At 42.7% G+C, this 72089-nt stretch overlaps 1 protein-coding gene across 1 annotated transcript; it reads left to right on the top strand.

The window, feature by feature from the left end:
• Window positions 1–40023: 40023 nt before the first annotated feature.
• On the top strand, window positions 40024–58436 carry LOC121278942 (ribosomal biogenesis factor-like). Its single transcript, XM_041189521.1, has 4 exons — window positions 40024–40165; window positions 50147–50276; window positions 56912–57028; window positions 57988–58436. The coding sequence occupies exons 2-4, from the start codon at window positions 50163–50165 to the stop codon at window positions 58054–58056; spliced, it is 300 nt and encodes a 99-aa protein (XP_041045455.1). The 5' UTR covers window positions 40024–40165; window positions 50147–50162; the 3' UTR covers window positions 58057–58436.
• Window positions 58437–72089: the final 13653 nt, after the last annotated feature.

Raw genomic sequence — 72089 nt, 5'->3', positions numbered from 1 at the left:
ATTTTCAGCTGCTTCATTTATGACCTTCCCTCCATCATAAGGTCAGAGATACGGATGTTTGTTGATGATTGCACTTTGTTCAGTTATTTACAATTCCTTGAACAAATTTGTGCCTGCATGCAGCAAAACTTAGACAACATCAATAAGTGAAAGTACTATTTATGACTTACACAAGTACCAGGCAGTGACCATCTCCAATGAGAGAATCTACAGACCGCCACTTGACATTCAATGGCATTACTATTGCTGAATCACCAAACATCAATATCCTAAGGGTCACCATTTACTGGACCAGCCACATAAATACTGTGGCTACAAGAGCAGGTCAGAGGCTGGGAATTCTCTGGCAAGTGACTCATCTCCTGCCTCCCCAAAGCCCTACTAGCCACCTACAAAGCACAAGTCAGCAGTGATAGAATATTCTCCACTTGGCTGGACAAATGCAGCCCTAACAAAACACAAGAAGCTCAACACTCTATATATTTAGTCCTTCCACCCCAGGCGCAATGCGCTACAGTTTATACTATTAAGAAAGTGCCTTACTACCATCTTCTTAAGGACAATTATAGATGGGCAATAAATGCCGGTCTTACCAGTGACACCTACATCTTGTGAATGAATAAACAAAACAAATGATGGAGTTTGATATTAGACAGCAGAGGGGAAAGGAAGAGTCACAAGCAAACTTTGAAGGTTTGAGAAATGATTTGACTGCAGTAACTATAGTGAATTGTTAATCTATAGATGGGGAGGCACAAAGGCAGAAATTGACCCTATGCCAGAAATATCACATTCATGTCTGCGGTACAGAAAAAGTAGTCTAGTATTTTTTCATTGATTTAAAACTGTTACTTTCTTAATATTAGGCTAGGCCAAATATTCCGATTAATCTCATTCATGACAAGAAGCAGCATTTGTTTTCATACAACCCAGAAATGTATTCCCATTATGAGCCACATTTGGCGTCAATGCAATGTGATCTAACGTACAGTATTGAATTACATTGCTCATTTTGCAGAAGTTAAGTTGTTGTTTCATCAGTAGGACTGTGCAGCAGCTGCCATGCAACAACTTTTAGGAATGTATAACTTGGTTTTAAAAGTTGAAATTAAAACTAATCTTAAGGTGCCCACTGTGAATATTAAAACTAGGAGCAGGAGTAGGCAATTTAGCCCCTCGAGCCTGCATTCAATATGATCATGGCTGATCTCGTTTCGGCCTCAACTCCAATTTCCCGCCCTCTCCCCATAACCTTTCAACCCATTACTTATTAAAAATGTCTATCTCCTTAAATTTATTCAGCTTCCCGGCATCCACTACACTCTGAGGTAGTGAATTCCATAGATTCACGACCCTTTGAGAAAAGCAATTCCTCCTTATCTCTGATTTAAATCTACCACCCTTAGCCTAAAACTATGGCCTCTCATTCTAGAATGCCCCACAAGGGGAAACATCCGCTCTACGTATACTTTGTCTATCCCCCTTAGTTTCTTATATACCTCAATTAGATATCCTCTCATCCTTCTAAACTCTAGCGAGCATAGGCCTAAACTAAATCAATCTCTCCTCATAAGACAAGCCCTGCATCTCTGGATTCAACCTAGTGAACCTTCTATGAACCTCATCCAATGCAACTAACTACATCCTTCCTCAAGTAAGGGGATCAAAACTGTGCACAGTACTCCAGGTGAGGTCTCACCAATGCCTTGTACAGTTGCAACAACACTTGCCAATTTTTATACTCTATTCATTTAGCAATAAATGCCAAAATTCCATGCGCCTTCCTTATTACCTGCTGTACCTGCATACTAGCTTTCAGCGATTCATGTACGAGGACACCCAGATGCCTTTGCACTGAAGCATTCTGAAGTTTCTCACCATTTAAATAATAAGTCACCTTTTTATTCTTCCAACAAAAATGGATAACCTCACACTTATCCACGTTAAACTCTATCTGCCAAATTTTGGCCCATTCACCTAACCCATTCTTGATACAGACCGTGATGTCACCTCTTTCTATCATTTGAAGTTTCCTTAGCAAACAATCAGAAGAGTAGGTAGTGATCCATCAATCCATGAGGTAAGTGCCTTTACAGCACTTCTTGAGGAACAGGTGTGTTTCCTCCAGACCCAAAAATAAACTCAGTAAATACCCATCTAAATGCTATGGACTATCAGCTTGCATCACAAACAGCATCTGCTTCCCCCTTCTCAAACACTATTGAAACCGAACCTCAACCATCATCTGACCCCACCCCAAGCACCATTGGGGCCCCCACCATTGGACTCCCTCAACTACCATCAGACACCCCCTCTCAGTCACTATCGGACTCTCTGCAATTGGGATACCCTGACCACCAATGAAGCAATCCTGACCACAGTCATCACACCACCCCGCAATTATGCCCCCTCCTCCCCACCCTGTGATGGAGACATCTCCTGTAACCCAGACACAATTCCGCAATAGGGATCCCCTTACCAACAATCCGGATACTTTCAAGATCTCTCTCACTCCCTCAATGCACCTACTTGCTCTTGTATACTTTGGATCAAAGGTTTTCAAACTGTCAATCAGCTGCCTGTGGATTGGAACAACACACAAAAAAAAATTAAAGGAGCCCTGCAGTTAAGCTCTGCAGGATGTTTGGGAAACCTGTTCTTCTGGGTTTCCTGACCTCACACAGAGTTCATCTTCAGGCTAAAATCTAAGTAAAGTTTCAGATCGATGGATGACCTTTCATCAGAACTGGAGAAAGTTAGAGATGCAACAGGTTTTAAGCAATTAGAGGCAGCAAAAGGGGGAGGAGAGAAGGAACAAAAGGGAAGATCTATGATAGGGTGAAAAGCAGGGGAGATTAAATGACACAAACTGTGGTAATGCATGGTAAAAGGGATGGGTCACAGGACAAGTAAAGAAACAAGAGGTGGGGTTAGAGAAGATGTAAATTGTCATAGCAGAATCAATAGCGAAAGTCCTAAAGAATATGGTGGTTATGATCCGAAGTTGTTGAAAGCACTGTTGAGTCCACAAGACTGTAGAGTGCTTAATCGAAAAATTAGATGCTGTTCCTTAAGCATGGGTTGAGCTTTGTTATAACAATGTAGGTGGCCAAGGACAGATTGGGAATAAGGCAGAGAATTAAAATGACAGGCGACTGACTGGAAGTTCATATGAACATAGAAATATATAAACTAGGAGCAGGAGTAGGACATTCGGCCCTTCAAACCTGCTCCTCCATTCAATAAGATCATGGCTGATCTGATTGTAACCTCCCGCCTACCTCCAATAACCTTTCATCCGCTTGTTAATCAAGAATATATCTAGCTGTGCCTTAAAAATATTCAAAGACCCTGGGCGGAACTTTCCATGCCTGCTGGTGGTGGACGTGATAGGTGGCATGAGCAGACAATATGGTGCAATCGGTTTCACAATGACAAGAAGGCAGGTCATGATTGTCTGCTCAGCCCGCCGATGGTGGGCCGCGTTTCCCACCATTGGTCATCGGGAAGCTCATTGTAATACATCAGCATATCATTATCAGGCCATCCCACCAAGCTTTTTCACCCCTGCTGGATCATCCATCCACGTCGTCGGGAAAGCACGCCAACATATTTTGCAACAGCACAGAGGCAACATTAACTTGTCGGCCTGCACTTTGAGTGAACTGGAGGTGAGTGCACAGCAACATTCTACAGAGCCTGCCAGGGTCGTCTTTGCTTTGCAGGTTTCAGGGGTGCTGGGGATCAGGGTTAAGTGCCGCCCTGCCTGACTGGTGGCGGAGGAGGGAAATCAGGGGGCAAGTGCAGCCCCGCCTCTGAGGTGACTGGTGGTGGGGAGGGCAAGGACAGCCCTGCCGTTGAACACAGCACACAAGCATTCGGTGGGGGGCAGGTAGGGTGGGCGAGGGAAATGGCCAAGTATTCAGGGAAACCTGTAGAAAGTGACCATTCCTCTGCAACTGAGATAGTTCAGGCGCAGCCACATTGCTATGATTGGGGTTGAGCTCCTAGATAATCTGCCCACTCGAGCAATGCAGAGGCATCAAAGTGTCACCAAGTGCTCCACTAACCACAGCCCCCCACAACCCCCCACCACACACACACACACCCTCACCCCACACACACCCAACACAGACTGCAAATTCATAAACACTTTAGTGGACCGCAGAGCAGTCGGACTGCACATGTTGCACAATCTCTTTGCTAAAGCTGGCCATGTAGCAGTCACTGCTGGAGGCGCTCACAACCCCATACCCCTTTGCACTATCAGCATCCCGGTTTGTACCAGTATCCCCCATGCTTCAAGCTAACAGGGCAGCCATGCAGCGCACTATTCCTGGCCATCCAAGTGGTGGCCAGCACTCTCCGGGAAGCGTTAAGGGGCCATCACACTTAACTAGGACAGGTTCTTAGTACACCCATGCTAATCATGTGTCTCTCTCTTTTATCCTGAAGGAGGAGTACATCAGGATCATGGAGCCTGGTGAACTAGCTCTATGCCTGATGGCGTACAGAGAGTAAAGAAGATGGAGGAGAGAGCGACTGAGGCTCCTGGCTGCCCAGAGGCAGGAATAGCAACCTCAGGAAGATGGGGCAGCTGGGGCTCCCACACATGCCACCCAAGAGCCACAGCTGGCTCAGAAATTGGGGCATATAATGGTAGATAGGGTACTGACTGAGGGGTGATGGGGTAATCGGTGAAAATTGCAAGCACTTTGAGTCAAGTTACCATTTCCATTTCTCTTTCACCATCATCCCTCTCCTGGCCCACCTTTACTTTAATGTTATCAGTGTCCTGGAGACTATTTTGCTGCAGATCTATGGGACTATGCGGCTAGGGTTTATTAATCCCATTTAAGCTGACTTTCATAGTGTGCAAGTTACTCGTGAGGGCCTGAATGCTTTTGTTTGATTGCCATGCCTGATGCTTCACACAGGTAGCAATGGACAAAGACATCATCACAAATGCCTACAAATTCTTCATCGACTGCCCTCCAACGTTCAGCATCTGTGTCCAGCTGAGCAGAGCTTGGAGCATCTTGTGCCGTCTGACCCAGATTCTCCACTGATGTCACTCACTCAACTATCTGCTGTTGCCCACTTGTGATATGTGATCACTGGGTAAAAACCCAACCATCTGCCTTAACAATCCCACTGAGTATGAATAACTGAGCTGATGCATGGTCTGTGTCAGTCCTGTGACAATACACCCAGCGTGTGATCTGAGAGGAGTCATTACCATTCTGCTGGACCACCTCCCACGGGATGCTTGTTGGGCCTATTGGAGATGAAGGATATGAATTAGAACTGCCAAGGTAAGGATGTTTTAAGTGATTATTATGCACATGATCGCATTTCACTAACATCAAGTCAATTTTAGAGAGTGTTATATGCCATGTAACTGTGTGTTATGTAATTCTGTCTCCAGGTAGCTGGAGACAGGCACATCGAGACTCCACTGATCTCCAGTGCCTCCTCCTCTGCAGATGTTAAATGCAAGATTGATGAAAGACAACTTACAGTTCCCTTCCTCTCCCTGCTGTTCTGTGCACTCTAGTATCTAGTAACGACCTGTCTAACTTTCATATGCAATGCAAATGTCATACAACTTTGAGAGGCCTTAAGGCTAACCCGGTCATGCACATCAGTAAACCTAACAAAGAGAAAGGAATAGACATCCTTAATAAGCATGACTATATCAACAAAATGCACGCCATTCTTAATGATGGGTCCAAAGTCGTATCCAGGATCTGCCGCTCAACATGGCCAGACAGCCTTGCTCAAAAGTAACCTAAAAAAACACTTGCTGAATTGTGTAAGAGCGATGAGCAGTCGCATGATATATATGACAGGGTTTGTCCTCATGGCTTGCTGCGTCCGCGTATGTATGGGCTGCCCAAGACACTCAAAAATGATGTCCCTTTACGTCCTATCTTATCTATGACCAGTTCTGCATAACATGAACTGTCCAAATGGTTGGGCAAATTGTTACAACCGGTTTTGAGCAAGTTTTCCACATACATGGTGAAGGATTCCTTCACGTCTGTGAAGGCCATACAGGATTTGCATATTAATAGCAATGCTGTGTCCATGTGCTCATTTGACATTGCTAGCCTATTCACCAATGTTCCACTAAAGGAAGTCATAGATATTTGCGCTGCAGTATTATATCATGGAGATCTGGGCCCACCACCATTGTGTGAATCAGTATTCATTGAACTTATGAACTCAGCAACTCAAGCGGTTGAGTTCAGTTTTAATAACACCATGTATGCCCAAATAGATGGTGTTGCCAGGGGATCCTCTCTATACCCAGCTCTCACAAACATCTTTGTTGGGTTCCATAAGAAACATGTCTTCGATGGAAAAACACCTAACCTCCTACCCCTTGCATATTTTCGATAGGTGAATGATACGTTTGCTATATTTAAATCCACAGATGCATGTAATAATTTCCTTGCATGTCTTAATGGGCTCCATGCTGAGCTCAAATTCACCTTCGAAATGGAGCAGTCAAATGAACTCCCTTTCCTGACATACTAGTTGAGAAATCTGCCTGGGAGTTCTCTACCATGGTAGCATGGTCTACTGCAGGCCTACCTTCACTGGTCAATACACACTTTGGTATTCTTACAGTTCCACACATTATAAGATTGGTCTTATCGGCAACCTTGTAAATAGGACCCAACCTATTTGCTCACCATGCAAGGTTGATGCTGAAATAGGGCACATAAAAGGCATCATGAACAGGCCTAAGGCCATCACTTTCAGCCCTGAAAACTGCCCAGTCTCTTTCAGATTACCCTGGAAGGGCAAGGTAGCTCAAAAATTTGAGCAATAGGTGAAGCTAGCTGTTTCACACTGTTACTATTCAGTAGCAGTATTCACCACTAAAGGATGCTGCCATCAAACCAAGTGAGTAATGTGGTAAAAGAATTTCAGTGCTGGTGTAATGCTAGGTATGTAGCTGCATGTCCCAAAGACTGTATCAAGAATTGTATCAAGCGGCATAATCCAGCCATTGTTCACAACAGCAAAGACAATACCCAAACAGTGCATGCTTACAAAACTCAAAACAAGAGTGTCCAACATTAGATGTGGTTCTGCGATTGGACAATATTTGCTATATAATCCTCAGAATGCTAAGAATTATTCTGGCAACCAATTTAACATTGTCAGTCAGGCTTGCAGTGTGACGTATTTGCATGTACTGGAAGCTACATATATTTGTTCACAGGGCCTGTTCTTTGCAGACAAAAAGAACAAGTACACACATTGCGCCTGTTTCAGATAAACAAAATAAGTGACAGCCATTCGCTGACTCATTCCTCAGGGCAATGCCTTGATCACTTAGGGTCAAACTTTCTGGTTTAAATTTCAACATAGCTTTGGCAGTTAACTGTCAGTCACCATCATTGGTGCATTCTCCATGGCCATGCCTCTGCTAATCAGAGTCCACTTGCCAACCAATCAGTCATCTCTTCTCATACAGTATATATTCTTGTGAACTGTCCTGATGAGGGCAAGACGAAAAACTTCGACATGTCTCTTCTTTCAGCAATATTTTAGATCTAAAATAGGTTTATCCTTAGTTGGTTCCACAACATATTGTTCCAGGAAACTGTCAGAAAAGCATTCTACAAGCTCATGTTCCAAACTACCCTTGCTAATTTGATTGTCCAGTCTATATGAAGATTAAAGTCCCCTTGCAACTCATACATTGCCTTTGTTACAAGCTCAAATAATTTCTTGTTTAAAAGCAAAATACTGCAGATTCTGAAAATCTGAAATAAAAACAGAAAATGCTGGAAAAACTCAGCAGGTTTGACAGCATCTGTGGAGAGAGAAACAGAGTTAACGTTTTGAGTTGTATGACCTTTCTTCAGTCAGAGCACTTGTTTAGTGCTGTCCAATAGCATAAGTACAATTAGGAGGTCAAAAAACTACTTCCAACTGCATTTTCTGAGCTTTGCTATTCCTAATCTCCACCCATACTGATTCTACTTCCTGATTTTCTGAGCCAAGATCCTTCCTCACTAATGTCTTTATGTCATCCTTAATTATAAAGGCCATCCCTCTTGCTTTTCCATTTTGTCTGTCTTCTCAAGATGTTGTGTACATTGGAATATTTATTTCCCAATCTTAGTAACTTTGTAGCCATGTCTCTGTGATGGTAATTAAATCTAAACCATTTATTCCTACTTGTGCCACTGGTCATCTATTTTAATGTGGATGCTTCGCACATTCAGATAATTTGAGGTCAATTTTATTTTTTTACTGCAATTCCCCGCATGGACTTTATTCACTGATGCAGTATTATTGTTAAACTCTCTGAACCTCCAGTCCCAATCAGCTTGTCTTTATCCACATTGATATACTTTCCTAAGTCCTCAACTTTTACTTTGGATTTCTAAATCTCCTTTCACCTGAAACCTCCCCACCCCTCCAACCCCAGCTGGTTTGAAGTCATTTACCCCTACTCTGATCATATTTGCTGGTGCACTCTTGTGTACACTCTGTCCCTTCCTGTCACACTCTGCTATCATTACCTGTATTGCTACCCTGCACTATTGCCTTGTCCTTTCTCTTTAACTTTCCAAATTTCCTATCATGTGAACTCTACGCCCACTATTTAGTTTGAAGCCCTCTCTGCAGTCCTAGTTATACAGCTCACCAAGACACTAGTCCCAATGGATTTCTAGTGAAGACAGTCCCATCAGTACACCTCCCTCTTTTTCCAATACTGGTGCCAGTGCCCCATAAATTAAAACCCTTTTCTCCCACACCAGTCTTTGAGCCATGCATTCAACTCTCTGAATTTATTTACTCTATGCCAGTTTGCTTGTTGTTCAGGTAGTATTCCAGAGATTATTACCTTTGTCGCTCTGCTTTTTAATTCAGTCCCTAGCTGCTCCTACTCTCTCAGCAGAACTTCTTTCTTAGTCCGACCAATATTGTTGGTACCAACATGAACCAAGACACTGGGTCCTTCCTCTCCCACTCCAAGTTCTTCCCAGCCTGAGGAGATGTCCTTAACCCTATCAGTGGGCAGGAAACACAAGCTTCAGGACCAACACTCTCGGCTGCAGAGAATAGTATCCATACCTCTAACTATACTGTCCCTTACTAAAACTACATTCCTTTTTACTCCCCAGCTTGACTGGCTCCCTGCACCATGGTGCCGTAGTCAGTTTGCTTATCAACCCTGCAGTCCACGCTGTTGTTCACACAACAGCTAGAACCTTGAACCTGTGGACAATTGCAAGGGCTGAGGCTCCTCCATTGCTACCTTTTGGATCCCCATACCTGCTTCACTTGTAGTCACACCTTCCTGTCCCTGACCATGGACTAAACAGAAGTAGCTAGCCTATGGGGTGTGGTTTCCTCCTGGAACTAAATGTCCAGGTAAAACTTTGCCCCTCCCTGATGCACCACAGTGTCTGAAGCTTGGACCACAGCTCATCAACTCTGAGCCAAAGCTCCTTGAGCTGCAGACACTTACTTTAGATCCAGTTGCCATGCATCACACTGGTGTCCACCAGCTCCCACATACTACAGCTGCGTTCACTGCTTATGCCAAAAAAACTGACCAGTAGAATAGTCCTGAAGTGAACTGGCTAATGAAGTGAATGATTTCACACAATAGTCTCCCTAAACCAGAACACTAGCGATAGCTCAAAACAGTCACTTTGTGATACTTCACTCTATTTTAATTATTTTTATTCTGGTAATAGTCAGCTCTGAGAGAAGTGAACCCATTCACATAACAGAGGAAGAACTATGAAAAAGTAATTTGTACTCATGAAAAAATTAAAAAGGTAAAATGCATTATTTCAGGATTCATGAGTTGTTGGAGCATTGTGTTTACATTGAGAATTGATGAGATCATTTTTGGGTGGTGAACCCACTTGAGGTGGAAGCACCCCTTCTGGGTGAATTTTATGGGAGGCAGACAATTAGCAGGTCGCCTTCTCGATTGCTGTCTGATAAGGGACAGTGAGCTGATTTTGGAGGCAGGAGCTGTGGACATTGTCCAGTGACAGAGAGGTCATCAGTCTCCATTGTATGACAAGTGGAAGCGCTCCTGAGGCCCAAGCAGCAGGACCATCATGGAAGCACTGGAGTCACCATCAGTACTGGGTAGAGGATGTGACCTTATTAGACCCATGGTGATTACAAGCATCTATAGAATAATAGACTCCATGCTAGCTCTCCGTAGAGCAATTCAATCAGTCCCATTCCCCCTGCTTTATTGCTGTGGTCCTATAAGTTTATTTTCTTCAATTGCCCATCAAATTTCTTTTTGAAATCATTGATTGTCTCTATTTCCACCACTCTTGTGGGCAGCGAGTTCCAGGTCGCTACCGCTCACTGTGTAAAATAGTTCTTTTTCATATTTCCCCAGTATCTCATCCAAAACTTTAAAACTGTGTCCCATAGTTGTTGTATTATCAGCTAAGGGGAACATCTTTTCTTTGTCTACCTTATCTAAACCTTTCATAATCTTGGACTCTGCTATCAAATTTCCCCTCAATCTCCTTTGCTTCCCATCCCCTGCCTAAATACCCCCACCCGACCATCTCCTCGACCTGACCACCAATCCATCACACCTACCCTGACCCAGATGCACCCTGACTATTTTCCTGACCTGATTATCTCCAACATGACCCAACTACCCATCTGACTGACCTGACTACCCTCCTGACCCAACCACCCCTCCCAACTTGACTACCTCCCAATCTGACTACACCCTTAACAATCAACCAAACTCTCAACCGCACACTCACTCATCCACTCACTAACCGATACTCACTCATTTAAAGACTCATTAAGAGACCTTTAAAAACCTACCTGAATATGAGAGCTAATGCCATAAAAAGGGGGTGTATCCTCTCCTTCCTTCAACTCTCCTGCACTAGCTGGACTTACCCTGGAGAGGTTGTGCTGATCCATTTCTTCTTCAGCTGGAATCAGAGGTCCTCCTGTCAGATGGTTCCCGGAGCAGACTGTCAAAGTCATTTGACAGAATGCCTCATCACCAGAACTTTCAAACAAGTACCAAGATATAGCTTAGCTGGCGGTGAGAAAGGCCCTCCCTGTCAGAACCTTCCAACATGCCCGCTGTCTCACCCTGTCCGCATGTTGCCCACGAGGTGGCTGTGGTGGGGAAGAGATCATTGTCCACCTCCTTGTGGAATGTGCCTTTACAAAGAAGGTGTGGAGAGAGATGCAGTGGATTTTGTCAAGATTCATCACGAGCAGCTTCGTGACGCAGGACTCTGTGCTCTACGGACTGTGCCCAGGGTCACACACCGAGACAAACATCGACTGCAGCTGGTGGATGATCAACTCGGTGAAAGACAACATTTGATGAGCCTGAAACTTGCCAAGAGTTGTCTCTGACCGAGTGCTGCAGATTGGACTAAAGCTTGGGGCAGCCATCACAGAGGCGTAATAGGGAAAGGTCGCTGTCTAAGACCTTGCAGCTATTGTGCACCAAGGAGCTGGGAATTGTATAGACCCCCTCGGGCTGTATGACTCACATTGAATGCATGCAGTGAATATTACATGTATCACAATTATATTGAAGCACCTCCACTATATGACAAGTGGGTGCTTAAATACCATCGCACTTTCTGTAACGACCAGTTCGAAATGTCAGTAATGTTCCTTTTATCGTATTGAAGCACCTCAGGGTGCAACATGATCTATTAGAAAACTTGGATATTACTGCACTTTCTGTGACGGCCTTTGGTGTCCTTTCAGTTATTTTATGAATAAAGAATATTTTTGCAAAAAAATCAGAAGTCCTGGCTGAAAATGGGCAGTTCTATCGGAGCGCAGGAAACTTCACAGGAAGTGACAATGTGGCCAGCATTGCTGCTGACCAGAAGGTCTGGGCCATAATTTCAACATTTACATATATTTCTATTGTCATCTTTTCTTATCTTTAAATTGGACAAGATTACCTGCCAATTTGTGACTGCAGTAATATTGAAGCCATGTAGTGAATTATCATCAAATTACATGCAATATCTTCATAATAAAAATCTTGCTTCATTTTAAAATTAAAGATAAAAATATTCAAACTATTCACTACTTTTCCCCCCACAAACTTCTTGTGGCTATACAAACTTTCAAGCTAATAAACAATGGGTGAGGTTAAGGATGACTTATGTCTTTCGGCGTCAAGATCTATATTTTTAACACCAATTTAAATTATCTTTAAACATTTAAATTATATGAGATGCTGTCCTAAATGCTGTCCAAACTAACAGTTTAATTTCCAAAATTCTAGAGAGCAACAGATCATAGAATGGATTTTGAAAAAAATCAAGATGGAAGATTTTTTGAACACATTATTAATGCAAGTTCTGTACATGATATTTCACTGCTTTCATTAACGTCATAAAGCTTCTATAAATGTGCTTACACAGAACATTAAAATATATTACCCCAACCTTCTGTTTATAAAAGAATCAGTAAACATGATAACAGATAAGACATTATATTGTATCAATCAGCAACTGTGGGAAATTATAATGGCCACTTAAATTGTTTCAAAGTTCTAGAGAGCACAGAATAGAATACTAATGTTAGATATTTCTAGTCAGAAGGAGACATTTTATCAGTAATAAATGCATTTGTGGTTTATTAAATGTTGCTTATTGGTATGAAAGATTGTACAAGCAAAGAAATTTGTGAAAAATAGTGAATAGCTTGAATATTTTTTAGAAATTTTAAAATGAAGTAAGATTTTTATTGTGAAGATATTATTTGTAATTTGGGGATAATTGACTCCAATTATGATGATAAAAAGCTATATAGACCTTGAAATATATTGTGGGATACTTATGTATAAATTCCTTATGCGGTGGCCTGAGAATACTCACTACTATTGTGATGGCGGGGCCAACATTTACACTCAAATAACAGTGAGGGAAATATCAAACAAGCATGTTAAATAATCACTTATGAATAGCTTAATTTCAAAGTCATAATAGAAAATACAAGTTGAAAATAGTTTGAGATAGGTTGGGAACTTTTAATTCTATTAAGAGGAAATACTTGTACTTCATGACTGGTAAGCCATTAAAGTAACACATCCAGTGATAACATCAGAATTGATTAATTTATTTAAATGAAGCTGTTCCTTTGTTTCTTTTTAAAAATTTTGTTACTTTAAATATATTTGCAAAAGTTAACGAAACAATATTTTATCACATCCCATTGTTTAGCTTAAAGCTCCAAGTTAAATTTAGTTAAGATAATTAGGACTGCAGAGAAATAAAGATCAACAACAAATGCTGATGGTACGAATGTTTATAAAACAACACAAATTGAACCAAACTATTTACATTAAACAGGTACCTTTTCTGCTTTTTTTAAAAGCAGAAAGACTGATGCTTATTGGTATGAATAAGGAGGTTGCTGAGTGCTGGAAATTTCCTGATAAGGTGCCTATACATGGGCGAGGCTATGTTCTGACCATCTACATGAAGCACAGCCACCTTCGGACAGAGTCAAAAATGAAGATATCACAAATAAAAAACATGTTGTGTGTATCTTAGACCAGCAGGCTTCTAAACAAAAAGCTGGCAATCAGTAAGTTATTTATTTTCATGTAGTGCCTCTCACACTCTAAAACATTTCAAGGCACAGAAGAAAAGATGCACAGGCACTGTAGAAATTAAGGTTAGGCAAGCAGACTGAAAATTTGGTCAAAAAGGTGGGTTTTGAGGAGGTTTCTAAAACTTGGGGAGGCAGGAGAAAAGCTGAAGGATTTAGAGAATGAGGTCTAGAGAGTTGGATTGAAATGACTGAAAAATTTCCCAAAGTTGTAGCAGAGTGAATGTAAGAGGCCAGAGTAAGATGACCAGATAGCATGGGGAACAACATAAGGCTGGAGAAGATTGTATGGGGTGAGGCCTTAGAGAGATAAATAGATGAGAATGAGAATTTTAAATTTGATCCACTAGGGGACAGGGAGCCAGTGTAATTAAGTCAGTGATGATGGTAGCAATCGGGGCTTATTGTAGAATTAAATGAGGGAGTTTTGGCATTTTGGAATTTGTGCAGGACAGGCTGGGAGATAACCAATAAAGGCCATACAAAAGTTGAATCCAGAGGTAACAAAAGCATGGATGAGCATTCTGTTGGCATTATGAATGATGTTGGATCACAGAAAGACAGAAATGTAGCAGAGGGAGAAGGAACTAGTCATGATGATATGAAATAGAGTTTGAATCTCAGTTTTGGATCAAGCAGATTGCTGAGATTGTGTAAAACCTAATGTAACCTTAACAAGGAGCCAGGAAGAAGCCAGAGCCATTGGCAATTGGTGGTGAGTTTTTGACGGGAGTCAAAAATAAATTATTTCAGTCATTTCAATGTTCAACTGGACATAATTCAGAATCATCCAAACTTATGTAGTCTTGGGGTTGAGGGAAGTGGTAGGGATGTATATATCACCAACATCTGCAAGCTGACTGTGCATTCAGTATGTTACCCTTGGACATCATGTAGATGAGGGAAAGAAGAGGGACAAGGATGGATCCTTGACAAACATTATTAATATAATTGGTGCAGGGGCTGGAGGTGAAGCCATTGCTGGAGGCGTGCATAGTCTGCTGGATCAGCTGATGTGGAACTACTCAAAGAATGCAACAAAGAAGTGGTGGTGAAGGAAGATAGCAGGATCAGAATGGAAATCCCACCTGATGGAGTCAGTCAGCCAAAAATGAAACCCACTTACATGTTTATCCAATGCTTCTTAGTCAATCATAGTCATTGTCAAATTTATTCTACTTCTAATAATCCCCATATTTAATCCAATACAGTGTAACTTTTATCACTTCACTTTGCTGATTCTGTGAGCTAGTTAGCTAGGGTGCGGTGCAGACTGATGCCTATAGTGTGTCAATCTCCACATGGTTCATGGAAGTCTGCATCCTTGCCTTGCCCCATGCTTGATGTAGAGTGGTGCCCCTCAAGCTGTATAAGTGCTTCTCTCTCTCTAACAGAGTTCCTCTTGGACGCTGGTTAATTACCTTTGCTGATTCTGAAACAATTTAATTCAGATGTTGGTGCTCTAAATTCTGATTCCTGCTTTGTCAAACAGGACTCAGAAAAAACTTTACAGGTCATTCATTGAATATTTCATTTCTGATCTTATTTTTAGCTGTTAAGAATTTCAACCATTTTTCTTCTTTGTTCCACCTTCTGCTGCTCTACTTCTCTGCTGTTACTTGCTTTGTTCCCTTGCCACCATCACTCAATGCATAAATACCTATACAGAATCTTTACAGTGCAGGAGGCCATTTGGCCCATCGAGTCTGCTCTCTGACAGAGCATTCTACCTAGTCCCACTCCCTGCCTTATCCCTGTAACCGTGCACATTTTCTCTTTTCACACAGCAATCCAATTCCGTTTTGCATACCTCAATCAAATCTGCCTCCACTACCCTCTCAGGAAGTTCATTCTAGACCCCAACCACCCTCTGGGTGAATAAGTTTTTCCTCACATCACATTTACTCCTTTTGCCAATTATTTTGAATCTGTGCCCTCTAGTTTTTGGTGCTTCCTTCAGTGGGAACATTTTTTCACTATTTACCCTGTCCAAATCCCTCAGGATCTTGAATACCTCTATCTAGTCTCCTGTCAGCCTTCTTTTCTCCAAGAAAAACAGTCCCATTCTCTCCAAACTATCCTGACAGCTACAGTTCTTTATCCTTGGAATCATTCTTATGAATCTCCTCTGTACTTTCTCCAATACCTTCACATCCTTCCTCAGCTATGGTGGCTAATCTTTTCACCACTGCCTTCTGCAACAATATATGTGTTCACTGGCGGGAGTCTTACAGCAAAACTTGATTAGTGTGAAGCAAATTTATCTGATTTTTAAACACTAAAATGTGCCTCACCAGATATTTATTGTTTTTCTTAGAAAACCAAAGATTATTGTTCATTTACCTCTCCAGCAAAAGTTTTTCCGTCAACTACATGTTCACTGCCATGAACATCACAGGCTCCCCAATGGAAGTGGAAGTGATGTAGCCTGTATTTTCCACAAAGGGGGCCACCTGTCAGCACTGATCTGTCTATGCAACATTTATTATCTAATTATTCTGGAGCCTGTATGGGAAATACTGGCTTTTCTCTCTCCATCGTATACCTACCAATCTGCAACCTTCTTGAAGCTTGAAATCTTAAAACTCGATTAAGCAATATTATCTTCACATTTGTATTACACTAAGGATTACAACTGGCATAATATATGGCTAGGGAGTAAACACAGTTCAGGAGGCAGCCCTACAACCTTATGCACACAGGTCCCAATTTATACTTTATAAAATGCAGGCCAGTGTTTTTTTCTGTGTTAATGAATAAACAATTTAAATATAATTCCAAAGTATATTTTAAAGTTATAGTAAAAGTACAAAAACAAAATACTTAAAATTAGATGTCATCGCCAAACAAAGCATATAGTCAACAAAACAAAAATATGTAAAATTCCTATCTTAATCAGTCAAAGATTTGTCTCCTGGGAATTCTTTCTCCAAGTTTGGCTGGGACTGCAAGAGGAATATGAATCACCAGATGGAAGCTGTGCTGAATTAGTAAACATAGTATAAAGGGCAGCAGCAATGCCAGGAAACAACCCTTTCCATATATTCACTCAGTTCTGTGGAAGGGTCACGAGGACTCGAAACATCAACTCTTTTCTTCTCCGCCGATGCTGCCAGACCTGCTGCGTTTTTCCAGGTAATTCTGTTTTTGTTTTGGATTTCCAACATCTGCAGTTTTTTGTTTTTATCTGTGTTTAATTGACAGCTATTCCTCTTCAGGAAATGTCTACCTTCAAGAGGTTTTGCTGCTCTCTGCGACAAGATATTTCACCCCTCTCCTTATACTCACTCAGTTCTGTGGAAGGATCATGAGGACTCGAAACGTCAACTCTTTTCTTCTCCGCCGATGCTGCCAGACCTGCTGAGTTTTTCCAGGTAATTCTGTTTTTGTTTTGGATTTCCAGCATCTGCAGTTTTTTGTTTTTATTTTTACAACCCTTTCTTGGCAGTTTTGAACATTTTGTGAGTTTATATGCAGTGGCAGAGGGCAGTCCTTCCAAAGTCATAGTTGCTAACAGATACATAACTAGAATTGCTACAATAAAAAGTATTGATTTTGGATAGCTATTGTAACACGGCAGAAAGTTTCTAAAGTTCATTCAGATATCTAAATATTAAATCAGAAGCATCCTACTGAGGTTCTGGCAACAAATGTTCTGACAAGGGGTGTTATTTGTCTAAGAATTCGCGCAATTAGTGATGTTCATTTCTTAAATGGTCTTCCAGGCAGTAGATCTCAACTCGTTTTGTAAGTGGCAGGAGCTTTATTCATACAGTAATGGTGTTTATTCATTTGTTAATAAAGAATGGTTTGCTATACAAAAAATACTAAATAATCAACCCCAAGGACAATAATCTTAAGTAAATATTTGGAGTTAAAAACAGCCAAAGATAACAGAAAATATTAATGCTTTTGGAAATGTTAAATAATCCTTTGTTCCATTTCTGTGCCTGTCCCTGGCACTTTGAATGCATATCTAACTCGCTGTGGTGATATTCTAATCACTTCTCCAACACATTTTGGCATAAATTTGTCATTGGAGGATCGGGGAACAGAGCAGTCTAATTTTTGGCATTTGTGGATAAATGCACCAATGCAGGAAATTTGGCGCCATAATTTCATATCTAGGTTCTCTCTTTCATCTTACAATGCATATTATTTCAATTATTATTATTTCAACCTCATACTTAATTTACCCAAATAACCCTTAAAATCTTATCCACGTCCAGGATTAACCTGCTGGCTTTTCATGCCGCAGGCTTTTTGCTTTTCTCTCTATCGATACCCACATTAACCACATCATAGAAAGCCTAAGTTTCTTAACCTTTTCTTGACCAATTGCTTCTCAGGGGGCTAAATTCGATAGCTCCTAAAAACAAGTGCAGGGATCACAATGCATGATTAACCAGTGGCTCTCAATTGCAGTGCTGGCAGCATGCATGCATCGTGGCTGAAGCAGGTAGTGGCAGTTATGACTGGAAGTGATCCTGACCTGAGAATCAGGAGGAATAGCATAATATGGGAGAGACCTGGCAACTAATGTTGCATTGGATACCTTGCTGAAGCAGTTACAAAAGAAAAAAGACTCTGCAGGGGGCCAGGAGGCCCTGCAGATGCATGGTCAGAAGGGAGTGGTAACAAGGAGTTAATGCAGAAGTCAAGCCCAAGGTCCAAGATAGTGCTGCAAAAATTCAATTATCTCACATGAGACAGATTCAAAATAATTGCAAAAGGAGTAATAGTGATGTGAGGAAAAACCTTTTCACCCAGATGGTGGTTGGAGTCTGGAAAAAACTTCCTTGGCAGGATTTTCCCTTTATCGGGCGGGTACGGTGGGCAGGCCTGGGAGCATGAAACACAGCTCTGCGCTGGCCAGGAAGGGCCAAGCAGGGTGGGGGTTGGACCTGACGGTCCAATGGCGACCAGGCAGCCGGTTTAAAAGCAGCCCATTGAAGGCTGTCACTGAGGACTTCCCCTGAACCGACACTATGGACCCGAGTGCTGCTGGACATGGCAGGCAGGAGGGCAGGTTGGGTAGGCACTCGGGCCCCCGCTTCTCCGATGAGTCTCTTGCTGTCCTCCGGGACTCCTGGAGGAGGTGGCTGCCACGAGGGACACCTGTGTCCCAGGGATGGGAGGAGAAGGCCACCTCACCTCACCAAGAGGGCATGGGAGGAGGTGGCAGTGCTAGTCAGCAGCTGTGATGTGGTGCGACGCTCCTGGGTGCAGAGCCAGAAGCGCTTCAATGACCTGCTGTGCTCAGGAAAGGTGAGTACCATATTGGCATAGGTCAGTGTGCAGGTGTGTTAAAGTCTGGCTGCACCTCCCTCCCCACTCCCCCATAAGACCATAAGACATAGGAGCAGAAATTAGGCTATTCAGCCCATCAAGTCTGCTCCGCCATTCAATCATGGCTGATAAGTTTCTCAACACCATTCTCCCGCCTTCTTCCCGTATCCTTTGATCCCCTTACCAATCAAGAACCTATCTATCTCAGTCTTAAATACACTCAGTGACCTGGCCTCCACAGCCTTCTGTGGCAATGAATTCCATAGATTCACCACTCTCTGGCTAAAGAAGTTTCTCCTCATCTCTGTTCTAAAAGGTCTTCCCTTTACTCTGAGGCTGTGCCCTCAAGTCCTAGTCTCTCCTACTAATTGAAACATCTTCCCCACGTCCACTCTATCCAGGCCTTACAGTATTCTGTAAGTTTCAATCAGATCCCCCCTCATCCTTCTAAACTCCATCGAGTATAGACCCAGAGTCCTCAAACGTTCCTCATATGTTAAGCCTTTCATTCTTGGGATCATTCTCATGAACCTCCGCTGGACCTTCTCCAGGGCCAGCACATCCTTCCTGAGATACGGGGCCCAAAATTGCTCACAATATTCTAAATGTGGTCTGAGCAGAGCCTTATAAAGCCTTAGCAGCACATCCTTGCTTTTATCTTCTAGTCCTCTCGAAATAAATGCCAACATTGCATTTGCCTTCCTAACTACTGACTCAACCTGCAAGTTAACCTTAAGAGAATCCTGGACTAGGACTCCCAAGTCCCTTTGCACTCCAGATTTCTGAATTCTCTCCCCATTTAGAAAATAGTCCATGCCTCTATTCTTCCTACCAAAGTGCATGACCTCACACTTCCCCACTTTGCATTCCATCTGCCACTTCTTTGCACATTCTCCCAACCTGTCCAAATCCTTCTGCAGTCTCCCTGCCTCCTCAATACTACCTGTTCCTCCACCTATCTTTGTATCATCTGCAAACTTAGTCAGGATGCCCTCAGCTCCTTCATTTAAATCATAAATGTATAAAGTGAAAAGTTGTGGTCCCAACACTGACCCCTGCAGAACTCCACTAGTCACCGGCCGCCATCCTGAGAAGGACCCCCTTATCCCCACTCTCTGCCTCCTGCCAGACAGCCAATCTTCTATCCATGCTAGTACCTTGCCTCTAACACCATGGGCTCTTATCTCACTGAGCAGCCTCCTGTGCGGCACCTTGTCAAAGGCCTTCTGGAAGTCCAAGTAGATAACATCCATTGGCTCTCCTTTGTCTAACCTACTTGTTACCTCCTCAAAGAATTCTAACAGATTTGTCAGGCATGACCTCCCCTTGATGAAACAATGCCGACTTTGCCCAATTTTACCATGCACTTCCAAATATTCTGAAATCTCATCCTTAATAATGGACTCTAAAATCTTACCAACGACCGAGGTCAGGCTAATCGGCCTGTAATTTCCCATCTTTTGCCTCACTCCCTTCTTAAACAGGGGGGTTACATTAGGGTTTTTCCAGTCCCCTGGGACCCTCCCTGACTCCAGTAATTCCTGAAAGATCACCACTAATGCCTCCACTATCTCTTCAGCTATTTCCTTCAGAACTCTGGGTGTAATTCATCTGGTCCAGGTGATTTATCCACCTTCAGACCTTTCCGTTTTCCTAGCACATTCTCCTTGGTAATGGCCACCATAGTCACCTCTGCCCCCCCGACTCTTTTGAACTTTGGGGATGTCACTTGTGTCTTCCAATGTGAAGACTGACACAAAGTATCTATTGAGTTCCTCCGCCATTTCTTTGTTCCCCACTACTACTTCTCCAGCGTCATTTTCCAGTGGCCCAATGTGCACTTTTGCCTCTCTCTTACCCTTTATATATCTAAAAAAACTCTTGCAACCTTCTTTTATATTACTGGCTAGTTTACCCTCATATTTAATCTTCTCCCTCCTTATTTCTTTTTTAGTTGTCCTCTGTTGGTCTTTGTAGGCTTCCCAATCCTCTGGTTTCCCACTGCTCTTCGCTGCACCCCCCCAACTGTCAATCATAGCAGAGCTGGCCAAGGGGATGACTCCTGGCTGCTTGGACTGAGTGTCTTGTGGCTCATGCGCCACAATTTGGACGTGCCCTGCCAGGTGTTTCTCAGCTGGGGTTGGCCAGGCTGCAATGGTGCTGTGGTATAGAGTGGACAAATCAAAGCTCCTCTGTTTTTTCAGGAGAAGACGGCCCACAACAATATAGAAAGGTCACAGACCGGCTGAGGCCCCGCTAACTTCCTAATCCCCTCGAGATATGAGCAAGCCACCCTGGAGCTCAGGAGCCGGCACACCCCACGTGCAACCAGGCGTGGAGAGGCAGGAGTGTCAAATGAAGGTAAGAGTGCAGTGCACAGAGGTGAGCTTTTCGGCTTGTGCAACCATTTTAGTGTAGTCTCTTCATTGATGTGGGCTTTGAACCTGGAGTCCCCATTGATCATTGGAAGATGAGGGCACCATGATGCAGATCACCAGGGTGCCTAGCATGCACAGTGACAGTGTGATGACTTTAACTAATGACATGTCCTTCTTCTCCCTTTTAGGTTCACCAGTAGGTGTCTGATCTGTTGACCCCGAAAGGCCCACCCCCGACACTGGAGGACCACCGGGCATCATTTGCACCTGCGTCACACCCCCTCTCTGAACTAGACACCAGTGCAGATACCAGCACCTTATTGGGCATTAGAGTGGCAGCTAGTATCTCGGTGCACGTTGGTGAGAGAACTTCACAATTGCTTGAGGTGCAGGCGGAGACAGAGAGTGCCCAGGGCGCTGGCAGTCAAAGGTCTGCTGTGGACCAGGACAATGCTCAGTTGAAGGCTGATGATGAGCCCTGGAGGTGGCAGATGCCGGATGTCCAGCGAGATGTGCAGGAGAATCTGGCGGAGATCCATGAGGGTGTGCGTACCATGGTTTCCATGATGGAGGAGTCCACGCGGAGCATGAGCATGCATTTACCGTCATGGCTGAGTGCACTACCTCCTCCATTGAGAAAGTGACAGCTCTCACGGAGAGGCAGCTCCAGGGACAGAATGAGGGGTTCTTGGAGATGCGCTCAGACCTGCAAGCCCTCACACAGCAATGACCTCAGGTGGTCAGTGTCAGTGTGGGAGGTGGATGAGGCACCCAGTATCCTAGCTAGGTGCCTGTCCATCAATGGTGCCCAGGGAGGTCCAGAGCAACCTCACGTTGGCACAGGAGCTGCCTGTCACCTCTGTGGGCTCCTCTCAGGACGCTCTGGATGACAGCAGCAGCTCCTCCACCCCTCCACCTGTGACCGTGGCATCTGATGAGGCTGCGGCAACTGGGGAGATGCCAGCCTTGGCACTGGCTGCTCCCTCCCAGGCGGCGCCAGCACAGGCTCCACTGACCAGAGGACGACCACCAAGGTCATTAAGGCCAACAAAACAGCAGAGTTAGCAGGCTGTCCCCAACGCTGGTTCCAGTGAGGGGGGGGAACACCTAGATGTAGCACTCACAAACGTAAGTTAAAGGCACCATGAGCACAAGAGGGACAGGTCACGGGTGATTTTACGTTCATTTTTGTTTACTTTATGTATACTGGGTCAATGTTGCACATCAGAAAAGTTTCTGTTAAGACTACTGAAATGTCAGAATGACATAAATTGTGTTTTTGTTGTCATGGCCTTTTTATTTCACTGGAACGGGGAACACCGGTATGTAATGCTGGATGTAGGTGGCTCTGAACTTTATTGCTCAGGCACTGAGTGTTCTTTGGGTTCAAATTAAAGGATCCTTTCAGACATCCGGGTTGGTGGCGGCAGTCCTGGCATGCGATTGAAGCTGATCTTTGGTAGCCTAGCTGAAGGAGCGCTGGATCAAAGTGTCCCTGATATTCCTGCCTCCCTGCAGCTAACCGAGTTCTGGCTCCACGCCCTCAGCATTCTCCTCGCTGTGCTTTTGTTCAAACTCACTACTGGACTCATCATTTGTGGCCTGTGGAGCTGCATCAAGACCCTCTTCCTCCAGTGGGTCCCCTACTTGCCAGTGCCAGATTGTGGAGAGCGTAACAGGTAACCATGATCAGTTACACCCATTCTTGGGGAGTATTGTAGGCATCGGAAGCGCATCTTCAGAAGACTTATGGCCCTCTCTACCACTGCCCTTGTGGAGGCATGACTCATAATGCTTCTCTGTCTCTGTTCTTGGGTGGCAGAGAGGCGTCATGAACCACCTCTCAACAGATAGCCCTCATCAACCAGCAGCCATCCATCCAGTCAGGCTGAAGCACTGAAAAGCCTCAGCACCTGTGAGTGTCTCAGGATGTAAGCGTCATGGGAGCTGTTGGGTACCTTTCACCGACTTGCAGAATCTTGTCCTGTGGTCACACATTATCCGCATGTTCATGGAGTAAAATCCCTTCCTGTTGTCGACCCACTAGCGCCTTGATGGCCACATGTGTGCAGTCGATTGCACCCTGAGCACAGGGGAACCCAGCAATTGCTGCAAAACCTCTGGCTCGCTCAGCCTGGCTAGCCCCCTCTGAACCGTAAAGAATAAAGGTCAGTACCCGCCTGACTAGAGCTTCTGTCACCAGCTTGACGCAACTGTGGACAGCTGATTGGGAGACTCCACACAAATCCCCCACTGACCCCCGGAAAGAGCCAGAGGCAAAGAAGTTCAGGACTACTCTGACCTTCAGAGCCACTGGCTTGAGTTGTCCACTCACACAGTCAGAGCTGATCTCAGGGCCAATCATCTGGCAAATGGAGGTCACGCTGTCCCTGGAGAGTGGAGCCTCCTTCGGCATTGTACCTCAGACATATTGAGGTAGCTGTATCGCCACCTGTATACCCTGGCAGCAGGATAATGGCGTCTTCTGCGGCCCCTTCTGCCTTGGACTACCTACTGGCCCTGTGCCCCTTGTGCTTGTGCCTTTACTCCCTTGGGTCCCTCCCCTGGAAACTGCATGGGGACACCTGGCCTCCTCTCCCTTCTGCCCCTCTCTTCCTCCTCGGAGGAGGTGCCTCCAGAGGAGACCACAATCCCCGTTACCAGGGTAAGGGAAAGCTGTCTGACACCTGGAAGGTCCACACAGTCTGAATCTTCTGGGGGCCTGGCATACAGTAATGAGACTGAAATGAAGCCCTGAACAGAGATGAAACTGCCAAGTACCAATAAGCAACCAGCTGCAAACTATCTCTAAACCTCCTCACTACGCACACTGGCAATGCTGCTTACCCTTTTTATTCTGCCCTTGAATGAGGTTTGTGAAAATGTTGGCTGAACGCCTGCCTGTTTTTCCTGTGTAACTCTCACACACTAAGCACTTCTGCAAGCATCACACCTACATCTTGTAGCTTGCACACATTGCCAGCTTTTCAACCATATTAACTATATCACTCAAATAGATTGCACTACACTCACTGAAAAACTTCCCTCTCTCTTGCAAGACAATGTGATGCACAACCAGAGGCAGCATAAGATAACTGGAGTGGGTGGGGGAATGGGCATGCCGGCATGTCCTAACATGGAAGAAAAGGTGCTGGCCATTATTGGGAGGCCCACTGCTGAGGCTGTGACAAGTGGCAGGACAGAAACCATGGAAGATGACAGCATCCTCATACCTTATCCTCATGCCTCCCCGTCACACTCATCCCTGCATCACAACGTTATCCTTGCAAACTGGCCAGACAGTGGAAGAACAGCAAGAAAATAATAATGATGAAGACACACCATCATTTGATTTCACACTCGCAGCCACCAGCTCAGATACTGACACTGCATATACTTTGGAGGATAGAAGTGGGATCCGGATGTGATAAGACCTGGATGTCAGTGGCCTGCAGCCATGGCAGGGGGAAAAGATAGAACAGCTCATCAAAGTCACATTACGTTCTGCTGCAGAGGACTCAGATAAGCACTTCAATTGAGCAAGAAGAAAAGGGCTGATGAGTATGCATAATGAAATGCTTTGTGCATTCATAATCCTGCCAGAAAGTCTGTAATTAATGCCAAGTGACATGTACAAATCTAGCACCAACTTGGCATAGGGCTTTGCACAGCCATCATTTCCAGTATTGAAGTAGTAGCCAGCTCCATGAGGACACATAATGTAGCATCAGGTGGCCAATGTCTCAGCTTCTATTTTAGCAAAATCAACAGCCACCCAATGCTTGACTGCTACAATGGAAGCTCAGGCTGCTGTTATGCAAGGTTAGCTTGCTGCCTTGCAAGTTGAGACTGCTGCTCTCATGGCTGTGGATTACAGTGTGCAAAGGGACTTTCAGGGTATCACAACAGTGCAGCAATCTATCCTTCGACAGTTTACTAGGACTGCTGAGGAACGTCTGGAGGAATGACAATGGCTCCATGCAGTGCAAATCTGCTTCTTTATCTCATAAAAACAGCATTCTTCCTTTCACCCTTGCTTCTCTGCCACTGCCGTTGATGTTACCTGTCAGCCCAGATTGCTGTTGCCCATGCTGAGATGGTGCAGCATGTGGCCAGGCCTTCTAGGTCCAGAGCTGCTCAAGGCTATCTCCTCCATTGAAAGTGTGCAATTTTCCACCAGCCATGCTGCAGCCACTGGGATGATACTGCATAGAAGCGTACAAACAGCTGTAAGTACACAGAGGACAGGCACTAAGGCAGTGCACAAAGATGCATTATTTGGCTTTTGTGTGCAATATGGCATGATTTCATTTAGAGATCTTGTTTAGAATGTTTATTTTGTGGGGAATTTTATTTTTGCATTGTGGCCAGGAAGGGTCTGAGATGGTCAATGAGAGGAAAAGCAATCCGTGAAACTGCTGATGAATGGGATTGGAGTTGCATTTACTGCTTCATGCTTGGATGAGTTCTTCATGGACAATCCAACCAGAAAGGGGATGTCTAGGGTTCCTCCTCCCTTCATCCACTATTTTTTCACATTCCTGCTCCTCAGCAGGTAGCAAGGTCTGTCCCTTCATTTTGGCGACATTGTGCAGACCACTACAAATCTTGACACTTGTTTTGTCAGACACTGCAAGGCTCGTCCAGAGATGCCTAGGCATTGAAAGTGCTGTTTCAGCACACCAATAGTCTGCTCTATCACATTTTGTGCAGCAACAAAGCATTCATTGTATGCATGCTGCACATATGTGAGTGGATTACATACCAGAATCATCAGTCTGTAGTCAGCAGATAGCTCTCTTCACCTGGTAGCCTCACTTTGGTTTGCCAGTACAGCAACCAGCTGCAGAATGAAGGCACTATGACTGGTGCAAAGGTGTTGGGCATTGAACTGCATGATTTACTGCCTATGATCAATAACCAGCTGGATGTTGAGGGAGTGGGATCCCTTTCTGTTCCAGTATAGGGCACTGTTGAAATGTGGTGTACAGTCTATGCATGATGTATGCGCGGTCTATATGCCACCCTGCAACATGGGGAAACCTGAAATCTAAGTGAAGCTATGTGCTCTGAGTGCTTCTCTATGGCAATAGAGAAGGAAATGTAGTTACCTCTCATTGAGGGTCTCAGTGACCTCTTTTGTACAACAACTTGTATTTATATAGTGTCTTTAACGTAATGAAACATCCCAAGGTGCTTCACAGCAGTATTATAAAACAAGATATGACACCCAACCACAAAGGAGATATTGGGTCAGATGATCGAAATCTTGGTCAGAGAGGTAGGTTTTAAGAAGCTAGATGTGGAGAAGTAAAGGGAGGGAATTCCAGGGCTTGGGGTCTAGGCAACTGAAGGTACAGCCATCAATAACGGAGCAATTATGATTGGAAATGCACAAGAGTCTAGAATTTGAGGAACTCAATCTTGGTGACCATCTTACATTCCTTGTCCTTAGTTATGCTCTTCCCTCAAGAGGAAGCAATCTCTTTGTATCCACTCCATCAAAACTCCCAAAATTTTAAAGACTCTCTCAGGTCACTCCTCAGTCTTTTTTCAAAAGAAAAGAAACCTAATTAGTTAATCCTTTCCTGACATATATATATATATATATATATATCCACACATTTCTTTTATCATCCTTAAAATTCTTCTCTGCACCATCTCCAATGCCACTACATTATTTCTATAATATGACAACCAGAACTGCACTGTTGTCAGATAATTTTCAAGTCAGGATGTCCTGGACCTTTCTGTGGTCAGGTCATTGTGTACCTTGATATGAATAAACCATTATTTGTTAACTTGAATTTTGTTAACAGCAGTAATTAGTTATATACTTCCAGTAGTTTCAATAAATAATTAATCAATAGTTAAATTTCAAATAATGTGACTGGGAGGATGTAATGTGGAGAAACCTATGATTCCATTCCCCACTCTCATATCCACACATTCCCTAAGTGTAGTGCTCATACTGAATGGCCACTTAATGTTTGTTACCAGCATCTATGCCACTCTTTTACCACCTTTTATGGACTCCACAATTGGTATTAACTTGTGCTTGGTTTCTCACAATTGCATTACTCACAGCGTATATCCAGATATTTTGCATCTAGCTATCCAGTGTGTGAGATACTCCTCCATCATATTACAGTTGATATACTTTAAACTTGCCTACACATAGTAAACTTAATGAAAGTTAAAGGTGAATGACTAAGTGAATAAAGTAGTCAATAGGTTGAACTTTCTCACCAATATTATTATTTATTTTACTCACTACATATACAGGTAGTATCCCGAAACAGGCACCCTTGGGACTGAGATCATGCCCGATTTCAGATTTTCCAGGATTTTGGATGTCCAACCTGTACAGCGCCTGAAATTAATAAAGACCTTGAATATAATAAAAACCCTGAATATATGAAAGACCCTGAATATAATAAAGACCTTGAAGCAAATACTAAAGAGATTAGGATCCAGATTAATCTGAAAGTAGATGCTTCCAGCCAATGTTCCCTTTGACCCAGGCCCCTACCACGTCAGAAGCATTGAACTGCAAAAGAAGGAACAGTCACAACAGCCCTCGCTGGGCAGTGCTGCAGATGCGGGTAGTAGCCCTGAGGCTGGCAGTCACATCATGTTCTCCAGCAGCCATGCATTTCTCTCTCTCTCTCTAACTCCTCATCACTATCTACTCAACTGCATTTGACCGGCGCCTGGTGGAGAAGAAGCAGGACCAAGGAAAGCCCGAGGAAAAGATTCCCCCAGAAGACTGAAAATGATTCTGTTCCACAACAGGAACAAAAAGTGGAGGCCCTCTTTCTGAGAGAGACACAATCTGGACACAGCAAAATTGAAGGAAGAAGACTGGCAAAAGTACTGAGCAGAGGGCTAACCAATAACACAGATCCTGAACCTGAACAGACCCTGGAACTAGACCAGTGTGTCATTTCAAAAATGTCCAGTTTTTCGATAGCTAGATTTGAGGTATTGTAATAACCATATTTATACATGTGCAAGGCTTTTGTTCATCAATCATTTCCATTAACCATATCCACCTCAGCTTATTAACTTCGAACTTTACATTTTTTAATGGTCATTTCGGGATGTGAGGATATGAGCTTAGCTGGCCAGGCCATTATTTATTGCCCATCCCTAATTGCGCTTGAAGGTGGTGGTGAGCTGCCTTCTTGAACCGCTGCTGTCTCTGTGGTGTAAGTTCACCCACGGTGCTATTAGGGAGGGAGTTCCAGGATTTTGACCCAATGACAGTAAAGGAACGGTGACATAATTCTAAGTCAGGATGGTGAGTGACTTGGAGGGGAACTTCCAGGTGGTGGTGTTCCCACATATCTGCTACCCTTGTCCTTCTGGATGGTAGTGGTCATAGGTTTGGTAGGTGCTGTCTGAGGAGCCTTCTTGAGTTTCTGCAGTGCACCTTGTAGATGGTACATGCTGCTGTCACTGTTCGTCGGTGATGGAGGGAGAGAATATTTGTGCAAGGGGTGCCAATCAAGCAGGCTGCTTTGTCCTGGATGGTTTCAAGCTTCTTGAGTGTTGTTGGAGCTGCACTCATCCGGGCAAGTGGAGAGTATTCCATCACGCTCCTGACTTGTGCCTTGTAGATGGAGACAGGCTTTGGGGAATCAGGTGGTGAGTTACTCACTGCAGAATTCCTAGCTTCTGACCTGCTCTTGTAGCCACAGTATTGACATGGGCTAATCCAGTTCAGTTTCTGGTCAATGGTAACCCCCAGAGTGTCGATAGTGAGGGATTCAGTGATAGTAATGCCATTGAATGTCAAGGAGTGATGGTTAGATTCTCTCTTGTTGGAGATGGTCATTGTCCGCCACTTGTGTGTTGTGAATGTTACTTGCCATTTGTCAGCCCAAGCCTGGATATTGTCCACGTCTTGCTGCATTTGGACATGGACTGCTTCAGTATTTGAGGAGTCACAAATGGTGCTGAAAATTGTGCAATCATCAGCGAACATCCCCACTTCTGACCTTATGATGGAAGGAAGGTCATTGATGAAGCAGCTGAAGATGGTTGGGCTTAGGACTGAGGATCTTCTACAGTGATGTCCTGGAGCTGAGATGACTGACCTCCAACAACCACAAGCATCTTCCTTTGTGCTAGCTATGACTCCAGCATTGGAGATTTTTCCACCTAATTCCCATTGACCCCAGTTTTGCTAGGGTTCCTTGATGCCACACTTGGTCAAATGCTGTCTTGATGTCAAGGACAGTCACTCTCACCTCCCCTTTGGAGTTCAGCTCTTTTGTCCATGTTTGAACCAGGGCTGTAATGGGGTCAGGAAATGAGTGGCCTTGGCAGAACCCAAACTGAGTGTCAGTGAGCAGGTTATTGCTGAGTAAGTGCCCCTTGATAGCACTGTTGATGACCTCTTCCATCACTTTACTGATAATCGAGAGTAGACTGATGGGATGCTAATTGGCCAGGTTGGATTTGTCCTGCTTTTCATATACAGGACATATCTAGGCAATTTTTCACATTGCCGGGTAGGTGCCAGTGTAGTAGCTGTATTGGAACATCTTGGCTGGGGGAATGGCTAGTTCTGGAGCACAAGTCTTTAGTACTATTGCTGGAATATTGTCAGGGCCCATAGCGTTGGATGTATCCAGTGCCTTCAGGCATTTCTTGATATCACTTGGAGTGAATTGAATCAGCTGAAGACTGCCATCTACGTTGCTGGGGACCTTCGGAGGAGGCCAAGGTGGATCACCCATTCCGCACTTCTGGCTGAATATTGCACTGATGTGCTGGGCTCCTCTATCGTTGAGGATGGGGGCATTTGTGGAGCCTCCTCCTCCAGTGAGTTGTTTAATTGTCCACCCCCATTCATGATTGGATGTGGCAGGCCTGCCGAGCTTAGATCTGATCCATTGGTTGTGAAACTGTTTAGCTCTGCTTATCACTTGCTGCTTATGCTGTTTGGCATGCAAGTAGTCCTGTGTTATAGCTTCACCAGGTTGACACTTCATTTTTAGGTTTGCTTGGTGTTGCTCCTGGCATGCCCTCCTGTACTCTTCATTGAACCAGGGTTGATCCCCTGGCCTGATGGTAATGGTAGAGCAGGGGATATGCCAGGCCATGAGGTTACAGGTTGTGGTTGAGTATAATCTGCTGCTGCTGATGGCCCACAGTGCCTCAGTGCTTCCTCCAAGTTGTGTTCAACATGGACGAGAACTGACCTATGTCCATCCGGGAAGGACATCTGCTGTCCTTACCTGGTCTGGCCTACATGTGTCTCTAGACCCACAGCAATGTGGTTGACTCTTAAATGCCCACTGAACAAGAGCAATTGGAGATGGGCAATAAATGCTGGCCAAGCCAGAGATGCCCACATCCCATGAACGAATTTTTTAAAAAAATCATCAGCTGAGGGTGTGGTGGTGGGGGGTTCGTGGTTATCATCAGAACATAAGAACTTGGAGCAGGAGTAAGCAATTCAGCCCCTCGAGCCTGACCCGCCATTCATTACAATCATGGCTGAGCTCATTTCGGCCTCAACTCCAATTTCCCACCCTCTCCCCATAACCTTTCAACCCGTTACTAATTGAAAGTCTGTCTATCTCCTCCTTAAATTTATCCAGCGTCCCGGCATCCACTGCATTCTGAGGTAGTGAATTCCACAGATTCACGACCCTTTGAGAAAAGTAATTCCTCCTCATCTCTGATTTAAATCTACCACACCTTAGCCTAAAACTGTGGCCTCTCATTCTAGAATGGCCCACAAGGGGAAACATCCACTCCACATCTACTTTGTCTAACCCCTTTAGCATGTTATATACCTCAATTAGATCTCCTCTCATCCTTCTAAGCTCCAGCGAGTATAAGCCTAAACTGCTCAATCTCTCCTCATTAGACAAGCCCCACATCTTTGGAATCAATCTAGTGAACCTCCTCTGACCCGCCTCCAATGAAACTACATCCTCAAGTAAGGGGACCAAAACTGTGCACAATTCTCCAGGTCTGGTCTCACCAATGCCTTGTACAGTTGCAACAACACTTCCCTATTTTTATACTCTATTCCTTTGGCAATAAATGCCAAAATTCCATTTGCCTCCTTATTACCTGCTGGATGTTTCCTTGCCCATGTTAGACCCAATGCCGTGAGACTTCATGGGGTCCAGAGATGATGTTGAGGACTCGCAGGTCACCTCCCTCCCAACTGTATACCACTGTGCCACCACCCCTGCTGGGTCTGTCCTGCTGGTGGGACAGGACATACCCAGCAGGGGTGGTGGTGGTGTCTGGGACATTGTCTGTAAGGTATGATTCCATGAGTATGACTATGTCAGGGTGTTACTTCACTGTATGTGAAACAGCTCACCCAATCCTGGCACAAGCCCCAAGATGTTAGTAAGGGGGACTTTGTAGGGTCAACAGGGCTGGGTTTGCTGTTGTTGTTTGCAGTGCCAAGGTTGATGCCGGGTTGTCTGTCCAGTTTCATTCCTTTTTATTGACCTTTTAGCAGTTTAATACAACTGAGTGGCTTGCTAGACCATTTCAGAGGGCATTTAAGAGTCAACCACATTACTGCAGATTTGGAGTCACATGTATATCAGACCAAATGTGAGGATGACAGATTTCCTTCCCTAAAGGGCATTAGTGAACCAGATGGGTTTTTATGACAATCGACAATGGTTTCATGGTCATTCTTAGACTTTTAATTCCAAAGTTTAGTTGAATTCAAATTCCACCATCTGCCGTGGGTCCCCAGAGCAGTACGCTGGGTCTCTGGATTACCAGTCCAGTGATAATACTACTACATCACCGTCTCCCCTTCTTTTATTTGAAGTGTGCCCCATGAGCAACATGATGGGAGATCAACTAGTACATTTCAAGGGGAGAAAAAAACATATATAATACTAAAAAAGTAATATTTTGAAGTAGGATGGAGCTCCGATTCCAACACACACACTAAAGATCTGGCAAAATTGTCCATAACACAAATAAGAAAATAATACATTCCTTTGTCACTAAACTACTTTGCAGCCCTTCCATGAAGCTGTTGCTGGAGAGAAAAGCCAAAGTTTGATGCCTCAAAACAACTAATGACAGGAGAGAGCTGGGCATCATATGATGTCAGCCTTGGTTAAGTGATAACACTGTCTCATCTGAGTCAGAAGATCACTAATCCTAGAGACTTGAGCATTTAATCTAGGCTGGCATTTCAACGCAGTACTGAGGGAATGCTGCACTATCAGAGGTGCCATGCTTTGGATGAGATGGTAAACCAAGATGTCTACCATTTTAGGTGGTTCAAATGATTCCAATGCTGAATAGGGCATATGATAATCTTTTAGAAAGCAGTTTCAGTAATTTGTAATTATCTAATGTTTTTGGAATGAATGACTAAAGCATTTCAACAATACCTCAGCAGTTTCAGTAATTTGTAATTGTCTAATGTTTTTGGAATGAATGACTGAAGCATTTCAACAATACCTCAGCTTTGCAATAACTGGATAAAGCTATCCACAACATCAATGCCAGTGCCATAATACAGGCAAAATGAATAGTAGGCAATTACAGAAGTAAACCTTTGAGCCGTGAGTTTTGCAAAGGCTACAGAAATATTTTACTACATTTGTAATCTATAATGTTTAGATGACAAGTCTGCAAGAACCTAAGTTCATTAATCATATATAAAAGTGTTACACAATGGATTCAACAGTGTCCAATTGCCACCAGGTGGGTGGACAGTAAAAGTCAACCATAGGATTAATCATTAAAGTCACGTTTTCTCCCAGTTGGTTACTATTTTAACCTGCTCTTGCAAGTAGCTGAGAAGGACACTCCATGGTAAGTAGCAGGATCCTTCTTTAAACATGCAGATTGGCCTGACTGCTATTTTAACCAGATGCTAATACGGGTTAGTGATTGCATATTTTGCACAGATCAGTCTGGCAGAAAAAAATGAGTTGGGCCCAGAAGAGCCCCAAAAAGGTAAGCGGCTTTACATTTTTATAAAAAATTTACTTTGTGGGGCTCAGAAGCAGAAGCCATGAAGAAGGAAAATTAAGGCCACCCTTGCTGCAGCTTTCACCTCTACTCTGAATACAAGGGCTTCCCAAAGGCCCCAACAGCTCCTTTCCCAAGTACTGGGAACCCTTACTTCAGTCCCTGGTGCTGACCAGTTGCTGCCTCCCACAGGTTTCAAGCCCCATGCAGATGAAGCCCAAATTAAAATCGCCCAGGTCTGCTGAGGTCACAACTGTGTGCTGCCCCACCTTGAACACTGCTCACACAACTCCAGATGCAAAGAAAGACTGGAAAGTAAGATGGCATCGATCAGTGATTTCTCAATGTGGCATGCAGCAATCCACTGCATTAAGCAATTAGTAATCCACAGCTTCCTTTTATAGGTTGGGCCCTGGAGATATTCATCTATGCCCTCTGCCACAGGTTTAGAGTGTGACTTCAGCATCTGGTGAACTGATTCCTGAGCCATATATTCCCCTGACCATTGCTCTTGTGCTGTCTGAATCTCCCAGTGTAGACCCCTCTAAATGACCCACTAAAGTAGGCCATGTCAGTTTCTTAAGAGGCACCTGCAAGGATTAGCTTGAATGAGGTTGTATTTCCAATTTGATTGTCCTCTTCCTCCAAGCTCAAAGCTCAAAAGAGTGACAAGGTTTAGCAAAGATTGGCAGAAACAGATGAATGGCACTTCAAAACAGCATCAGCTTGCCATTACAGAAAATAGGGAGCTGGAAGGCCATAAACACTAGGGAATTGTATAATCCGACCTCACAAGGTCAGTTCTGATTCACCCTCTGCCCACAATACCAATGGCAGCCTCTTCTATTGCAGACACTGCCTGCAATGATGCTGGCCTTCCTCCTGTACGCATCTGTGTACTTTTGTGTGTCTCCTACGTAAGGAACAGAACATGTTAACGTAGCAAGCTGAAGATGTGTGTGGCAGGGAAAAAAGGTGCAGCACATTTGTGAAAGATGCCATGTCTCCATAAGTGAGGGGGTAATTGTGAGGACAATAACAGCTGCAGAATGTGGAGGAGTAAGCAGAAACTAAGAATGATGTGCGTAGGAGTATTATCTTAATAGTTCTAGCCAGATCATTGAATCTTTTTTGACAATGCTACCAGGTCTTGGATGCTGTGCTACTCACATTCACCTGCTTAGCCGCTTCTGATCACTGTTGCTGTGTGATTAGCCCAGCTCTGCAAGCTGGAAACAGGACCTCCTGATGACCTTTTCAAGGACTTTCCTAGTGTGTACAAAAATTGAGAACCTGACCTCCCCTTTGCACCTGCATCTCCTCCTTTGAATTGGGATCATTGTTGCCTAAATTCCTGTATACACACCCCCACCACCTTCCCAAATGAATGAGCTGCATCACAAGTAGCACTGACAGCTGGCCCATCATATATAAACAAAACACACATCCAAAATTGTTTGGTGTTGCTTGCCCGTGTCATCAGATTGGTGCAGCAGTTATTCAGTCCTCTTCATACGCCAGAAGTAAGAGTTCTTGTCCACATATTTTTAAACACAAGATAGTAGCAGTTGATAAAATGACAGTCGTAAAAATTGGTTTATTGAAAGAAGTCAACTGAAATTGAAAATGAAGATCTTTAACTTTAGTTGCAACCATGTCAATGGGTACAAGAACCTACATTCAATGCTTGGAGGAGCTGAGAAATTGCTTCTTTATTGCTGTTACTCCTTGCCCACCCTCCACCCCACCTCTTTTACATACACGGACAATTGTTTGTGTGTGAAGTTTGAATAAGTTATCAACTTACCTGGACAAAGGTACCAATGTTATGATGCAAATACTGTTTTGATACATATTTTTTACGCCAACACAAAATCCAGTTCCAATGAATCAAAACGTGACTTCATAAGTAAACATGAGGTCATATGTATAAAGTCATCTGGGTGAACAGATAACCCATTTTATTGTTAATATTTGCAGTGAAAATGATACGAATCTCACTATACACTCCTGATCTATCTGACTGACAGTTAAATAAAACTCTGTTAGACCATGTAACTTAAACTAAAGCTACAAATTAAGTTTAAGAAATGCAATTAACAGTAACAATAATAATGTGCAACATAAAGGCACTGTTTCTTGTACCTTATGCATTACATGATCCAAATGTTCAAACAATTGCAGCTGTAGATTGCTTGTTTTGTGTGTTTGAAATAGTGTCATACACTGATATTATCACAACAGAATTAAACTTCAAATCTGAGACCCATTGTTGCAGTTAAATCGCTTATGAGTAAACACCATATATCTCTCATGCCTAGTTACACATCCATGTAAAAACAAATATGGCAAAGATTTAACTTCTTAATAGATGCTTCTGTCAAATAAATCCAACTCGGTAAGGTAGCTTTTGTCAAGAGTAAAACTGCAGATTGTCACACTGTAAATAATATCTTGGGCTAAAGCCAGTATTTATCCTGTCAAACATGGTGGTTGCCTGGCACCAAGCTGACTTTGGCTGTGCCGGATTTAACTCTGCTGACGCTTGTCCACAATTGCTACATTTTCATACATATTAGAAAATGTAAAAATGAGAAAGATCAATTGGAAATGGCAGAGGGGTATAGGAAGTAGCCAGTAATGCTCCAGTCATACCTCAACTGCTTTAATCAGGTACTTGTACAAATGGTCCTGTCTTCATAAGGAACCTACTGAGTGTCTTCTTGGACAGCACAAAAACTGCAGATTATACAATGGTACATTTCTGAAATCTCCACAGTCATACCTGACAGATTTACATTTGTGAGTACCTTGGAGCACATGGTGTCTCTGCAATCATTTCCATGGGAGCATTGAAGAACAGAAAGCTAAGCCCAAACACTAGTGATAACTTTATTTGCTTCTGCTAATGGTAACAGTGCTAGCCCTAAAATCAGACTACTGCACTTATCGTCTCATTCCCACTATGATCTCACCTGCAGCCATATTGAGTAATGCCTTCAGAAAGATGATCCTTGTGCCCAACTGAAACGGGCAGAAGCTTCATTAAAATTTGTACATTAGAGCTCTATGATCTCACTTTGGACCTGACACTATACTTATGTGTGAAAATGGAAGCAATGTACAATGCTAGACTCACTGGAGTCAAACGGCAATTGAAACCAGTATTTAAAGGGGCGCTCACAACACAGCTATGTGATCCCACAACCAATGGAGCAGGTCAAAACTTCGCAGTTCTGTCAAATCCAGTCGCAAATGCTGGTAGACAACTAAGCAAGTAACGATAGGAGAAGATGTCACGACCTCCATCACCAATGATGGCAGAACCCAGGACAGGAATGCAAATGACAGTGCTGAAGCAGATGCAACCATTTTCAGCCAAATTTCAAATGCATCTGTTCAGTCTTCTCACAAGGTCTCTGCCAACACAGATCCCTGTCTTCAGTCAATTCGATTCAATTCACATGATATAAAGAAATGAATGTAGTAGATGCAGCGAAGGCAATGTGTCCTGATAATATCCCATATGCTGAAGACCTATACTCCAGAATTTGCTGTGTTTCTAGCCAAGCTATTCCAGCACAGCAAACATTGACATCCACCAGACAATGTGAAAAATTGCCCAGGTAGCTCCTGTCTACAGAGAGCAGGACAATTCCAACCTGGCCTATGACCAGCCCAACAGTCTACTCTCAATCATCAGGAAAGTGATGAAGGGTGTCGGCAAAAGTCCGATCTCTCTAGATTCATTACAGCCTCAATCCAAATATAGACAAACAAGCTGAATTCCAAAGGTGAGTTGAGCATGATTGGATATGAAGACAACCTTCAAACCGAATGCATCACCAAAAAGCCATTGTTAACCTAAAGTAAATGGGAATCAGGGAACACTCTCCACTGGCTGGAGTCATAACTAACACAGAGGAAAATGCTTGTGGTTGTTGGCAGTCAATCATTTCAGCCCAGGAATTCCCCAGTGTCATGTTCTTTGTTGAATCGTCTTCAGCTGCTTCATCAATGATCTTCCCTCCCTCATAAGGTCTGAGGTAGGGAATGTTTAATGATGATTGCACAATGTTCAGTAATATTTGCAATTCCTCAGATACTGAAGCAGTCCATGTCCATATGCAACAAGACCTGAACAACATCGAGGTTGGGGCTGATAAGTGGCAAGGAACATTTGTTTCACACAAGTGCCAAGCTTTGGCCATCTCCAATGAGAGGGAATCTAACCACCTTCCCATGACATTCAATGGCATTACCATCTTTGAATCCCCTACCATCAACAACTATTAACCAGGAACTTAACTGGATAAATCACATAAATACTGTGGATACAAGGGAAAGGCAGAGGCTGGGAATTCTGTGGCAAGTAACTCACCTCCTGTCTCCCCAAAGTCAGTCCACCATCCACAGGATACAAGTCAGGAGTGTGATGGCATATTCTTCACTTGCCTGGATGAGTGCAGTTTTAACACTTAAGAATCTCAGTGCCATCCAGGTCAAAGCAGCCTGCTTGATTGGCACCCCCTTCAACACCTTAAACATTCATGTGTTCCACCACCAGTGCAATGGAGCTGCAGTCTGTATCATCTACAAAATGCACAGCAATAACTTGTTAACATTTCTCCAACAGTATCTTCTAAACTCACCCTCTAATGTCTGGAAGGACAGGGAGATGGGAACACCACCATCTGCAAGGTCCAGTCCATGTCACATTTCCTGACTTGAAAAAGTATCGCCATTCTTTTACCGTTGCTGGTCAAAATCCTGGAACACCTTACCTGACAGTGCTGTAGAATTACCTTCACCACATGGACTGCAGAGAAATAAAGGCAGAAAGGAAGGAAATGCAACTTTCATGACCTCAGGACTTCCCAAAGCATTTCACAATTCATGAAGTACTTTTGAAGTGTAATGTAGTGAAATACTGCAGGCAAAACTGAGCACAGCAAGGGCAGAAATATCAATGCGATAAATAACCTGATTAATTGGTTTGGTGTTCAAATAATGCCGTGGGATCTTTTATGTTCACCTAGGGGAAAAAAATGAGGGATGGAATATAATGTATCTTTTTTTTGAAAAATATACTTTATTCATAAAAAATATCTGAACAAACATTACAAAACATTTCTAAATGGCCGTTACAAAAGGTGCAATCAGATTCAGCTTTTACACCTGGATGATGAGGTGCTTCAATGCAATCAATGAATATTACAGTCATTTCAATCTGGTCATTACAGACAGTGCAATGGTACTGGAGTTATCGATGTACATCATGTTGCACTCTGAGGTGTTTCAATACAATTATGATACATTTAATATTCACTACATACATTCATTGAGAGCTGTACAGCCCGAGGGGTCTATACAATTCCCAGCCCCTCGGTGCATGATGGCAGAAAGGTCTTAGACAGTGACCTTTCCCCATTGCGCCTTTGTGGTGGCTGCCAAAAGCTTTAGTGCGTCCCTCAGCACGTAGTCCTGGACCTTGGAATGGAATTTAATGTTTCATCTGAAAGACAGCACTTGGCACTCTATATTTTGTGCTCAAGTCTCAAAATGGGTTTGAACCCATGACCTTCTAACTCAGGGTGAAAGTGCTATCAGTGATCCAAGGTTGACTCCTTGATTCCCCACCCCCCTATCTAGTACTCCAGCATCTTACATTCAAAAAGTTTATGTTCAGAAAATCCATCTGGTCAGCAGCTTTTCTGAGGCTGATGCTCTGCATGCCCCACTACTTTTACTGAACCCACTCTGGTCACCTCCATACCAAAGGCCTCGCCCCACTATCTAAACTCCTTCAGCAGTACAATCCTCCAAGATATCGGTACTCCTTTAATCCTGGCCTCTTGTGCCAAGTACAATTGCTCAATTATTGGTGGCTGCGCCTTCAGTTGGCTCAGCTCCAGTTCTGGAATTCCCTCCCTGCACATCTCTTTTCTCCTTTAAGACACTCCTTAAAACCTACCTCTTTGTTCGTGCTCTTTGTCATCTGACCTAATGCCTCCGAATGTGTCATGTTTTGTTTTATAATGCTCCCATGAAGCACCTTTGTATGTTTCAGTACATTAAAGGCTCTATTTAAATAAAAGTTTTTATTAGTCATTATTATATTGCTGTTTGTGGGAGTTTGCTCTGTGCAAATTGGCTGTTTCCTACATTACAACACTTCAAAAATGCTTCTGTGGCTGTAAAGCACTTTGTGATATCAGCTGTTCGTGAAAGATGCAATATAGTGGAAGTCTTTCATGTTCTTTTTGATAACAATGAGATGCAATTCGGCAGGTGTTTGTCAGAGGCAAAGATTAGATGTAAACAAAGAGGCTAACATTTCTGACAAGAGTGCAGTGGAGGCAGGTTCAATTGAAGCATTCAAAAGAGAATTAGACTGTTAACTGCAAAGGAAGAATGTGCAAGGTTAGGGCCAATGGTCAGAGGGCACCTACAGAACTTAGAAAATTCAGCATTTTCAGTAGACAGGCACCTCAAAAGAAAGTTAAGGGCAAAAGCTCGAAGGGAATTGCTCACTCGGAAAGCCAGTGCAGACACGAATGAGCCCAATGGTCTCCTTCTGCACTGTAACCATGCTGTGAATATATATTTTGGTTTAAATAATATTTTAAGTGTAGTAAACCAACATTCACGCAGATTCAAACCACGTCCAGCCTCCCCTTCCTCACAGACTCCCAATCCACCTTCTCCTGTTGAATCTCCCGGGACTGGAGGCCCGCAACGTGTCGGACAGCCCCACTTTGGGGGCTTTCTGAAGCGACTGACGCGTTGTTTGTGACGTGTCGGGGTGTTGCACGCGGATGGAATGTTGTGTCGGCGGCGGAGGTGAACCGGGAGCACGAGGTGGTTAGGAGTTCCGATTGCAAGTAGGTTATTGATAAGACTTTCTTCAGGAGAGACACCCGAGCATTAAACCAGGTTAAGATTAAACCCATTTCGGAAGGTACTTAACAGTAGAGCACTCATTATCTGAAAAAGGAGGCTAACTCTTACCGGACCCATTACAATTACTAAGAGGGTGTCTTACTTTAAAGAAAAGAGTTTGTAAAATACTGTTTCCTGACAGTTATTCCATGAGCATGTAATAAAGGGAAATTTTTCTGCTTGTGTATTTTGTAGTGTTAATGCTAAAATTTAAAGAATTATTTACACTTTCGTCAGCCATGGCTCAGTTTGTGAGTCAGACGGTTGTCGGTTCAAGTCTGACTCTAGGACTTTACACAAATCAAGGCTGATGGTGCAGGAGTGTTGCACCATCAGAAGTGCTATCTTTCAGCTGAGATATGAACCCAGGGCAGGCCTCTGCCCCCTGAGCTAGACATAAATGATCAGGTGTCCTGGCCAATACTTTTTTCTCAATCAACATCAGATTATCTGACTATTATCACATTGAAGTTTGAGGGAGCTTGCTGTATGAAATTTGGCTGCTTTGGTTCCAACATTACAATGACTGCTGTTCAAATGTATATGATTGGCTAAACAGTTTTTTCTCAAGTTGCCTTTGGTTCTTCTCCCAATCATTTTTAAATCTGTGTCCCCTGGTTTTCATAGAAACATAGAAAATAGGAGCAAGAGTGGGTCATCAGCCCTTTGAGCCTGCTCTGCCATTCAGTATGATCATAGCTGATCCTCTATCTCAACGCCATACTCCCACGCTCTCCCCATACCCTTTGACGCCTTTCGAGTCCAGAAATCTATTTCCTTAAATATATTCAGCGACTTGGCCTCCGCAGCCTTCTGTGGTAGAGAATTCCATAGGTTCACCATCCTCTGAGTGAAGACATTTTCCTCATCTCAGTCCTAAATGGTCTACCCTATATACTGAGACTGTGACCCCTTGTTCTCAACCCCCTCAGCCAGAGGACATATCATCCCTGCATCCAGTCTGTCCACTCCTGTCAGAATTGTATATGTCTCAATGAGATCTCCTCTCTCTCTCTCTATATATATATATATATATATATGTATATATATAAACAAAAAAACTGCGGATGCTGGAAATCCAAAACAAAAACAAAAACAGAATTACCTGGAAAAACTCAGCAGGTCTGGCAGCATCGGTGGAGAAGAAAAGAGTTGACGTTTCGAGTCCTCATGACCCTTCAACAGAACTGTCGAAGGGTCATGAGGACTCGAAACGTCAACTCTTTTCTTCTCCACCGATGCTGCCAGACCTGCTGAGTTTTTCCAGGTAATTCTGTTTTTGTTTTTGTTTGAGATCTCCTCTCATCTGTCTAAACTCCAGTAAGTACAGGTCTAGTCGGCCCAATCTCTCATACGGCAATCCTGCCATCCCAGGGATGAATCTGGAGAACCTTTGTTGCACTCCCTCTATGGCAAGTATATCCTTTTTAGGTAAGGAGATCAAAACTGCACACACTACTCCAGGTGTGGTCTCACCAAGGCCCTGTACAGCTGCAGTAAGACATCTTTGCTCTTGTACTCAAGTCCTCTTGCAGTGAAAGCTGACATATCATTTACCGCCTTAACTGCTTGCTGCACCTGCGTGCTTGCTTTCAGTGGTTGGTGTACAAGACATCCAGGTCCCTTTGTACATCAACATTTCCCAATCTATCACCATTTAAATAACACTCTGCCATTCTGTTTTTTCTACCAAAGTAGCTAACTTATCCACATTATACTGCATCTGCCATGTATTTGCCCACTCACTCAATCTGTCTAAATTGCCTTGAAGCCTCTTAACACCATCCTCATTGCTCAGATTCCCACCAAGATTTGTGTCCTCAACAAACTTAGAAATATTACATTTGGTTCCCTCATCCAAATCATTGATATATATTATGAATAGCTGGGGCCCGAGCACTGACCTTTGCAGTACCCCACGAGTCACTGCCTGCCACTGCAAAAAGACTCATTTATTCTTACACCCTGTTTCCTGTCTGCGAACCAATTCTCAGTCCATGCCAATATGTTACCCCAACACTAACCTCTTATGTGCAACTTTATCAAAAGCTTTCTGAATATCCAAATACCCCACATCCATTGGTTCTCCCTTATCTATTCTGCTAGTTACATCCTCAGAAATCTCCAGTAGGTTTTCCTTTTCATAAATTCATGTTAACTTTGTCTAATCCCATTGATATTTTCTAAGTGTCTGTTATTACATCTGTTATAATAGACTCTAGTATTTTCCCTACTGATTTTAAGTTAACCGGTCTGTAATTCCGTATTTTCTCCCTTCCTTAATAGTGGGTTACATTTGTCACCCTCCAATCTGCTGGGACTGTTCCAGAATCTACAGAATTTTGGAAGATGACAACCAACTCATCCACTATTTCCATGGCACCTCCTTTAGTACCCTGGGATGCAGATTATCAGGCCCTGGGGACTTATTGGCTTTCGGTTCCATTATTTCTGCAGCACTATTGTTTTAGTAATCCTAATTTCCTTCAATTCCTCCTTCTCATTAGACTCTTGATTCCCTAGTATTTCTGTGAATTTTTGTCTTGTTCTGTGAAGGCAGAACTAAAGCAGTTGTTTAATTGCTCTGTCATTTCATTGTTCTCTATTATAAATTCTCCCGTTTTGGACTGTAAGTTACCTACATTTGTCTTCACTAATCTTTTTCTTTTTACATACTTATTAGAAGCTTTTACAGTCTGCTTTTGTGTTCTTTGCAAGTTTACTCTCATACTCTATTTTTCCCCTCTTAATCAATCAATCAATCTCTTGGCCCTCCTTTGCTGAATTTTAAGCTGCTTCCAATCCTCAGGCTTACTACTATTTCTAGCAACTTTATACGACTCCTCTTTGGACCTAATATTATCTTTAATTTCTTGTTAGCCTTAATTGGGCCGCTTTTCCTGTTGTACTTTTGTGCCAGAAAGCAATGTATAACTTGCAATGCATACATTCATTCCTTAAATATTAGCCATTGTCTATCCACCGCCATGCCTTTTAGTGAAGGTCCCCAATCTATCTTAGCTAACTCATGTCTCATACCTTCGTAGTTTCCTTTAAGATTTAGGACCCTAGTTTCAGATTGGACTACTTCACTTTCTATCCTAATGAAGAATTCTGTTGTTATGATCACTGTTGCCTAAAGGACCCCACACAACAGATTACTAATTAAACCCATCTCATTGCACAATACCAAGTCTAGGATCGCTTGTTCCCTAGTCAGTTCCTTGATATACTGGTCTGAAAAAACAGTCTCATACAGGAATTCATCTGCCACAGTATTATTTTTAATCTGATTTGCCCAGTCTATATGCAGATTAAAGTCACCAATGATTACTGTAGCACCTTTGTTACATGCATCTATAATTTCCCATTTAATACAACTCCCACTAATGTTTTCTGCCTCTTGTAGCTTCTTAGCTCCACCCAGAATGATTCTAAACTAGATTTTCTGAGCCACTATCCTCTCTCACTATCACTTTGAATTCACCCTTAACCAACAACGCCATGCTACTTCCTTTTCTTTTTTGCCTGTCCATCCTAAATATCAAGTACCTTTGGATATTCAGTTCCCAGCCTTGGTCACTGTGTCCGTAATTGCAATCACATCGTACCCATTTACAGCTATTTGTGCTGTTAATTCATCTACCTTATTGCGAATGCTCCGTGCATTCAGATAGTGTCTTTAGACCTGACTTTTTATATATTTTTTTTGTGCTATGGCCCTTTTTGCTGCTAGCCCTTGTTTCCTCTGCCTTCCATTTTTGCTTTCTTCTTTTCTCTCTTTCATTCCTATCTTTGTTTCCTTCTCTTGTGTCTCCCCGCTCAGGTTCCCATCCCCCTGCCAATCTAGTTTAAACCCTCCACCACAGTACTAGCAAATACCCCTGCGAGGATATTGGTCCTGGTCCTGCTGGGGCGCAACCCATCCAGCTGGTACAGGTCCCATCTTCCCCAGAGTCGGCCCCAATGTATCAGGAATCTAAATTCCTGCCTCCTTAACCACCTCTGCAGCCACGCATTCATTTGGTCTATTCTCCTATTCCTGATCTTGCTAGCACATGGCACTGGGAGTAATCCTGAGATTACTACCTTTGAGGTCCTTTTTTTTAATTATTTTCTATTTCCCTATTTTCTGTTTTCTGGACCTCATCCCTCTTTGAACGTATGTCATTGGTACGGATATGGACCACCACCTCTGGCTATTCACCCTCCCCCTTCAGAATGTCCTGCGGCCTCTTAGTGATATCCTTGACCCTGGCACCAGGGAGGCAATGTACCATCCTGTTGTCACGTCTGTGGCTACAGAAATGCCTATCTGTTCCCTTTACAATAGGATCTCCTATCACCATTGCCACCACCCCCCCCCACGCCCTGCCGTCATGCAGCTGAGCCACTTGTGGTGCCGTGGACTTGGCTCTTGCTGCATTCTCCTGAGAAGCCATCTTCCCCCAGCAGTATCCAAAACGGAAAATTTGTTGGAGAAGGAGATGGACCTAGGGGACTCCTGCATCACCTGCCTAGTGCTTTTATTCTGTCTGGTCGTTACCCATTCCCTTTCTGCCTCTACACTGTTTACCTGTGGTGTGACCTCATTGTATGTGCTATCCACAAAGATCTCATCCTTGCGGATGCTCCACAGTGACTCCAGCAGCAGTTCCAGCTCCAAAACATGGATTTCAAGTAGCTGGAACTGGAAGTGCTTTCTGCACACGTAGTCACCCTGGACACCGGAAGTGTCCCTGACTTTCCACGTTGCACTGGAGGAGCATTTCACTTGGCCGAGCTGGCCTGCCATGACTTACTCTTAAATTACTCCCTATACTTTTACTTCCTCTAGTTTAGAGAATATTAAGCACAGAAGAAATATTTACGAGGTCCTACTTACCAAGGCCGCCGCACTTCTTACTGAGGAAAGGTAGAAAAGGATCAGCTCCTTCCCTCTTCCCTGAACTCCCTCTCTCACCGAACTCCAACTGAAGTACTCTAGTGCAGCCCAAAGCAGCACTCCAGGCAGACAAAAGCAGCACTGTTGGTAGCTTGCTTTTATGCTGTCTGAATCTAGCTTCTGAAAACCTGTTTAAGTCAGTTAACTAATTTACTAGCTGCAGCTGCAAGCAGAGCCTGTATAACCCCTGTTTTAAAGCTGGACTAAAACTCACCTTCTCCCAACCTAAAGAGCAACTTTTAGTTAGGTGCTAAGCTAAAGAAAAATTAGACTCTTTCACCAATGGGAATAGTTTCTCTTACCTACTCTGTCCCAATCCCTTATGATTTTGAACACCTCTATCAAATATCCTCTCAAACATTTCTTCTCAAAAGAACAACAGCCTGAGCTGCTCCTCATAACTGAAATCCATCATCCCTAGAACCGTTCTCATAAACCTTTTCTACACCACCTCCAATCCCTTCATGTCCTCAAATTGTAGTGCCTCGAATTAGGCACAACATTCCAGTTAAGGCTGAACCAGCATATCATAAAGTTTCACCATCACCACTTGCTTTTGTACTCCGAGCCTCTATTCATAAAGCCATGGATCCCATATGCCACTTTGTGAATCTGCCCTGTCACTTTCAATGATTTGTGCACATATACCTGCAGGTCCCTCCTCCGCCTTTTAGAATTGTATCTTTTATTTTATATTTCCTCTCGCTGTTCTTCCTAACAAAATATATCACTTCATGCTGCATTAAATTCAATCTGCCACATGTCCATCCATTCCACCAGCTTAACTATGTCCTCTTGAAGTCTGTGAATATCTTCTTCACAGTTCACAATACTTACAAATTTTGTGTCATCGGTAGATCTTTAATTTGTGCCCTGCACACCCAAGTCCAGGTCATTAAAATATGTTATGAAACACAAGCGTCCGACATTTAGGGAACCTCATTGTAAACCTCCCCCAAGTCTGAAATATAATTACTCACCACTACACTGTTTCCTGTCACTTAGTCAACTTTGCATCCATGCTGCCACCATTCTTATTCTAGGCTTCAACTTTGTTGACAAGTCTGTTTGATGGTACATTATCAGACACTTTTTGGAATTCCAGGTACATTGCATCAATCACGTTATCCTCATGAACCCTTGCTATTAACTGCATCAAAAATCTCAAGCAAGTTAGTTAAACAATTTGCCTGTAACAAATCCATGCTGGCTTTCCTTTTTTAATCCACAGTTCACCAAGTGATTGTTAATCTTATCCTTGATTGTCGTTTCGAAGAACTTTCTCACCACTGAGGTTAAACTAACTGGCCTGTAGATGCTGGAACTTAATCTTTCTTTGGACAGTTGTGTAATATTTGCAATTCAACAGTCTTCTAGCATCACTCCTGTTTCTATGGAAGATTGGAAGATTATTGCCAGTGCTTCTACAATTTTTACTCTCACTTCCCTCCATATCCTTGGATGCATCTCATCTTTCCTGGTGACTTATCAAATTTAAGGAAAGCCAGCCTTTCTCGTCTTTATTAATCTTTAGCCCATCCAATGTCTGTTACCTCCTCTTTCGGTATGATTTTGACAGCAGCATCTTCCTTGGTAAAGGTAGATGTAAGTACTCATTTAGTACCTCAGCCATGCTCCCTGCCTCCATGCAGAAGGCCCACCCTTGGTTTTACTATTTATAAAACAATGGATGATGTTTGGATTCCCTTTTATACTCGCTGCCAATCAGAACTGCCACAGACCTGCAACATGAGTTCTGTTTCTTGCTCCACAGATGTTGCCAGACCTGCTGAGTACTTAAACCATTTTCCGTTTTCATTTCAGATTTCCAGCGTCTGCCATTTTATGCTTTTGATTCCAGTTTTACTGGGGCCAGATCCATTCTCACCCCACTGAAAATGACACTTTATCCATTGGTTCCAGAACCAGATCCTGCAATGTCACCTTCCTTGTTGAGCTGGCAACATACTGAACTAGAAAATTCTCCTGAACACACTTCAGAAAACTCTTCCCTCTCTGTATCTTTCACACTTACTCATGTCAGTCTAAATTAGGCTGAAGTCCCCCACTTTAAAACTATGCTAAAGTTTTTGCGCCTGTCTGCAATTTTCTTGCAAATTTGTTCCTTATATCTTTCCCTGTAGTTAGCGCCTAAAGTGTAATGGCACCTCTATTTATTCTTAACTCTAACTCAGTAGATTCTGTCCTTGACCCCTCTAGGACATCCTCTCTATCCAACACTGTAATATTCTCCTTAATACTGCCACCCCTTCCTTATCTTTCCTGAACACCTTGCATCCAGAAACATTTAATACCCAGTCTTGCCCTCTTTCGAGCCAAGTCTCCATTATCGTCATAATATCATATTCCCCTGTGTTGATCTGTACCTTCAGCTCACCAACTTTATTGACCCCATTCTGTGCATTCACATACATGCGTAGTAAATCTAATTAAGAGCTTATTACATTCCCTCTTATTCTGAACACACTTAATGCCTTACTATTTCTTACTCTAGATCTGTCTGATTCTTCCATCCTTTGCGTAACTTGTTTTTCCTTTCTGATGTTACATTGTCATTCCTATCCCCTTGCCAAGTTAGTTTAAAACTTCCCCAGTACCACTGGGAAAACCACTCCGTAAGTGCATTGACCCCAGCTCTGTTCAGGTGCAAACATTCCGGCCTGTACAGGTCCCATCTCCCCCAAAACCAGTCTCAAAAATCTAAAGCCCTCCCTGCTGCACAGTCTCTGTAGCCATGTATTCATCTGCTCTATCCTCCTATTCCTGTACTCACTAGCACGTGGCACTGGGAGGTCCTGCTTGCTAGCTTCTTTAGTCTCCTAAGATCTACATGCAAAATCTCATCCCTATTTCTACCGAGAGTGGGAGGGGTGAATTTTTGGAATTCTCTACCCCAGAGGGCTGTGGAGGCTCAGCCATTGAGTATGTTCAAAGCAGAGGTTGATAGATTTCTGGATACCGATGACATCAAGCGATACAGGGATATTGCGGGATGATGGCGTTGATGTCGAAGATCAACCATGATCTAGTTAAATGGCATAGCAGGCTTGAGGGGCCGAATGATCTACTCCTGCTCCTATGTTCTTATTTTGTTGATATCGTTGTGGACCATGACTTCTGGCTGCTCACCGTCTCCCTCAGAGTGCTCTGCAGCCGCTCAGTGACATCCTTGATCTGGCACAGGGAGACAGCATACCATCTGGATTCATGTCTGCAGCTGCTGAAACGCCTGTCTGTTCTCTTAACTGTGGAATCCCCCATCACTGTTGCTTTCCCATCCCCCTCCTGCTCCTGCTGTATAGCTAAGCCAGTGGACTGGCTCTGGGTGCTGTCCCCAGATGAACCATCATTCTCACCATTATTCAGAATTGAATAATGTTTGGAGAGCCAGAAGCAATCATTGGACTGCACTACCTGCCTTGTCCTACTTGACTGCCTGGCATGCTTTTAAGTTGCGAGATGATCACATCCAGAAACGTGCTATCCATAAAACTTTCAGGTTCGTGACTGTACTGCAACAATGCCAGGTACTGCTCATGCTCTAAAATCCGGAGCTCAAGCTACTCCAGCTGACGACATTCCTGCACATGTGGTTCCCTGGGCAATGAGAAGCACCCTGGAGTTGCCACATGGGACTGAGATGCCCTGCCATCCCTCTGTTAGACTGTAAAGCGACTTAACAGAGATAAACATAAGACTTTACTAGGTAAAGATTTATAAGCTATTCATGAATTGGTTGCTTCCTTTGTGCTAACATCTTATTTTGTAAGAAGGTTAACTAAAAATGTTCTGAACTAATATTACCTATACATCTCAGATTTTAGTTTAATTGCCATTTAACTCTGCCTTGTTATTTAAACATTATTCCCCTACATCTGATTAATTAATTGAGTACTGACTGCATTTAAATACAATTAATCATGTGCTAAGCTATCAAATTGGCTTTAGATTTTAGACTAATTAATTGACCTAGTCTTACTTTAATTTAATTTTAATTAATCAACAAAATTTTACCTGTATACTCTCATACGTGACTCCTTGCATTGATATGTCACCGAACGATTTATCCTCACAGCGATGCTCGACCTTGTGTTGCATTCATTGCCTTTATAACTCAGGAAATATAAGTCTAAAATTTTTAATGTCCTGTAATGAGTTTCTGCTACTCATTACTTTTAATAAACCACATTTATAATATATAGCCTAAATTACCTGGTTCTGATGGAGCAATCTATTGTCCCCACCATCCAAAGACTAGAAGACACGCACTCCTGTCAATTCTGAGCTTAAATATGTTAATAGGCTTTCTGCTCGACCAGGGGCAACTCTACTTCGCCAAACATTGTGTGTATTATGCCACTCTCCTATCCGGGAGTAGTTTTTGCTGTTGGCCAAAAGGGAAAACTACAAAACACTTAGAATTCATAGGGCACTTGCTGGAAGCATTATCTGGAGACTAGTTATTAAAACATATATTTACACATCATTGCTGAAAACAGATTTTTTTGTTGAAGCTTTTCATCTTGCACTCATCAGGCAAGAATATCAAATGTAAAAGGAACAACAATTTATTCTTTATGGGAAGAGAATGCTGATTGGTTGGCAGTCTTCTGAAGAAGAAGAGTCACATTAGACTCGATGGTAACTCTGTTTCTCTCTCCACGGATGCTGCCAGACTAGCTGAGTTTTTCCAGAACTTTGTTTTTATTGGAGAAAGATATCCTGCCTGTATGGATTTCTTAGAAGGCTGGTTTTGGGCAATTAACTGTGGAGTAGACTCTTCTTGTGTCAACTGATCAGAACAAAGGGAAGCAACTGTGCCAGTCTTTAAATGAGTGAGGAGAAGAATTCTCATGGATTTCCTAAGTCAATATTGGAAATCCTTCAGTGAGTTATGGTCCATTGGTAAATGTAAACAGTAACGGATTAATTCTGAGAGCATTTTTTTATTTTCTAGTAAGCTATTGGAAAGAATGGCAAAGAACAAATCAAAAGCACAGAAACACAAAGATGTCTTTAAAGTTGCCAACAGCAAAAGTCTCAAGGTCAAAAGCAAAACCAAACCTGTAACTACAAGTCTGAAGAAGGTTAGTAAGTACTTCACTCTATTGTGAAAGCAATGATTTCTAACCATACGTTTCTAAACTCCTGTCACTTGGGATTGTTGAGGTTATGTGATTATGTCCTTATGCCATTGGCTTTCTTTATTTGATTTGTCAACTTATTTTTGTTGCTATATGTACATTAATTCTTTTGTGTATCTGATACTATCTTTCAGAAATGGGGGTGGGGGTGTGGGTGTGGAGTGTCAGGAATATGTTAATATCTCAGTGGGCTCTGGGCACATGGTAATGTGTGTGCAGATCGGGGGGAGCATGTTTGTTGAGGATTCTGAAATTAAACAGCTTTTCTAGTATCGACTACTTGCTGAAACACTTTTTGTCTGAATGATTCATGGTTTTCATGGTATTTCTGCTGAAGTGATTTTGCTTGGTTGAAGTTTATTAATCACGGTGTATCTGGTTACTTCGGGTCTGAAATAATTGTCTGTTTATTAGATGATGTTCTAGGAAGTAAATATGGATACTATCAAATTATCCACTATATCAGTGGCGATAAGAGGACACGTTTTGCACATTAGAAAGGGAGCAATTAATCACTGCATAAAGAAGATAACTGATATTCACTTCAGTGAAGCCACGTAGTTATTTCCTTCTCAATAGAATCAGACACAGAAAGATTCAGACTGTCAGGTTACCACGGATGCAAGGAGCTTGCACGTAGCACTGAAAGCCTCATTCAGAAATCCACTCAACTCACGAAAAATAAAAGCTTTTATTAAATTAATGTGCAGCTAGTACATATATGATACCAACTAGTTTTTCCTCGCCACCACCCTGAAAGTTGAGCGACACCTGCATCGTACACCATTCCATGTTAACGGCCCTAATGACTCAAAGCCTTGAAATCAGAATGGCTGATTGGTGATCAGGGCTATCCCTTGTAGTTAAACTTTTATGGTTTATGACTCAAGGCTTCTACAGACATAGGGAAATAATAAATATGATGAAGCCCATGTATCTACAAGAAGGCAGAGTAGGCATTCAGAAAACTCATTTTAGGCACTGTCCCAGAGGGGCCACTGTTTCTCCATGATAGCTAAGGATACTAGGTTCATGCCTGGAACTCCCTCAAGTGTTGGCATTGGAGGAAAACCATCAGAAAGCAGGCTGATTGCCACTCTGAAAGCACAATGATATTTTCAATCATATCTTATGGCCCTGGTTGTTGACTACAGATTCAAATGGGGCTGCAAGTTAATCTCATCACAGACTGAATGGTGCCAGTGAGGCTTTGAAAGTCCGGTGATAGTGTCCTGTCAAAAGCACTGTTTGTTTCCACTCCTTAAGTTCGTTTCCAGAGACCTCAGTGCCACAGAAATCACCTAGGTTGAACTAAACTAGCCATATAAATACTGTGGCTACAAGAGCAGGTCAGAGACTGGGAATCGTGTGACGAGTAACGCACCCCCTGACTTCCCAAAGCCTGTCCATCATCTACAAGGCACAAGTCAGGAGTGTGATGGAATACTCTCCACTTGCCTGGATGAGTGCAGCTCCAACAACATTGAAGAAGCATGATACCGTCCAGGACACAGCAGCCCGCTTGATTGGCACCACCTCCACAAACATTCACTCCCTCCACCGCCGACGCACAGTAGCAGCAGTGTGTATCATCTACAAGATGCACTGCAGCAATTCGCCAAGGCTCCTTCTACAGCACCTTCCAAACTCACGACCACTACCATCTAGAAGGACAAGGGCAGCAGATAGATGGGAGCACCACCATCTGGAAGTTCCCCTCCAAGCCACTCACCATCCTAACTTGGAAATATATTGCTGTTCCTTCACTGCCGCTGGGTCAGAATCCTGGAACTCCCTTCCTAACAGCACTGTGGGTGTCCCTATACCACATGGACTGCAGAGGTTCAAGAAGGCGGCTCACCGCCGCCTTCTCAAGGGCAACTAGGGATGAGCAATAAATGCTGGCCTAGCTAGCGACGCCTACATCCCGTGAACAAAGAAAAAAAAAATCTCCAAGTTATCCTACAATATGTTGCAGACACGATGGGCTAAATGGTCTTTTTATGCGCCATAACTTTTCAGTGGTTCTAGATTTGGAGATACACATATGAAGGAGAAAGGAGTAGAATGTTATGCTAATAGGGCTAGATGAAGTGGGTTGGGAAGGGATTGGCGTGGAGCATAAATGCTGGTATAGACCAATTGAAACAAATGATCTGATTCTACACTGTAGGTACTGTAGTCGTTTGCGGATTTGCAATGTTCATATTGATGAGAATGCTGTAAGATATAGCTTGAGGCATACTTTTCCTGATTTTTACTAGTGTTGTGAACATAGTTGTGGATATTAAAGAAAAATTGATGGGGGAATACTTATGCTCAAAGAACTCTGTCTAGCATTTATAATGAAAAACACACACAAAGGTATTGTCAACAGCCTTTTGTTTCTAGAATTGCTTCAGTAAAATCACTGAAGGGAAGTAGCTACCTGCATCCTGGAACAAACCTATTTAGTTCAGTATGAGCTGGAACCTTGGGCTAACCTGACAGCTGGTCCAGAGCTGATCCTTACCTGGGGAATATATCATCAGCTGGGCATCTCTGGATGCTTCACTGTTTGGGATTAGATTGGTCTCTAACCCTAGTCTAATGTTCTTTGACCAGTGTATTATTAGAATATTCAACATGGCTGGACGTAAAATAATTTAGAGTTTCAACATCGATGCCATTTGAGGATTTGTAAGAGAATGATTTTAAATGCTAAGAGTAGCCAGTAGGTCAGATTATGTAAAGGTAAGATTAAAGCAAAAAGGAAGAGCCTTAAAGTTTGCAGAGCCTCAAAAATGGGATACCTGCCCAGACAGGATTGTACATGTGAACATAGCCTAATCTGGAAGTTGCAAAGCTATAGATGAAAGTTTCAGTAGTAGATAGGCTGAGGTAGGGGAGGAGGTGGAGGTGGGTGATATTACAGAGTTGGAAGCAGATGACCTATGAGGTGGAGAGAATTTGGGTTCAGAAGCTCAGTTCAGTGTCATATAGGGTGCTGAAATTGTGAACTGTCTAGGTCAGCCTGAAACAGTGGTTGGGAGGGAATGGAATTGGTAACAATGGTATGCAGGGGCGATGGCCTTAGCTTTCCCTCCAAGACTGGATATCAGTTAGGCAGAGGATTGCAGCAGAAACAGCTGAAGTGTGTGGAAAGGTAGAGCTAGGTGGGTAAGCTGGCCCTGTGTCAAAGGGTAATATCATTAAGAAGCAGCATGTAGGTGTGAAGTGAAGTGAGGCAAGTATAGGTCAAAATAAAAGCAAAATACTTTTGCTTTAAATCTGAAACAAAAATAAAAATAGCTGGAAAAACTTAGCAGGTCTGACAGCATCGGCGGAGAGGAATACAGTTAACGTTTTGAGTCTGTATGACCCTTCATCAGAACTTCACTGATGAAGAGTCATACGGACTCGAAACGTCAAGTATAGATCCTTGGGTTCCAGAAGTAACAGTGCAGGGTTAGGAAGGGAAACCATTGTGTGAAATTCCCTGGATGGGATTGGAACCAGTTGACTGCAACGGAGGAGAAAGATGGAAGAGGATGGTCTGGTTGTCCATTTCAAAAGCTGTAGGATTAGGAGGGTAAACGCAACACAGTCGCAGTTACAGCAGATGTATTTTATTTGTGACTTTCTGTAGGGTCATTGGGTACTGTGGTACAGCAGAAACCTGACTGGTAAGATTTAAATGTAAGCAATTGGTTCATTTTTCTGTGACTACAACTTATCTTTTCATGTCAGATTCCCAGCTCTGGCAACTGTTCATCATTTGTAGTCTATTCAGATTTGGGCATCACAAACTTCATGCAATTCTCCCCATTAGATGTCAGCACAAGTGAATGTGGACAAGGCCATTGTACCGTTATTTCAAATTTGGGGTTCATGCCTTTGTTTTTGATCATCAGCCCTGATGTCCTTAGGGGTCTTTTTTCTGGGGGTTTGAAATTAAATTTCTTCCCTTCCGTTTTCTTTGCACACTGCCTGTTTCTCGCACCACATTCTCTAAACTCTGATTTAATTTAACAACTTCAGCAGTCAGTGCTGCTGGATGGTAATGCAGTTGCGAGCCCTGTTCTGAGCTATGTGCATTGTAGGTTCACCAGTGTGGGATGGGAACATGGAAAGAGATTAACTTGCCTAACTGTTTTCTCATAGGTGGCTCTGTTGGGCTTAATGTTGATCAGAATCTGGTAGTTTTAATTGCATTGATTCTATTATAAATATGTTCCCTTTTCACAAGTGCTTTATCTTCTCCTTTTGGCTGATGCTTGTTCTTACCTTGCATTTATCAAAATTTAAAAAAAAACTACTTTCCTCATTTCCAAACAGGAAAGTGGCACCATTTAAAAATTCTTTTTCCATGGTACTCTCTTTACTTGTGCCTTTGTCTGGCTAGTTTAGTTACAAAACTGGCCTATTGTTTTGGCACTGTTGGTATGTGGTTTGATTTTATGAGATTAAAACTTGTTTCCAATGTCACATTTTTGGAAGATCCTCAAAGCAATGAAGCCAATACACTCCAAATGCTGCATTTGAGAGATTTAGCCACCTAGCTAGGAAAAGCTTAATATTTCACAAGCACAGGACTCATCATTAACAGTTGCAGCTATTATATAGTAACTGCTGACAAGGTTGCATTCACAATAGTTTAAGATTAGCCTGCATTGTGCTGAGATTTGGGCTGTTCATTCCTTCTTTTTTGGCCCTGAATGAACTAGGCCAGTGACCTCATGACTCATATGCTAATGTTTTCATTGTCCTTTCTTATATGCGTGCCCACAGTGCATATGAATGCTGCATTTAATATTATTGCTTTTTAGTAATGTCACTCGGACATTTGGTGATAACCAATAGAGTGTTTGTACGTGCACTGCAAAAACGTGGGAACCACACTAATGGTATACTTAGTGGATTTTATGCTTTCTAAGCAATGTTAATACAGTATTGTCCCAACTTGTGTTCTGTTCACAGATGGTCTTATTGAGTGAATAAGAACAATTTGGCACATTGAATGATTTTATCTAGTGGTTGCATTCAGTTTTTTAATACAACATTTGTGAATTTGCTTGCTTGACTTTCAATGCCTACCAATTTTACACTTGAAATTATCACATCAACATAAATTTCAAGCAATTTAAAACTGATAAATGTAGAAACATACATTCTTCTATTCCAAATGTTCAAACTGGTTCTGGTTTTTTTTAAAATGAATTTAATGAGCTCTGCAGAAATCATAGCCAGAGATGTCACTTTGGATTTACCAGAATATGGGTGATTTGAGTAGGGTTGCCAACTTTGATTTTAATCGTTCCATCATTGGTGGCCATGCCTTCAGCTACTGAGGCCCTAAGATCTGGAATTTCCTCCCTAAACCTTTCTGCCTTGCTGCCTCTCTTTTTTTCCATTAAGACACTACGTAAAACCCACTCCCTTGCGCTTTTGTTAATTTGTCCTAGTATCTCGGTGTCATGTTTTGCTTTATAACACCCTTGCGAAGTGCCCTGGATGTTTTATTAAGTTAAAGGCACTATGTAAATACAAGTTGTTGTTGTTGTTTGGTTTGACCTATTCATGGAGGAAGAGTCACATCACTTACGCTGCAGTCTGCAAATGATAATTGCAGTTACTTAATGGATTCATAACTGCTCTCAAAGTTACACTTTGGGTCACAGGTAGGAAATTGTGTATCAAGAGGTGTGATCACGCAGGCAGGTCTTGACACTGTCAAGGTGCAATATAATTATGTCATGATGTCAGCCCATTATGCTATAACATCATCATGAGACAGACAGGCACGTACTAATACATTTAAAATGTACCTGTAATAGGTATATGAGATGAGTTTTACATTTCTGAAATCACACTGCTGCTGATAGTGCCAGCCACTGACATAACTAACTCCAAGGTCAAGGGAAAAAAATAAATGGGTCTTTCTGGGCTACTGTCAAAACAATATATCAGCTTTACAGTCCATCAGACCATTGTTTACAGGAGACCAGGACTGCATGATCCAGTGGTCAATATAAAAGAAGCTACAGTTTTTGTTCATGTGTTAGACTCACTAGATTTTAAAACAGGTGGAAATTTCAGAAAGTAAATAAAACATAGCAAACGTAATAAATATGTATGGAAATGTACTAGTAGCATTGAATTGTATTGTTAAATCTAGGACTTGCTACACCATAGCTTTGAAAGTGCAGTCACGTAAACATTTTACACATGACTTACGTCCAGGTCATTAGAGGCATGCAGGCAAGAACTGGAACACAAGTACTTTTCTCCCAGGTCACCACCAGCAGCACCCAGGATATCGATTATCAATCCGTAATTTTCTCTGGCAATCTGGGCGTTTCACAACCCAAGGTGGCTATAAGAGTCCTTGTTTTCCTTTGTTTTTGGACAAATTGCCTCTACCAATCAAAGAGTTATGGGGCTGGTTTACTTATCATCTTCATTCACATCTGAAATCAGCTTTGCATTTTCTGAATCTTGTGTGGGCACTGATCATTTTATTAAGTTACTGTTCAGGTAGTGGATGTGCACAGTTCTCTGCCAACAAGAAATTAAAATTTACATTTTGTTCTGAACAGCTTAACATTGTGAACAGTGAAAAGGTCTGCAAAGTCAATAAAGCATTTTCAGAAGTGCAAAAAGAAATCCATAACTTATCCAAAGGCACATCAACATCTTCTAAGAAACCACTGCAGGTATCAGTTTCTTTTATCATCAATACGTCCGAAATGCTTTGGAGATTAAGGATACCCCTGTAAACTAGTTTACAGCCTAGCTGAGTTTATGTATTAATTTATTTGTAAGCTGTTCGTCTGTTTTCATTTGCTGAAACTTTTGAAGTAATTTGACAAACTCCCCCAGTGTGTTGACCTTTTAATATCTGTACATCAAGTTAAATCCATCCCTGTGAAGTCATCAGATTTGTGAAATTTTCATTTCTGCATGTATCAAAACACATGCACTTCTGATGAAGTGACATGGCAACTTTTGCAGTACAAGTGCATACTTACAGACTATTTACTGGGGGCCTTTCTTCTTTCTTCAATTTCTCTTCTAAGGATGATGGCTTCTTCCGGGGTACCAGTTACTTTCTGTTGCCTTAACACAAATGACCATTTATATCATGTGTAGGCCTATAACGTGAGCATTGCAACATGGGTGAACATCACAGCTAAATCTAAATCCAACCCTGTCTTTGTCTGAGGTTTTCACACTTCCACCTTTCAGCAGGGATCATTGATGAATGGAAATTTTCCTTGACTCAGGGTTGCTGAAACTTATTGTCATATCTTTACTGTCAGCCCTACTCAGACCGGCTAACTAAAGAGAGATGGGGAGCAGCCACCACAAAGGGGGGATTAGCCACAGGGCCTTGCTGTTTAATACAGTTCAGCTACTCACTTGACGTACTAGCCAGGCAAGGGAACTGAGGGACATATTATTTCTTACCTGCTGCTCCCAGGGCCAGTAAAGCACGCAGCTACAAAAATATGGGCTTCATCTTCATTTCCAAAAATAAAATGGCACACAAATCCAGAATACATTGGGATTTGGTATCAATCTACATACAGAATTAAATAGACATTTGATTGCAACATGTTGCAGCCGTTGAAGCCCCTATTAATTTAAGATCATATTTTACTTTGTGTTGCAGATTCCTAGACCGCCACCTGCTGAAATGCTGAATGTGGATGCTACCACTGAATTGTTTTCTCAATTATGAAGTTCTAAGATCGCTTTAGGTGAACTTGTATATAAAAATATACAGTGGACAATACAGTTTGGAGTAGACTAGAGATTTTTATGCTTTAATCTCCCTTACTTCCCCCCAAAAATGTTTGGTCAGTTTTCTTTAGTATAAAAATCAAGTGGAACGAAGAATTTTGAGGCATTCAATGAAATGCATTATTTCTATAAAAGAGAATTTGGAGATCTTTCACAAGAATCCCCATGGTCATATCTGATCTGAGTGGGTATTTACAAAATTAAATTTAGAAAATTACAAATGAAAGTTATTGTATGTTGCAAATTTTTTCGATTAGTGTTGGAGAAGATGGCACAAATGTGAATATTATTTTTATCAATAAATTATGAAAAACTAAACAATCCATTTTAGTTCATTGTTAGTTCTGACGTGGTGAGTCACTTGGTATACACAGTGATCCAGTTGGTTTTAACATCTATTTTATATTCACAAGACATTAGGTTAGATGTGGTTGATCAGGTCTTTTAGTCTCTTCCAACTTTCCAATGCAAGTGCTCAAATGATAGAAGTGAATAAAATATCGTGAGACTACTTTGAAAAGTGAACATCAAGGCTGCTCTAAATAAGTGCAATCAGAAGATTAAATCCACTATTGGTAGAGCTAAACAACAGGAAAGGATAGAAAATGGTGGTCACAAAAGTATGTTTCAGACTCCCCAGTTATGATTTTCAATGAAGGAATGTATGACTGGAATTTCCTCAAAGCTGCTTGCCCCCTCTCCACTGCTGCAGTGTTGGTGGAATACTCTGCAAATCCCATTTGTGAGGCAGAAGCAGCTCCCAGGAATTTACCATCCTATGGGTAGGCAGATCAAGAAGTCCTGTAAAAAGAGAAATGGTTTTTTGGTTTATTGGTACTGCTAGATTAATATAACACCATTAAGAAACAAACTTAAATGCAACAACAACATACAGCATGTGCCCAGCAACCATAGTAGAACTAAACTTTGTACCTGTCTTCATATGCAATCTGTGCATGATCATACATCTTTTTTTGTTTCATTTGATCATCACAAAGTCCTCAAAGGAACAGGAGCATTTCATGACCATGATTATCTCACCTCACATGAGATCCTGTTGACTTGACTCTGGTCTCCTTTTGCAGCATTCCCTTGGTCCCTATTCTTCTTCCTCCTCCGATTGCAGTGGCTTCCATTCAACTTATATTCCTGTTTGATTGGCCTGTTGATTTGGGTTTAGTTCTAAACTGTGCCATTATATGGAAAAAAAAACTTAGACTAATGGGTTTGGTTTGCCTTTCTTGAATGTCTTCTAAGGCTACAATTACTGTTGTCAAGGTTACTGCTTAGTTTTGGAGCTGATTTTAACTAATTTATATAATGTAACCTGAAAATGGGGGAAAAAGTTATTTTAGCTCAATCACAACACCAGATATGTCCACAATTTGCTGAAACCAATTCTGTCCTCCATATCTTGATATGTTCCTCAGGAATTACTTATCAGAAAGTACTGCTTACGGATGTGGAATTTTGCTCAATCTGATGAGTATAGAGGAGTCTGATGACTTCCCAAAGCACTACAATCAGATTGTTTGCTTTCTTGATTTCCTTTGGAAAATTGTCCTAAATTCCTAAAGATTTTTCTAAATCTGGAGTGGTGGGATTGTGGAGCCATAAAAATGCATGTTTTTTTTTAAATAAGGACGTGATATGTTTTCACTTTCGTCAGAGAATTTAAAGGTGAAACAATGGGTGTAATTTACTGTAGGCGATGAGGGTCTTGCCTGCCAGCTAGAGAGTCAGTAAGAGCCCCACGTCGCTGACATTTGTAAAGTTTTGCTGCACTGTGATAATCAGGCAATTAGCTGGGTCCTGATGGGCTTTCCTCAGGATCAAGGACTCTTGAGCATGGAAATTCCTCTCCCCCAAGGGCAGCCACCAGTCAGTGATCCTTAGTGGTGCTCCTCCAACCCCCCCTCCCCCCTCTAATGCCAGGCTCCTTGATCAGGCACTGAGTGCCTGACAACAAGGGACCTCCTCTGGAAGCCTGTAAGCAAACCTGACTTGGTTTGCTGCTTGGGCTATCTACATGGTGAGTCCCCTGCCCATCGCTGGGTGAGTAGCAGCAGGATGAGGCCTTTAAGTCAGCATTAATTGACCACTTAAGGGTCTCAATTGGCAGGGCAGGAAGGCCATCCATGAACCTTGCCCTGAACCTAATCAGAGCAGAGGTGGATAGGTGATGGGGCCCCCACTCAGCACCCCCGGCCAATTAAATGCTCGCCTGCCACCAAATATGGGAGAACATTAAATTCTGGCTAATAGAATTGTTGAAAATACTCCCTTTGGCTTTAGAGCAGGGCCTTGCTCAAAACAGATCACTCACTTGGGAGTGGGTCAGCATGGCCAGTTGCGATTTCATGAAGTTGTATCTGAATTAATGTAGACGAATAAATTAATTGAATCACATTTAAAAACAATCGCTTGGTAGTACAGAATTTGAATGTTGTTGAGAAATAGAGGCATGTTGCTGAATTCTTTCGCCTTCCACTCATCAGGACAAATGTAAGAATGCCATGTTTCAATCAATCACAAATTATACTACAGTAAAAAAGGGTGTTGATTGGTTGGTAAGTTGACTCTGGTTGGCCAAGACATTGCCATGGAGAAAACAACAGGGCACCATAGGCTCCCCAAGCTCCAGGGCTATTCAAAAAAGGTGCAAGGCTTTTGTTTATAGAGAACAAGTCCCTGCATATGTACGTATGTTACTTCTAGAAAGCGTAAATGAGTCACATTGAGCTGGACTGGTTATCTTAAATTGGTAGTTGGTGTAGCTGTTAGCGCATTCAGGATTGTTCAGCAAGTGCTGCCCAATTGTGGAATCACATTTAACAGATGCTTTGTTTTGGATCTGCAAATGTGGACTGGGTTGGGTATGGTCTGTACTCTGCTTTTTCTGAACAATTGAACATATGGCCTGCTTACCTGGCATTGCACTGGCACTGACATTCATACATGACATTGCTCAATTGTGTGGTAAGCAGAACGTCTTTGTAGACTGAGAACAGCATCCTGTCATTGGAAAATACCACTTGTAGCCGCTCCATATTAGCAGCGTGAAGCAGCTTGTTTAACCTGACATTGAAACTTTTGAGATCATTTGCTGTTCCCAGGTAATTTGAAGTAGACTGGGCACTTTTCAAAAGTAGTGTCCTAGCGAATATTGATCTGATCAGCATAGCTATTGTCCCGCAAGATAGCTTAATTTCTAATTTACACTTCCTTCTCAGTCTTTGCTCTGTTAATTTTACAATCCTTCAATTTGATTGATTAAGGAGGTCTAGTTGTTTGCCCTGTTATTCGGATTCCATATGCATGGCTTCCCTTGACGTAATGTTGTTGGCTCACACTCAGCAACTTTTAAAGCAAAATCTAACTAACACCAGGCACCATTCATTCCCCTGCTGTAGGAAATTATGGGTCATTAGTTCACATGTTCAGTCTAGCTTTGCGCTCAACCACCCTATTGACGGTACTAAATCTGTACATTATAATAGAGTAAATGGATAAATGAGACTTGTGTTAATGTAAATGATACGAGGTCAAGTTAAGTCGCTGCACTCTGCTTTTCCAAATTGTTGTAAGACCTTTTACCATCGTGGCCTTGTACTCGGAAATTCTCTTCCTATACATCTCTGCCTTTTCGTATCTCCAGATCTTTAATAGTTATTCAAAACTGAATCCTTCAGCTATGCCTTTGGTCACCATCCCTAACTGCTTTCCTGGCACTAGAACATTTTGCAAAGTGGAAGGTGACACTTGAGTGTAAATTGTTGTTTAAAGGTCACCAATTAATGAGCAGACTGGCCGATTTAATCCCGAAAATATTGTCATACGATTGATGTAGTTGCTTCAATGACCAGTCAATATAGCAATTAACATCCTGTATCTTGAATTGCTGAGGAAAAAGCCTTTGTAGCCATCTTCAGGCAATCCAAGACTACTTCCAGAATGGATAGCAATCCCTGGAGAGATGGGAAAACAGATTACCTAAGAATATAGAGTACTTAGAAATAAAAATACAGCAAAAATAATTAAGAAATAAAAGGAAGATTGAGAGCAGGAGAAATGTGTTTGTAGCTGTTTTATTGAAAATTGTTCTGTGAGACGTAGTAAAGATTATTACATTAATAATGAAGTGACTGCTATAAGGTCCCTTTAGGGTTTAATTTATTGTTGTGTGTATTGAAAATCTCAATAAACTGGTGACATACAGCCTAGGAGGCTAGCCTGAAGTCTGAAGATTAAACTGCACTCTTTTCTGTTCTTGGAGGTGTTTTAAAATTGACATATTTTGTATTTAATCTTGAACTACATCAAAAATGATTTTGTAGAACTTTCAAAATGTTGTGACTGTATGCTTCATGAATTTGAATTGGTCAAGATTTGGGCAAGCTTCAAGAACATTATCAGTTTTAATGGCTCTGCACAGAGGTACCTGGAACAAGAAGCCAAAGACCAAAAAAACACTGGATAAACGATATCAAGAATGAGTAAGCTCTTTTGGCAGCATTGTTGATGCTGAGCTGATGGAGAAGAATGTAGTTGTAGTAAGCATGTTAACAGCTTGAAAAAAGGGGGAAATACTTTTGTAAAAGGGAGTATTTGCATCTGTTAACATGCATCACTACCAATGCTCTTAAAAGTTTGAATGAGATAATGCTATCACTGTACAATTTGATATGCATAACATTTAAAACCACACCCTTGAAATGCAAAGTCAACTATTTGTGTCATGCTTGCATGTTTGAAGCAATTTGGAGAAATTAGCACTTGTAAGTCAATATATTTTATATTTACATATGCATTTGAAGATGTATTGATAAATAATACATAGTGTCACAACAGAACCAAGTTTTTTTACATAGTGTAATTTTTTACATAATTTGTTAATAAGTTTCCAACTATTTTAAAAATTTTTAATGGCCCTTTTCATTTACTAATGAATAACCACAGCCTGGTAATGTGGTCTGAGGAAAGCAGATTCTTTAAGGGTATCTATTAACCAGGAAGGGTATTTGATAAGCAGATCTTTCTTGATGAAATCTGCTCTCAAGGAAGTTTGATGAAAGTGAAGTGTGTAATGAACAATGGGAATCACCCCCTGTCTCAGCATTACTGTTGGATGTGTTCAGGGAAAAGGCTTCAATCCCTCAGATGCAGGACAAATTGGCCCCTGAACTCATTTGTGCCCTTATCCATAAGAACTTTTAACATGAGTTTGATATATGGAGGAGGACATGCACTCAGTTTAGGACTCGCTGATTATTTTAATGCATTGGAACAGTATTTAATACATATTTTAATTAAAGTTAGATCCCTGTGATAGGGCAATATTCTTTTATTGTTATTCATTTATATATATTTTTTTAAATGAACGAGCAACGTACCCAAAATGAATTCCCGTGTGGACAATAAAGTGAAATCGAATTGGATCACCCCTGTTCAGGTTAGATTTCTAAATTTATTAAATCCTAACAGAGTTCCAGGCACAAGTTTCTTTTAGATGGGTGCAACCAACATATGTTAAATAATTAGATGTACATACAGTTTCTAAAAGGCTGTTTCCTTACTGTTCAACTTTTATAGGAAACTAATGGGGTATAAGTCAATTTACAATATTGAGTTAAGATTTTCATAGACCAGGTTTAACTTTAAATAACTTCTTTAGTGCCACCTGGTGGTTAGGTTATGATCTGAGACTTGCCAATTTGGTTCTTTAATTGTGCTCCAACTGCCTGCTGTGCTGTCACTTCCTGTGAGTAAGAAAGCTTCAGACAAATTGGGTTCCTCTGCGCTACTGACAAAATTCAAATTCATTTTTAAAAATGCCTGCTAATTGGCTCAATTATTACCTTCATTGGCTTCCTGCTGCTAGTGGTCAGGTAGTCATCAGTCCTCTGAAGCCACCTCTGGAAAAATAGCAGGAGGTGGGAACCCGACAGGAAGTTGCCTCAATGCTTTTTTCTCTCCAAATTTCCTGGATGCCCTGCCTCCAAAGCTGCCTTTATGGGACTGGGAATATTCTGCCCAAAATCTTGTCCAAGACTTGACCATTTAGCTCATAGAATCTATTCTCTCCAGTGTGCCATGTATATGCTTTATATAGTTTGCTGGATATATATTTTTAGATATATTTGCTGCTTATTTAAACTTCCTGAGGGGGGTGTTTCAACACAAGTAGAATTTCCAAGAGCCCAAAATGACATTCTGCAGACAATGCAGAAATAATCTCCCTCATGTTACCTTGCAAATTATTTAATCAAGCATGCCTAAATTTATCATTAGGACTTATAGTCTATTCCTGGTCACATAATTGTCCAACTCTAAAGGCGATGATTGATTTAGCACTAACTTTGATGGAAATATATTCCATGCATCAATCTGCAAGAAAAAAAGCTGAAGCGCAATACACTGCACATGTGTTAACACGATGGGTACGTTTTTAAAGTTTCATTATAGTTGTAAATCCACAACATGCAGCTTTTAAGGATGCAGATCAGGAGGTGGCACATTAGAATTTAGACTCAATGAAGTGTCTACTCAGGAGATTTCTCAACTACCACAACAATTTGAGACAGGGCAATTCCATGAAAGCTTGAGGGAGGAAATTGCATGATATACTGAGGTGGCTTCATTTTAATGTTAGCTATGGCTCTTTCGCCTCTGAGTCACAAGGTTCTGAGTTCAAGTTCCACTCCAAGAATTGAGCGCAACAATCAAGGCTGATGCTCCAGCGCAGTATTGAGGGAGTTCTGTACTGTCGGAAGTACTGTCTTTTGGACAAGGTGTTAAACTGACATAAAAGATTCTGTGACACTATGTGGAAGAAGAGCAGGGAAGTTGTTCATGGTATCCTGGCCAATATTTATGCCTCAATCAATAGCACTAAAAGGATTATCTGGCCATTATCACATTGCTGATTGTGGAAGTTTTGCTGGGTGCAAATTGGCTGCCACATTTCCAACATTACAACAGTGGCTATGCTTCAAACATACTTGATTGACTGTGAAGCACTTCAAGACATCCAGTAGTCAAGAAAAGCATTATAAAAATGGATGCCTTTCTTTTTCTTTCTATGTGAGTTGAACAGCGGATGCTTCCAGGCAAGTTCACATCTTGGAGTCCAGTTTTATTTGCAGGTCAGCTGGCCAATTTCTGGACAAAGATAGCTGAGGGACTGCAAGTGGTCAAGATTTTACCTCCCTAATCAGCTGAGAAAGAAAGATGGGGCAGGATTTTTAGGTCCTTATGTGGGCAGCCACAGAAGCATGGAGCCATTTATTTTGGCATTTTATATTGCACTTCCTGCTGCCAGCACATTTCCTCCAGAGGGGGGAAGGTGGGACCCGGAATGATGACCTGTCTGATTTAGGAATGAAGTCAATTAATGTTATTAATTAATGTTATTGTCAGCTCATTGGGTTTTGGTGGGGGCACACAGGTTAAAAGCATGGAGGTTTGCCATCGCAGCAGGTAGTCTGTCAGGACTATGCCATGATTTTAGTTGGGTCTGTAAAAAGGAGCACTGCTGAGAGGGACTGTCAGTCATCGGCATAGATCCCATTGGGTTTCTAAAGGTTGTGGGGAGTGTGGTCTCTACATGCTCAGGCAGTGCAGGGAGTTGTGACTGAGCACAAGGAAGGCACCAGCATGAGCATGATTCTCAGAACTTGGGTCTAATGGCGATGAGGAGCAACATCCTCAGCAGCAGAGGCAGAGCTTTGGGCATGAGGAGGGTAGAGAAGAGGTTTGAGGGGCATGAAGGTCATGGGGACCAAACCCTTAGCATACTGCCGAAGACAGAGGTTCCTGGACACAGAGAACCAGATGGTGACAGAGATTTATGCCCTTGTTGAGGAAAATCTCATAACTTGAGGCACTGCTCACCATACCCTGACAGTAACCGTCAAAGTTTCTATAGCCTGGAACTTCTCTGCCTCTGGCTCATTCCGTGAATCAGCAGCAGTCCTTGGTGATGTCTCACAAACGGCTGTCACACCACTGCATCTAGCATGATACCCACTTTGCAAGAACTGGACAGCGCATTCAGTTCATGACAGATGGGGCCTTGCAGGGGCAGAAGGTATTGGCTTTCGCTGCCATCGCTGGATTTGCCCATGTTCAGGGCATCATTGATTGCACTCATGTGGCCATCAAGGCACCAACTGAGCAGCCAGTCAGATTCAACAATAGGAGGACTTCCACTTCAACATCTTTTGATTATCTGCTCCTATCACTGCTTGGCTTGTCCCTACAACCACACCACCCCCCTCTACTTCTCTCCCCCCCACCCAACCACCCCCCCCCCCCCCCAACCTTAAACCAGTTTATATTTCACCCCTCTCCTTGGATTCATCCAGTTCTGCTGAAGGGTCATGAGGACTCAAAACATCAACTCTTTTCTTCTCCACCGATGCTGCCAGACCTGCTGAGTTTTTCCAGGTAATTCTGTTTTTGTTTCCACTTCCTCAATGTTCAGCTAATCTGCAATCGGAACAACAAATTCCTCCATATGTGCACTCACTTTCCTGGCAGCTGCCACGCCTCCTTCAATCTCGGATCGTCCTGCCTTCTCCAGCTCGTCATTCCTTGCTTCCAAACTTCATGGATGGATTTAATTAATTCATGGGATGTAGGCTTAGCTAGCTAGGCCAGCCTTTATTGCCCATCCCTAATTGCCCTTGAGAACATGTTGGTGAGCTGCCTTCTTGAACCGCTGCAGTCCCTGTGGTGTAGGTACAAACACTGTGCTATTAGGGAGGGAATTCCAAGATTTTGATCCAATGACAGTGAAGGAACCACGGTATATTTCCAAGTCAGGATGGTGAGTGGCTTGGAGGGGAACTTGCAGTTGGTGGTGTTCCCATCTATCTGCTGTCCTTGTCCTTCTAGATGGTAGTGGTCATGGGTTTGGAAGGTGCTGTCCAAGGAGCCTTGGTGAATTCCTGCAGTGCATCTTGTTAATGTGCACTGGTGGTGGAGGGAATGAATGTTTGTGGAAGGGGTGCCAATCAAGCGGGCTGCTTTGTCCTGGTTGGTGTCAAGCTTCTGAGTGTTGAGGGAGCGGCACTCATCCAGGCAAGTGGAGAGTATTCCATCACACTCCTGAATTGAGTCTTGTAGATGGCGGACAAGCTTTGGGGAGTCTGGAGATGAGTTACTCACTGCAGGATTCCAAGCCTCTGATCTGCTCTTGTAGCCACAGTATTAATATGGCTAGTCCAGTTCAGTTTCTGAGCAATGATACCCCTCCCCCAGGATGTTGATACCATTAGAGGACATTCTGGAGGACAATTATCCCTTAAAGAGATGGCTACTCACCCCCTTATTTGACTCAGAGATGGAGCCACAGTGGTGCTATAAATGAAGCCACCTGTTCCCAATGATCACCATTGAGCAGGCCATCGGGCTTCAGAAGATGCACTTCCAGTGCCTGGATCGGTCAGGTGGCACGTGCAGTACACCGGTCTGCTGCAATCTCCATAACTTAGCTATTCAGAGAGCTCTGGACTTTGAGGAGTATGAGGCCCTGGAGCAACACATCTCATTGGAGGAAGAGGAGGATTAGGAGATGGAAGAGGATGAAGAGGAGGAACACATAGAACACAGAGGTGCCCCAGCTGCACAGGGAGATGGCTGGACCTGGAACAGGACTTGAAGCTCTCACCAGGAAGCGGACAATGTCAGAGATCATCTGATCCAGGAACATTTCAGATGAACCCTTCTAACCCTAGAGGATGGCATGATCTGGAATTCACTTTCCCCTGATTACAAGAGCACTTCTATTGAGGCACAGACTGGAATAGATCCATTCTTTTTGCCAATGAATGATGCAGACCTGTCCATGGGTTTCATTGCCCCTTTCAATGACCCTGACTTCCATTCACAACTTCTGTCTTTTACAGGCTCGCCATTAAAAATTGGAAGTTCACATGTCTGGTGTCATGCATTAATATTTACATCATGTTGAAAAATAAAGAAAGTACACATTTACAGATGAAACAAATCCCAGTGACCCACCCAGTGCTCTATCCAATACTGTGGCCCCTATGCTTGGCCACTCCTATGTGGTAATCCCTTATGGCCTGGAGGCAGCCTGTCACTTGTCTCTGCTTGTGGCTGAGATGCATGTAGCAGTCATCCTCATGAAGGAGTCAGTGGGGGAATATTCAGAAGTTGCTGCACTAGCATCAATGCAGGGACAGCCTCAGGCACTGAGGTCCCTCAGGAGGCTGATGATGATGATGATGGTGCTATATGAGGGGTGGTACCCTGACTGTCTCAGCACTGGATTGAGGGGAGCACCATCTGGGGTGCAACTGGCATCCACAAGAACACAAGAGATAGGAGCAGGCGTAGACCATACCGCTTGCTCTGCCGTTCAACAAAACCATGGCTGATCTTGAGCTTCAACCCCAAACTCCTGCTCACTCCCCATTCTTCCCTGAGTGACCAAAAATCTATCAGCCTTAAATATAGTCAATGATGGAGCATCCACAACTCTCTGGCATAGATAATTCTAAAGATTCACAACAATGTGTGTAAAGAAATTTCTCCTCATCTCAGTCTTAAATGATCAAGTCCTTAATCTGAGACTGTCCCCCTATTCTAGATTCCCCGCCCAGTAGAAGCAACTTCACAGTGTCTAACCTGTCAAACCCCTTCAGAACCAGTACATGCAACCATCTCTGTGCAATCAGTGCCACTGACTGTCAATGGTACAGAATGTGCCGAGTATTGTGTGTATGTCAGTGTACTGCTCTTGTATCCTTTCCAAGTGCTGCATCATGCAGCTCTCCATGAGATTGGCCACTCTGTCAAAGGAGGAACTCATGTACTCAAAGCCCTGAGCATGTTGGCATACATGAGCTGGATGGATTCTTCCATTTTCATCCCATGACTGCACTGCCTCAAGGAACCCCAGCATGTGGGTAGAAGTAAAAAAAAAACACAAAAGGGGCAAACCTGCTGTTGGGTGTGTGCCATAGGCCCCCAAACAGTTAGAGAGAGATAAAGGATCAAACATGTAATCAAATTTCAGAGAAGTGTAAGAATAATGAGACAATAATAGTAGGGGATTTTAACTATCCAAATATTAATTGGGATAGTTTTAGTGTCCAAGGTAGGGAGGGTGCAAGATTCTTAAGCTGCATCGAGGAGAACCTTTTTAGCCAGTACGTAGAAAGCCCAATAAGGGAGGGGGCAATTCTGGACCTAATATTCAGAAATCAGCCTGGACAATTGGAAGATGTATCAGTAGGGGAGCATTTTGGAGATAGTGATCATAACTCAGTTAGATTTAGGTTAGTTATGGAAAAGGATAAGGTTGGGCTGGGAATAAAAGTTCTAAACTGGGGAAAGGCTAATTTTACAAAGTTGAGAGACGATTTGGCCCAAGTGGACTGGACTGGAGCAGCTACTTGCAGATAAAACTGTGTTAGAGCAGTGGGAGGCATTCTCACTGAGAATGGGGGGGGGCAGTGGATGGTGGTGGGGGAGGGTGGGTGCAAGTCTGGAGAACCCTGGATGACAAGGGACATAAAGCTTAGGGTTAAGAAAAAAAGAGAAGCTTATGGCAGAGACTGAGGGTTCAATACAGCAGGGTCCCTACAGGAGTATAAAATGTGCAGGGGGAGCTTAGAAAGGAAATTAGGAAAGCTATGGGAGTGCATGAGAAAGCATTGGTGGGTAGAATAAAGGAAAACCCAAAGGAGTTTTTTAAATATATAAAGAGCATTATGGAAAGATTAGGGTCAATTAGGGACCATAGAGGTAATGTACGTGTGGATCCGGAAGACATGGGTACAGTCTTCAAAGAACACTTTGTGTCAGTCTTCACAATGGAAAAGGACGATGCAGGTATAGACATCAGGGTGGAGGACTGTGAAATATTATAGGAGATTAACATAGAGAGAGAGAGAGAGAGAGAGGTACAAGTGGACTTAGCAGCCTTAAAAGTGGATAAATCTGCAGGCCCAGATGAAATGTACCCCAGGCCATTTAAGGGAGGCAAGGGAAGAGATATCAGGGGCCCTGGCAGTAATTTTTAAATCCTCCCTGGCCACATGTGAGGTACTAGAGGACTGGAGGTCTGCTAACGTTATCCCATCATTAAAAAAGGGAGGAAGGGATAGACTCAGAAATTACAGGCCAGTCAGTCTAACCTCGGTGGTGGGGAAGTTACTAAAAAGTCTGAGGGACCAGAACACCTCTGCACTTGGAGAGACATGGATTAATCAGGGATAGTTAGCATGGATTGGTTAAGGAAAGGATGTGTTTGACAGATTTGATCGAATTTTTTGAGGAGGTTACCAGGAGTGTTGATGAGGGTAATGCATTTGATGTGGCCTACATGGACTTTAGCAAGGTTTTTGATAAGGTCCTTCATGGCAGACAGGTCAAGAAAGTAAGAGCCCATGGGACCCAAGGCAAAATTGGCTGAGAGGCAGGAAGCAGAGGGTGATGGTAGAGGGATGTTTCTGTGACTGGAAATCTGTTTCCAGTGGGATTCCGCAGGGCTCGGTGCTGTTTGCGGTGTACATAAATTATTTGGACTTAAATGTTAGGGGGTATGATCGTGGATGACACGAAAATTGGTATGGTGGTAAATAGTGAGGATAGCTGTAAACTTCAGGAGGATATCAATGGACTGGTCAGGTGGGCAGAGCAGTGGTAAATAGAATTCAACCCAGAAAAGTGTGAGATAATACACTTGGGGAGAGCTAACAAAGCAAGGGTTACACTATGAATAGTAGAATGCTGGAAAGTACTGAAGATCAGAGGGACCTTTGTGTACATGTCCGTAGATCCCTTAAGGTTGTCAACTAGACAAAGTGGTTAAGAAGGCATATGGGATACTTGCCTTTATTAGCCAAGGCATAGAATACAAGAGCAGAGAGGTTATGCTGGAACTGTATGAAACACTGGTTAGGCCACAACTGGAGTTCTGCATGCAATTCTGGTCACTTTATAGATTTGCCAGGATGCTGCCTGGACTGGAGAGTCTGAGCTATGAAGAAAGATTGGATAGGCTGGGTTGTTTTCCTTGGAGCAGCGAAGATTGAGAGGGGACCTGATAAAGGTGTATAAGGTGTATGAGGGGCATAGAGAGGAAGGCTCTTTTTCCATTAGGGATTAATAACCAGGGGGCATTGATTTAAGGTAAGAGGTAGAAGCCTAAGAGGGGAGTTGAGAATTTTTTTCATCCAGACGGTGGTGGGAGTCTGGAACTTACTGCCTGAAAGGGTGGTTAAGTCAGAAACTCTCTTAATATTTAAGAAGTATTTAGATATTCACTTGCGTTGCCTCAGCCTCCAAGGCTATGGGCCAAGCACTAGAAAATGGGATTATTTTAGTCAGATTATTGTTGACTGGTGCAGATACGATGGGCTGAATGGCCTCCTTCTGTGCTGTAAACTTCCATGAGTCTGAGTCTAACGTGGGAACACAACTCTTGAGACTGGTCTAAGTAGACCTTCCTTTCCTGTGACTCCTGAGGCCCTCCATTTCTACCCAGCTAAGAATGGCTGTTTCTGTCCTCCATATTCTGAGGAGGACTACTCCATTCACCCCAGGGGACTACCTACAGCTATATCTGACTTTCGCACCTGCTCACTCATATGATGCTCTTCATCCAATGCCAACACGTCCATTCAGGCTGATGTGAATGTATCTATATTGGTGGAGACACCACTTGCAAGATCTGATGGTGCTTGCTTTGCTATCTGTTTCTTGCGAATGCCCTGGTGCCGTTACAGAACTCTGGCCCTGCCCCCATGTCAGAACTTGTGGAAGGCAAAGAGAGTATTAGAAATAGTCTTTGAGGGTAGAAGCCTCTGCACTGCTGACACTTCCCTTAATGCAGCTGAGTCTTCGGCATAGTTTTGGATGGAGGAATGCACTGCACTCCCTTCATCTCTAGATTACGATATCTTTTCACCCTCTCTTCCAGGAATGCCCATCTCT

This window comes from Carcharodon carcharias, chromosome 6 (assembly GCF_017639515.1).
Source record: "Carcharodon carcharias isolate sCarCar2 chromosome 6, sCarCar2.pri, whole genome shotgun sequence".
Taxonomy (NCBI): Eukaryota; Metazoa; Chordata; class Chondrichthyes; order Lamniformes; family Lamnidae; genus Carcharodon; species Carcharodon carcharias.
The sequence above is the reverse complement of the archived record's forward strand: the minus strand, read 5'-3'. Positions and strand labels throughout refer to the sequence as shown.

Bases quoted from the DNA above. Each gene is read 5' to 3' on its own strand.
- LOC121278942 (XM_041189521.1), top strand. From the start codon at position 50,163: ATGGCAAAGAACAAATCAAAAGCACAGAAACACAAAGATGTCTTTAAA. The intron at 50,277-56,911 runs GTTAGTAAGTAC...TGTTCTGAACAG, and splicing joins TAACTACAAGTCTGAAGAAG to CTTAACATTGTGAACAGTGA. The intron at 57,029-57,987 runs GTATCAGTTTCT...TTTGTGTTGCAG, and splicing joins CTTCTAAGAAACCACTGCAG to ATTCCTAGACCGCCACCTGC.